We start from the raw sequence: 71,848 nt of genomic DNA, 5'->3' as shown, positions 1-71,848 counted from the left end.
GCAGCGCTCCCTCAGTACTGCCCCTCCGACAGTGCAGCGCTCCCTCAGTACTGCCCCTCCGACAGTGCAGCGCTCCCTCAGCACTACCCTCCAACAGTGCGGCGCTCCCTCAGTACTGACCCTCCAACAGTGCGGCGCTCCCTCAGTACTGCCCCTCCGACAGTGCGGCGCTCACTCAGCACTGCCCCTCTGACACTGCGGCGCTCCCTCAGTACTGACCCTCCGACAGTGCGGCGCTCCCTCAGTACTGCCCCTCCGACAATGCAGCGCTCCCTCAGTACTGCCCCTCCGACAATGCAGCGCTCCCTCAGTACTGCCCCTCCGACAATGCAGTGCTCCCTCAGTACTGCCCCTCCGACAGTAGGGCGCTCCCTCAGTACTGCCCCTCCGATAATGCAGCGTTCCCTCAGTACTGCCCCTCCGACAATGCAGCGCTCCCTCAGTACTGCCCCTCCGACAGTGCAGCGCTCCCTCAGTACTGCCCCTCTGACAGTGTGGCGCTCCCTCGGTACTGCCCCTCCGACAGTGCGACGCATTGTCAGCGCTGCCCCTCCGACAGGGCGGCGCTCCCTCAGTACTGCCCCTCCGACAGTGCAGCACTCCCTCAACACTGCCCCTCCGACAGTGCAGCACTCCCTCAGTACTGCCCCTCCGACAGTAGGGCGCTCCCTCAGTACTGCCCCTCCGATAATGCAGCGTTCCCTCAGTACTGCCCCTCCGACAGTGCAGCGCTCCCTCAGTACTGCCACTCTGACAGTGTGGCGCTCCCTCGGTACTACCCCTCCGACAGTGCAGCATTCTCTTAGTACTGCCCCTCCGACAGTACGCGCTCCCTCAGTACTGCCCCTCCGACAATGCAGCATTCCCTTAGTACTGCCCCTCCGACAGTACGGCGCTCCCTCAGTACTTCCCCTCCGACAATGCAGCACTCCCTCAGTACTGCCCCTCCGACAGTGCGACGCATTGTCAGTACTGCCCCTCCGACAGTGCGGCGTTCCCTCAGTACTGCCCCTCCGACAGTGCAGCACTCCCTCAACACTTCCCCTCCGACAGTGCAGCACTCCCTCAGTACTGCCCCTCCGACAGTGCAGCACTCCCTCAGTACTGCCCCTCCGACAGTGCGGCGCTCCCTCAGTACTGCCCCTCCGACAGTACGGCGCTCCCTCAGTACTGCCCCTCCGATAATGCAGCGTTCCCTCAGTACTGCCCCTCCGACAATGCAGCGCTCCCTCAGTACTGCCCCTCCGACAGTGCAGCATTCCCTCAGTACTGCCCCTCCGACAGTGCGGCACTCCCTCAGTACTGCCCCCCGACAGTGCTGCGCTCCCTCAGTACTGCCCCTCCGACAGTGCAGCATTCCCTTAGTACTGCCCCTCCGACAGTACGGCGCTCCCTCAGTACTGCCCCTCCGACAATGCAGCACTCCCTCAGTACTGCCCCTCCGACAGTGCGACGCATTGTCAGTACTGCCCCTCCGACAGTGCGGCGCTCCCTCAGTACTGCCCCTCCGACAGTGCGGCGCTCCCTCAGCACTGCCCCTCCGACAGTGCGGCACTCCCTCAGCACTGCACGGGAATGTCAGCCTGGATTATCGTGCAAAAAGCTCTGGAGTGGGACTTAAACCCACGATGATCTTAGAAGTATCATTCTGATTCAGGGTCATTGACGTATAAAAAAAGAATTAAAATACAGTTTGGCATTGGAGTGTAAGATCTCTGCGATGATTCATTTTGTAGAATCGGCACACCCAAGGAAAACAGAGTCCTATTTTAGTATGTTGCTGTGCTATGTCTTACACCTACGCTCCAATAAAATCAATACTGCTTTTGTTACCTGCCATGCTCAACTAGCAAAACACACTTGGAAGTTATATGTCAAGGACGGAATATGCAGGATGGGAAGCAAATCCTTCCTGTGCTCAAATACTTGTGGTTGCCACCGAAATTCAGCCTGGCTGAGGGAAGTGCACGGCATGCAGATTCCGAGGGCAAAGTTCAAAACCATGTTTGCATCCGCTTTGCAAATTGCATAGTTATGGTTACGGGGTGGGGGGGGGGCGGGGGAGGTCAAAGGTTATGTTGCCAGAGGTGCAGCTGTGCAATGAGAAACTCAACGGCTGATAAGGCTCATGAATCGGGATTGTAGAGCCAGGCCCCTGACAAAGTTCAGAAGCCAACTTCTGCACTATACCGGGATCCCTGGTGGAGGTAGTGTTTGCGCAAGTAACACTCGCGACGCATCGGCTGTTCTGTGAATGATCGGAGGCGGGGTGGTTGCGGGGGGCGGTGGCGGTGAAGGATGCCCAAAGCACCGGTGTCAAAGGTCACACAGAAGGCAAGACGTCAGCGTTGTCACTTCGTCACTGAGGGCGGGGGGGGGGGGGAGGGGAGCAGGGGGGGTTTATCGTGATGCGCCTCACCGAGCTCTGAAGACATGTCTAAATTGGTTATCGAGCAGCGGAGGGAACTTGGGGTACAACAACAATCACTTTTATTTATATAGCGCCTTTAACGTAGTAAAACATCCCAAGGCGCTTCACAGCAGTGTTACATAGGAACCTTATGCAAACCTGTCCCACCCACCCCTTCCCTCAACGACTATCTGCCCCACCTGTGACAGGGACTGTGGCTCTCGCATTGGACTGTTCAGCCACCAAAGGGTTCATTTCAAGAGTGGAAGCAAGTCTTCCTCGACTCCAAAGGACTGCCTATAATGATGACATAAGAACATAAGAAATAGGAGCAGGAGTAGGCCATACGGCCCCTCGAGCCTGCTCCGCCATTTAATAGGATCATGGCTGATCCGATCATGGACTCAGGTCGACTTCCCCGCCCGCTCCTCTTATCCCCTTATCGGTTAAGAAATTGTCGATCTCTGTCTTAAATATATTCAATGTCCCAGCTTCCACAGCTCTCTGAGGCAGCGAATTCCACAGATTTACAACCCTCTGAGAGAAGAAATTCCTCCTCATCTCAGTTTTAAATGGGTGGCCCCTTATTCTAAGATCGTGCCCTCTAGTTCTAGTCTCCCCCATCAGTGGAAACATCCTCTCTGCATCCACCTTACAAGACAAAACAGATAACTTTAACACCGAGCCACGTAAGAAGAAATAAGGGCAGGTGACCAAAAGCTTGGTCAAAGAGGTCGGTTTTAAGGAGCGTCTTGAAGGAGGAAAGAGAGATAGAGAGGCGGAGAGGTTTAGGGAGGGAGTTCCATAGCTTGGGGCCCAGGCAACAGAAGGTTGAGCGATTATAATCAGGGATGCCCAAGAGGGCAGAATTAGAGGAGCGCAGACATCTCGGGGGCCACAAAATAAGAGCATTAAAAATGCAAACCAAGCACTAGGGTTTATTTCTAGAGAAATAGAAGTGGAAAGCAGAGCAGTTATGTTGAAATCGTATAGAAGCTTTGTTAGACCACACTGTGTGCTGCACACAGTACTGGGCTCCTGTTATAAAAAGCATATAGAGGCACTCACCATCATAGGCAGTCCCTCGGAATCGAGGAAGACTTGCTACCACTCCCAAAGTGAGTTCTCTGGTGGCTGAACAGTCCAATATGAGAGCCCCAGACTCTGTCACAGGTGGGGCAGACATTCATCGAGGGAAGGAGGGTGGGTGGGACTGGTTTGCCGCACGCTCCTTCCGCTGCCTGCGTTTGATTTCTGCATGCTCTCGGCGACGAGACTCGAGGTGCTCAGCGCCCTCCACTTAGGGCGGTCTTGGGCCAGGGACTCCCAGGTGTCGGTGGGGATGTTGCACTTTACCAGGGAGGCTTTGAGGGTGTCCCTGTAGCATTTCCGTTGCCCACCTTTGGCTCATTTGCTGTGATATAGAGGCACTGGAGATGGTGCAAAAAGATTTATTGCAATCAGACCAGAACTAAGAGGTTAAACCCATCAGAAAAGATGGAGGGGGTTACAGAGATAGGGAGGGGTGTAGGTCAGGAGGAGATTACAGAGATAGGGAATGTTGTGTATGGAGAAAGAGTCATACTGAACACTGTGAGCTCAAAGTAAAGTGTGACCGTAGTCTTTTATTGCAGGTCTCCAGAGTGCCTCTCCAACCTGTGAGGCCTCCTTAAATACCTGTGCTCCCAAGGGATTATGGGATCCCTTGGGTCTCTAGGGGATGAACCCTCTGGTGGCTGTACAGAGTATATACAATTTACATATATAACAGAACAGACTGGAGCTCTTTGCTCGAGAAAAGAGAAGACTAACGGAGTGACCTGATATGGGTCTCAGAGGGTTGTAAATCTGTGGAATTCTCTGCCCCAGAGAGCTGTGGAGGCTGGGTCATTGAATATATTTAAAGCGGAGATAGACAGATTTTCTAGTGATAAGGGAATAAGGGGTTATGGGGAGCGGGTAGGGAAGTAGAGCTGAGTCCATGATCAGATTAGCCATGATCTTATTGAATGGCGGAGCAGGCTCGAGGGGCCGTATGGCCGACTCCTGCTCCTATTTCTTATGTTCTTATGTTTAAGATAACGAAAGGGTTTGATTGGATAGTCATGGAGAAGATATTCCCACTTGAGAGGACTCCAAAACTCAGGGCCATAAATTTAAGATCATCACTAATAAGGAATTCAGGAGAAACCTCTTTACCCGGGGAGGGTCGAGAATGTGGAACTCGCTGCCACAGGGAGTGGTTGAGGTGAATAGTATCGATGCATTTAAGGGGAAGCTGGATAAACACATGAGGGAGAAAAGATAGAAGGATACGTTGATGGGGTGAGATGAAGAGGGGTGGGAGAAGGCTCGTGTGGAACATAAACACCGGCACAGACCTGTTGGGCCCATTGGCCTGTTTCTGTGCTGTAGACTCCATGTAACTCTACTCTTCCAATTCTACTCTGCTCTGGGAAACCTCCTCCATGCTAATGGATCAGGCCCTCAAATCTGGCACCATGCTTGTGGTCTACTGGACTGTAGTCATACCCGCCCTCTTATATGGCTCAGAGACGTGGACCATGTACAGAAGACACCTCAAGTCGCTGGAGAAATACCACCAACGATGTCTCCGCAAGACCCAACAAATCCCCTGGGAGGACAGACGCACCAATGTTAGTGTCCCCGACCAGGCCAACATCCCCAGCATTGAAGCACTGACCACACTCGACCAGCTCCGTCCACATTGTCCACATGCCCGACACAAGACTCCTAAAGCAAGCGCTCTACTCGGAACTCCTACCCGGCAAGCGAGCCAAAGGTGGGCAGAGGAAACGTTACAAGGACATCCTCAAAGCCTCCCTAATAAGATGCAACATCCCCACCGACACCTGGGAGTCCTTGGCCAAAGACCGCCCCAAGTGGAGGAAGAGCATCCGGGAGGGCGCTGAGCACCTCGAGTCTCGTCGCCGAGAGCATGCAGAAAACAAATGCAGGTAGCGGAAGGAGCGTGCGGCAAACCTGTCCCACCCACCCTTTCCCCCAACCACTGTCTGTCCCACCTGTGACAGAGACTGTAATTCCCGTATTGGACGATTCCGAGGGACTGCGTGTGATGATGACAATGATGAGCTATTTTATCTTCAACAATCTATAACTCTCTGTATTGCCTTTGAATATGCGTTATGTCTGGGTGACCAAGGCTGGACACTAGAATACTTCGCACTGCCTCAATGCACAGATAGCATGTGGTAACATACTGAAGTTGCATGTTCAGCCATGAACTCATTGAATGGCGGTGCAGGCTCGAAGGGCCGAATGGCCTACTCCTGCACCTATTGTCTATGTTTCTATGTTTCTAAGAGAAGTGACACATCAATGTTATATGTACTTCAGGTGTGGTGCACATTTTATGCATAACTTCCCCTGACATGCATGCTGCTGTTTCGACTATCTGATTCAACTTTCTGTTTATTTCTGCTAGGTCAGCCGTGGCTCAGTGGGTATCACCCTTGCCTCTGAGTCAGAGGATTGTGGGTTCAAGTACCACTCCAGGAAAGTGAGCACAAAAATCTATGCTGACACTCCCAGTGCAGTGCTGAGGGAGCACCGCACTGTCTTTCGGATGAGGTGTTAAACTGAGGCCCCACCTGCTCTCTCAGGTGGATGTAAAAGATCCCACAGCCACTATTTCTAAGAGCTGGGGAGTTACCCTGGGGTCCTGGGGCCAATATTTATCTCTCAATCAACATCACCAAAGAAAACAGATTATCTGGTCATTATCACATTGCTGTTTGTGGGGGCTTGCTGTGTGCAAATTGGCCGTCATGTTTCCCACATTGCAACAATGACTCCAAAAAGCATTTTGGGATGTGGTGGAAGGGCTGGATAAACACAAGTCTTTCTTACCTTCCTTCCTTTCCTTCTTCACAGAGTCATCAACATCGCCAGTCCCTCGAATCGAGGATAACTTGCTTCCACGTCAAAAAGGTGTTTCAATGATGGACCTAATATTCCAGATCCCGAACTACATGTTGAAGGGTGGAAGATGCCTGTGGGTGGATTTTTTTAACGTGGGGTGACCGTTGCACACCAGCCACCACACGGGCTTGACAGAGCTAGGTCTTGGTCCAGTGGCAAGGGTTAACCAGGACGACTGGAGACCAAGTGTGAAAGGACTGTTGTCGCCAGTGCCTCTCCTCTGCTGCATGAGATAGCCCTTCTATTGCTGCACCAGTCCAAACACGGCTGCAATGTATGCACGTGTGATAATGCTCACAGCTTTGTGGAGCTGTTGCATTCCTCATCGGCGCCAAGCCACGGAACCGCCCTCGGGAGCCAGAACCTCACAACTTGAGCCTCCTCCGGGGAAATCCCCTCCGTGCCTTTCAGTTCTGCGCGGAGGGGTTTCCTGTACGGGCTGCTCCTGCACACTCTCCACTTTGCCATCCTCGTCTGCCGTCCGGACACGCCATGGTGCACCATCTTGCCGTCCGGAGGAGGTGGGGGTCCCCAGTGGAGGGCTCGCTACATGGGAGTCCTCCCACTATTTATCGGGGACTTGGCCTGGAGGGTGGTGCATGGAGCAGTCCCGTGCAATCAGTTTTTAAGTCGGTTCACGGACTGCCAGGCCGCCTGTAATTTCTGCGGTCTGGAGGAGTCCGTGTTCCATGTTTTTATTGAATGTGTGAGGTTGCAGCCCCTGTTCCATTATTTGAAGGGGCTGCTCCTCAAATTCTGGTTGCACTTCAGTCCCCACACTCCTGATCTTTGGGCACCCTGTGCGGAGGGGAGCGGGTAGGTCCGAGGGCCTCCTCGTAGGACTGCTCCTGGGCACGGCCAAGGTGGCGGGCGGTCGAGGCGGTCGTTCAGCCCGACTGCCTGCCTCTCTTCCGCGGCTACATCCGCGCCAGGGTGTCCCTGAAGATGGAGCACGCGGTGTCCACCGGTACGCTCGCGGCCTTCCGCGAGAGGTGGGCGCCGGAGGGACTGGAGTGCATCATTTCAACAGGGAACAGAATTTAAATTTAGTTTGATTGGACAAGGTTCTCTTTAATGTTTAATTGTGGATTTTGGTGCGCTTAAAAAAATGGGAGAGTGGGGGGGGGCACTCGATTTAAAGTTATGCTCAGAATAGTTGTAGAGCTGTTGAATTGTGAGTGGCTTAACCAATCACGCGGGGGGCCAAAATTCAGCCCCGCCCCAAACAGGGTGCACTTACCGCTTTTTGGCCACCATTACCGTGACAATGGTTGGGGCGACCAATCGGTCAAAATTCAGCGATTTTTTTTTTTAAATGGCGCCCAGCGGTTTTGTCCGGCTAGAATTGACACTTTGCCGGGGTGTGGGTGGGGAGCTTGGAGCAGAGTTTTCCGGGGTGTGGGTTGGGAGGTGGGGAGCTCGGAGCCGAGTTTCTCGGGGCGCTCGGCCGGCTGAGCAACGGAAAAGCCCCGAGCTGAAGGGCCGGCCTCGGAGCGCCCTGAGAGAGTCTCGCTTGAAGAAAAAAAATCGGCACAAAATATACAAGACACTTACCCAATACCTTGCCCACCCCACGTTAGGATAAATCGCTAAAATTAAAATAAACAAAACAGTCACACTTACCTCACTCATTACTTACTGTGCTCACCGCCACCGGGATAGCTCTGAGCGCCTGGTTTTCCAGACGGTCCCACTAGGGGGCGCTAATGGGGCGCTAGAGGGTCGGCGTCCAACAAAAATCGAAGCGCCGTCAAAAACTCATTTCCCGGCGGGGAGCTGGGGGCTGGCTGCCCACCCAGAAACATATCCCCGCCGCCATTGCTGGCCCTCCAGAGCGCTCACAGGAGGTGGCAGAAGACCAAAAATCCAAGCCCCATGGAGTTAGATCGCCGATCAGCGACGATCGCATTGAATGGCAAAACAGGCTCCAGAAGCTGAATGGCCTCAATGTCCCTAAGATTTTACATTTGCGATTATGCAAATGACTTTGGGCGGAATCCGGAACTATTCGGAAAGCCAGCGATATTTCCAACGCAATTTGCGCCCAGATTGACAATTGCGCCTCATTGTCAAACATTATTGGGAGTTGCAGAAACTCTTGGCGTACTTGTGAAAACTTTTGCAGACTTGTGAAAAGTTTATCGCTCGCTCTTTTGAGGTCGGAAGTGAGTACTGGTGGCCTGGGGGCCTCAATCATAACTCCACAGAGGCCCCATGGTGAGGGTTGAGCCTGCAGATGCAATGGCACTCCAGGACAAACGCCCATTGTTCAGGTAATGCAAAGAAGAAGAAAGGCAGACGTGCATTTCCATAGCCCCTATCACAACCTCAGGAAGTCCCAAAGCGTTTTGCAGCCAATTAAATACTTTTGGAGTGTAGTCACTATTGTAATGTGGGAAACACAGCAGCCAATTAGCACACAGCAAGCTCCCACAAACAGCAATGTGATCATTTATTTTAGTGATGTTGTTTAAGGGCTACCTATTGGTCCCAGGGCACCGGGGAGAATGCCCCCTGCTCTTCTTTGAAGTAGTGGCCGTGGGATCGTTTATGTCCTCCTGAGAGGGCAGACGGTTTAACGTCTCATCCAACAGGTAGCACCTCCTTTAGTACTGCACTGGAGTGTCAGCCTCCAATTTGTGCCTCCGACCTTCCGACTCAAAGGCATGAGTGCTCACACTGACACATGGCTGGCACCTTTGGCCAGAAGATCCCATTTCTATATTTCCTTTCAAAGTCTTCAGTCTTTGGGAGACTGTCAGCCACGGTCAACCAATCAGCACTCAACATTCTCGGTGTTTAACCAAGTGTGGAGGGCGGCAAAAAAACAACACATGTTGAACCTCCCTAATCCAGAACTCCCTCGTCCAGAACCATTCCCGGCCACCGGGTGGCGCATGCGTAGAACTCCGACACAAACAAATCGAAGTCCTTCCTCACTGCTGACTCCCGCAATCGCTGGCCTGACCCCGCGATCCACCGCACCCCCCACCCAGCCCATGATCTCTCTGCCACATTCCCAGCCCCAAGCCAGCCAGCCCCGATATCCCCCTTGCTCAGTACCTGTACCGTCCAATTTAACCTGACCACCCCTCATCCGGAAAAATCCCTTATCCAGAACAGGCCAAGTCCCGGGGATTACGGATAAGGGAGGTTCAAGCTGTACAACCATCTGTTGACACGGATGTGGAGCATCTATCATTCTCTTTAACTGGTAGAAAAAAAAGACTTGCATTTCTATAGCGCCTTTGTCAACCTCAGGACGTCCCAAAGCACTTTACAGCCAATAAAGTGCTTTTGGAGTGTAGTCACTGTTGTAATGTAGGAAACACAACAGGCAATTTGCGCACAGCAAGCTCCCATAAACCACAATGTGATAATGACCAGATCATCTATTTTTGGTAATGTAGATTGAGGGATAAACATTGGCCAGGACGCCAAGGAATCACTCCTCTGCTCTTCTTCGCAATAGCACCATAAGATTTTTACGTCCACCTGAGAGAGCAGTAGGGGCGTCGATTCAACGTCTCATCTGAAAGACGGCATCTCCGACAGTGCAGCGCTCCTCAGCACTGCACTGGGAGTGTTAGCCGTGGCTCAGTTGGGTAGCACTCTTGCCTCTGAGTCAGAAGGCTGTGGGTTCAAGTCCCACTCCAGAGACTTGAGCAGAAAAATCTAGGCCGACACTCCTAGTGCAGTGCTGAGGGAGTGCCACACTGTCGAAGGTGCCGTCTTTTGGATGAGACTTTAAAGTGAGGCACGGTCTGCTCTCTCAGGTGGACGTAAAAGATCCCATGGTCACTATTTTGAAGAAGAGCAGGAGAATTATTCCTGGGGCCAATATTTATCCCTCAATCAACATCAATAAAAAACAGATTATGTGGTCATTATCACATTGCTGTTTGTGGGAATGTGTTGTGTGCAAATTGGCTGCCGCGTTTCCCACATTACAACAGTGACTGCACCCCAAAAGTACTTCATTGGCTGCCAAGCGCTTTGGGGGATCCAGTGGTTGTGAAAGGTGTGATATAAATGCCAGGCTTTCTTTCACAGCTGTCACACAGAGAGAATCTTGTCTTCTGACTAGGGTAAGGACACACAGAGCTGTGCATTATTTTTATTTCAAAGGGCTGGCGCAGAAGAAGACAAGGGGATCACAATGATACAATTTGAACTAAATTCTTCGTGTTGAGTTTTTAGCAAACAAAGTTTGTTTGAGTTTTATTTGAAGCCACTTGACCGTTTAACAAAACCAATAAACAGTGTCCACAGCAGAAGGTTAGGAATTATTTTCAGCAACAGACAAGCAGCAACGAGTTACATATTTTTTCATTTAACAGTAACCCGATACCCTTTAGCACTGTTCAGTTAACTCCGAGCAGGCGAAGCTGCTCTCGCATGGAAAGAATATATTTAAAAATGAAGGGTGGGGCAGTTCCAGCAACCTTACCTAATGAAGTTTGTGGGCTCAAGACCAACTCCGGAGGCTTGAACACAAAAATCTAGGCTGACGCTCCCACTGCAGAGCTGAGGGAGCACTGCAAAAGAAAGAAAGACTGGATTTATGTCGCGCCTTTTACGACCATCGGGTGTCACAAAGCGCTTTACAGCCGATGAGGTACTTTTGAAGTGTCGTCACTGTTGTAATGTGGGAAACGCAGCAGGCAATTTGCGCACAGCAAGCTCCCACAAACAGCAATGTGATAATGACCCGGATAATCTGTTTTTGTTATGTTGATTGAGGGTTAAACACTGGCCCAGAACTCCCCTGCTCTTCTTTGAAATAGTGCCACGGGATCTTTTACGTCCACTTGAGAGAGCAGATGGGGCTTCGATTTAACGTCTCATCCGAAAGACTGCCGGAGGTGCTGTCTTTCTGGATGAGAGGTTAAACCGAGACCCTGTCTGTCCTCTCAGTACTAAAGAAATCGATTATCTGGTCAGCTCTGTTTGTGGGAGCTTGCTGTGCACAAATTTACTGCCGCGTTTCCTACATCACAAAAGTGGCCTCACTTCAGAAATTACTTAATTGGCTGTAAAGCGCTTTGAGTTGTCCTGAGGTCATGAAAGACACAATATAAATGCAAGTTTATAAATGCCCGACACAAGACTCCCAAAGCAAGCGCTCTACTCGGAACTCCTACACGGCAAGCAGGTGGGCAGAGGAGACGTTACAAGGACACCCTCAAAGCCTCCCTGATAAAGTGCAACATCCCCACCGACACCTGGGAGTCCCTGGCCAAAGACCGCCCTAAGTGGAGGAAGTGCATCCGGGAGGGCGCTGAGCACCTCGAGTCTCGTCGCCGAGAGCGTGCAGAAAGCAAGCGCAGGCAGCGGAAGGAGCGTGCGGCAAACCAGTCCCACCCTCCCTTTCCTTCAACCACTGTCTGTCCCACCTGTGACAGAGACTGTGGTTCTCGTATTGGACTGTTCAGTCACTTTTGGAGTGGAAGCAAGTCTTCCTGGATTTCAATGATGATTTCCCACCTATCTTTGTATCATCTCAATGAAACTGCATCTTGATTCATGAAGTATAAAAGCAGTGAAGTCTTGTTACAGTTATATAGGGTTTTGGTGAGGCCACACCTGGAATGCTGCATACAGTTTGGGTTTCCATATTTAAGAAAGGATATACTTGCTTTGGAGTGGAAGCAAGTCTTCCTCAATTTCGAGAGACTGCCTATAATGATGAATGCAAATTCTTTCTTCTTTCTTTCTAAGAGAAAGGAATGGGATTTGAGTCGACGAGAACCACAAGCCCCTCCTCACCTAAGTTGTGGTTCTGACAACAAAGAATGAGATTATGCTGGGAATATACCACAGCTCTTCCAACATCGGAAAAGAGAAAGCACTGATTAACTTTTTGGTCGTATGGAACTGGGATTGCCAATTCCGGTTGAACGTATGTCAGGAGGTTTCATCACATGACCTCCTGCTTTCCAAATGACCCATCCAGTCAAATACCCATGCACCATTGGATGAGATGTTAAACCGAGGCCTCGTCTGCCCTCTCAGGTTAATGTGAAAGATCCCATGGCCACTATTGGAAGAAGAGCGCGGGGGGGAGGGGGGGAGGGGTGTGCAGGGGGCAGTTTTCCCCGGTGTCCTTACCGTGATCCTGACCAACGGATCCATTACAGACCCAATCCACGTCCGGACCGGGGTCAAACAGGGCTACGTCATCGCCCCGACCCTCTTCTCAATCTCCCTCGCCGCCATACTCCACCTCACAGTCAACAAGCTCCCCGCTGGAGTGGAACTAAACTACAGAACCAGTGGGAACCTGTTCAACCTTCACCGTCTCCAGGCCAGGTCCAAGACCACCCCAACCTCTGTCGTCGAGCTACAGTACGTGGACGACGCCTGCGTCTGCGCACATACAGAGGCTGAACTCCAGCACATAGTCGATATATTCCATCATCATCATGGGCAGTCCCTCGGAGTCGAGGAAGACTTGCTTCCATTCTTAACCTGAGTCCTTAGGTGGCCGAACAGTCCAATACGGGAACCACAGTCCCTGTCACAGGTGGGACAGACAGTGGTTGAAGGAAAGGGTGGGTGGGGAGTCTGGTTTGCCGCATGCTCCTTCCGCTGCCTGCGCTTGATTTCTGCATGCTCTCGGCGATGAGACTCGAGGTGCTCAGCGCCCTCCCGGATGCACTTCCTCCACTTAGGGCGGTCTTTGGCCAGGGACTCCCAGGTGTCAGTGGGGATGTTGCACTTTATCAGGGAGGCTTTGAGGGTGTCCTTGAAACATTTCCACTGCCTGTTTGCCGTGAAGGAGTTCCAAGTAGTGTGTCTCGTGTCTGGCATGTGGACTATGTGGCCTGCCCAGCGGAGCTGATCGAGTGTGGTCAGTGCTTCGATGCTGGGGATGCTTGGCCTGGTCAAGGACCCTAATGTTGGTGCATCTGTCCTCCCAGTGGATTTGTAGGATTTACGTATTTACTGAGGCGTACGAAAGCATGGGCCTTATGCTAAACATTCGTAGGACCAACATTTATCTCTCAACCATCTCCAATATTTTTGTAACTAATAAACATAAAGAAAATGGGAAAGAAAGACACAATTTGTTTTTAATGCCCCAACAGTTTTTTCACCTGTGATTAAGTGACCACACTTGATCAGCTCCGTTGGGCGGGCCACATTGTCCACATACCAGACACGAGACTCCCAAAGCAAGCACTCTACTCGGACCTCGTTCATGGCAAACGAGCCAAAGGTGGGCTGAGGAAACATTTCAAGGACACCCTCAAAGCCTCCCTGATAAAGTGCAACATCCCCACTGACACCTGGGAGTCCCTGGCCAAAGACCGCCCTAAGTGGAGGAAGAGCATCCGAGAGGGCGCTGAGCACCTCGAGTCTCGTCGCCGAGAGCGTGCAGAAACCAAGCGCAGGCAGCGGAAGGAGCGTGCGGCAAACCTGTCCCACCCACCCTTTCCTCCAACCACTGTCTGTCCCACCTGTGACAGGGACAGTGGTTCTTGTATTGGACTGTTCAGCCACCTAAGGACTCATGTTAAGAGTGGAAGCAAGTCATCCTCGATTCCGAGGGACTGCCTATAATGATGAACTAATAAGCATAAAGCATAAAGACACAATTTGTTTTTAATGCCCTACGGTTTTTTCACCTGTGTTTAGATCCCTACAGATCCCAGGACACTCTTGGCAACCATCTGTAGAAACTTGGAGCGCAATAGGACTATTGACATTATTCAGCTAACAAAAACTAATCGGCTAGTTGCTCGCTATAGAATTTCCCCCCCCCCCCTTTATTGCAGTTAGTATCTGGCAGTGTGGCCTTAGGCTTTCTGGGTTGCTAAGGGTTTTAATTTGAGGTTACCAAGGGCGGTTCCTACTGTACCTGAGTTCATCATATTACTCTGTGTGTGTGTGTGTGTGTGTATGCAGAAACTAAACATCTTAAACACCTCGCCCCCAGGGCAGGGCAAGGCACGAATCCGATCCATTTCTAAAACCTCAGCCAGTCTCGTTCCCCAGGACATTTGCCTGCTTGCTCTTGACAGGTGAAGGTTTCAGACGACAGGACCGCAATTTGGGGGACAACTCGCTGCTCTGGTGTACAGGTCCTCGGCAACAAGGTTGGGAAGAGGACTAGGGAGAGAGAGAGAGAAGGAAACAGCAGACATGGCTTGGACTACGAGGAGAAATATCCTCTACTTCTTTCTCTTTATGGTGAGAACTTCAGGAGTTTGGGGGCAGTTCCTTTGCCCCTCCCTGCAAACTTTTAAATTTGTCCCATCATTTCGCTTCGTTGTTTTTAACATTTAATTTATATTTTATTAATGGCACTTTCTCAGTAGAATTGCTTTTTTAAAAAAAAAAACCTGGAGTCAGGCTTATTATTGACTTGCTAATGATAATCCATTCCTTTACTCCTTAAAAAATAAAACCAGTGCGGGTTGTGATCTATCGCGCTGGCTTTACTGATTGTCAAACCTCCTCTAATGTAACAGACGCCACTCTCGAGGTCTTCTTGAAAGGATTGTTTCCCAGGGTTGAGGCAGGGGTGAAACGATTGTTCTTTGTTCTGCTTATGTGTTCTGAATGTTTCTTGGGCGCTGTGTTCCATTTAAAACCAGAAAAGAATGTGGATTTGAGCACGCCTGTAATTGGAGGCGATGCTATGAGTGGCATTCCTGCCCTGAAACTTACTTGTAATGTTTCACTGACACGATTGCAAATTCTGGATTTAAGGAGGCATTTTGTAGAGGGAGGGGTTCAGTTGAACGTATATGAATAATGACATTGTTTTCTGTGTAATATTAAAGGCAACAATTTAGAAGCAATGTGAAATTGGTATTATCTCTCCCCCGCAACCCCCGCCCCCCGCAAGATTTTTGGATATTAAGGGAATCGAGGGATATGGGGATAGTGCAGGTAAGTGGAGATGAGGTCGAAGGTCAGTCATGATCTTAATGGCGGAGCAGGCTCGAGGGGCCGAATGGCCTACTCCTGCTCCTAATAGGGGAGAGTAGAACTAGAGGGCATAATCTTAGAATAAGGGGCCGCCCATTTAAAACTGAGATGAGGAGGAATTTCTTCTCTCAGAGAGTCGTGAATCTGTGGAATTCGCTGCCTCAGAGAGCTGTGGAAGCTGGGACATTGAATATATTTAAGACAGAGATAGACAGTTTCTTAACCAATAAGGGAATAAGGGGTTATGGGGAGCGGGCGGGGAAGTGGATCTGAGTCCATGATCGGATCAGCCATGATCGTATTAAATGGCGGAGCAGGCTCGAGAGGCCGTATGGCCTGCTCCTGCTCCTATTTCTTATGTGCTTATAATTCTTATGTTCTTATGTCAGCCAGTTGTGACTTATGCAGGAAATTTCTCCCTCTTTAATCATATTGAGGCTTAGCCTTATAGTACTTCGAGGGAGCTGATTGCATCCTTTACTTCCGTCCCTGTTTCCCCCACCCCCACACCCCGCCCCCACACCTGCCCCAGATCTGAGCCACAAATTCGAATTTTCTTTTTGAGGGATTTTAAAAGTGCATTAGGTTTTACTCACTCCACCATTGGCGGCTGTGCCTTCAACCGCCCAGACCCGGAAACTCTGGAATTCACTCCCTCAACCTCTCTGCTCGCTCTCTCTCCTCCCTAAAGACGCTCCTTAAAACCCCACCCCTCTTTGACCTAGTTTTCGGGTCATCTGTCCCATTATCTCCTTATGTGGCTTTGTGTCAAATTTTGTTTGATGATTCTGGCCTCTTACACATCCCTGATTATAATCGCTCCACCATCGGCGGCCATGCCTTCAGCTGCCTGAGGCCAAAGCTCTGGAACTCCCTCCCTAAACCTCTCCGCCTCTCTCTTTCCTCCTTTGAGGCGCTCCTTAGAACCGACCTCTTTGACCAAGCCTTTGGGTCGCCTGTCCAATATCTCCTCACATGGCTCGGTGTCAAATTTCTGTTTGCTAATCGCTCCTGAGAAGCACCCTGGGACGTTTCACTACATTAAAGGCACTTTTCAAATGCGAGTTGCTGTTTTTACCACGAGGAGGCAGGAGGTTTGTCTCGATGACCAATAGCTCAATTCCTAGTCTGTGCTCGGCTGACCAATTACAGCCAAAAACTGTGGTGGCAGGGATTGAAAAATTGCCGACGATTCCCACGCCAGGACATTTTCCAGTGACTCATCCTGAAAGTTTATAAAGAGTTGGAGAAGTTTACAACACAGAAGGAGGCCATTTTGGCCTATCGTGTCTGTGCCGGCCGACCAAGAGCTATCCGGCCTAATCCCACGTTCCAGCTCTAGGTCCGTAGCCCTACAGGTTACGACACTTCAAGTGCATATCCAAGTACTTTTTAAATGTGGTGAGGGTTTCTGCCTCTACCACCCTTTCAGGCAGTGAGTTCCAGACCCCCACCACCCTCTGGGTGAAGAATGTTCTCCTCAACTCCACTCCAATTCTACCAATTACTTTAACTCTATGCCCCCTGGTTGTTGACCTCTCTGCCAAGGGAAACCAGTCCTTCCTATCCACTCTATCCAGGCCCCTTATAATTTTATATACCTCAATCAGGTCTCCCCTCAGCCTCCTCTGTTCCAAAGAAAACAACCCCAGCTTATCCAATCTTTCCTCATGGCTAAAATTCTCCAGTCCTGGCAACAGCCTCATAAATCTCCTCTGCACCCTCTCCAGTGCAATCCTGTAATGCGGTGACCACAACTGCGCGCAGTACTCCAGCTACGGCCTATACAGTTCAAGCATGACCTCCTTATATGTGTGGATGGTGGGTGAGGGCTGAATGGGACTGCCCCTTGCCCCCGCCGACCACGCCGAATCGAATAGCTCTCCGAATTTCATTGTTATGGCTCACCCATTAAAACATGACCACTTGGGTGTGGGAGAGGAGGAAGACCAGTTGCTGTGCAATACTACTCCAGGGAGGAAGAATGCTTCCTTCAGGAGGGGAGAGGGGGAAAAAACTGTCAGAGCAAAGTGACAAGAAAAGCATCCTGTATCATGAGGAAGAGCGATACTTGTGTCGGAGGATTTGTTTTACAGAACATACATGTCAAACATTGTCATAGGTTTGTAATAGACCTACCTCAGTGGTGGCCCAGTGGGTGGTACCCTTATCTCGGAGTCAGTAGGTTGCAGGTTCAAGTCCCACTCCAGGGACTTGAGCACATAAATCTAAGCTGACACTCCAGTGCAGTACTGAGGGAGCGCCGCACTGTCGGAGGGGCAATACTGAGGGAGCGCCGCACTGTCGGAGGGGCAGTACTGAGGGAGCGGCGCACTGTCGGAGAGGCAGTACTGAGGGAGCGCCGCACTGTCGGAGGGGCAGTACTGAGGGAGCGCCGCGCTGTCGGAGGGGCAGTACTGAGGGAGGGCCGCTCTGTCGGAGGGGCATTACTGAAAGAGTGCCGCAGTGTCAGAGGGGCAGTACTGAGGGAGGGCCGCTCTGTCGGAGGGGCAGTACTGAGGGAGGGCCGCACTGTCGGAGGGGCAGTACTGAGGGAGCGCCGCACTGTCGGAGAGGCAGTACTGAGGGAGGGCCGCACTGTCGGAGGGGCAGTACTGAAGGAGTGCCGCAGTGTCAGAGGGGCAGTAATGAGGGAGCGCCGCACTGTTGGAGGGGCAGTACTGAGGGAGCGCCGCACTGTCGGAGGGGCAGTACTGAGGGAGGGCCGCCCTGTCGGAGGGGCAGTACTGAGGGAGCGCCGCACTGTCGGAGAGGCAGTACTGAGGGAGGGCCGCACTGTCGGAGGGGCAGTACTGAAGGAGTGCCGCACTGTCGGAGGGGCAGTACTGAGGGAGGGCCGCACTGTCGGAGGGGCAGTACTGAAGGAGTGCCGCACTGTCGGAGGGGCAGTACTGAGGGAGCGCTGCACTGTCGGAGAGGCAGTACTGAGGGAGCGCCGCACTGTCGGAGGGGCAGTACTGAGGGAGCGCCGCACTGTCGGAGGGGCAGTACTGAGGGAGCGCCGCACTGTCGGAGAGGCAGTACTGAGGGAGCGCCGCACTGTCGGAGGGGCAGTACTGAGGGAGTGCCGCACTGTCGGAGGGGCAGTACTGAGGGAGCGCCGCACTGTCGGAGAGGCAGTACTGAGGGAGGGCCGCACTGTCGGAGGGGCAGTACTGAGGGAGCGCCGCACTGTCGGAGGGGCAGTACTGAGGGAGGGCCGCACTGTCGGAGGGGCAGTACTGAGGGAGCGCCGCACTGTCGGAGGGGCAGTACTGAGGGAGCGCCGCACTGTCGGAGAGGCAGTACTGAGGGAGGGCCGCACTGTCGGAGGGGCAGTACTGAGGGAGTGCCGCACTGTCGGACGTATCGTCTTTCAGGTGAGACGTTAAACCGAGGCCCCGTCTGCTCCCTCAGGTGGATGTAAAAGATCCCATGGCACTATTTCAAAGAAGAGCAGGGGAGTTATCCCGGGTGTCCTGGGGCCAATATTTATCCCTCAATCAACATCACTAAAACAGATTATCTGGTCATTATCACGTTGCTGTTTGTGGGAGCTTGCTGTGCGCAAATTGGCTGCCGCATTTCTCACAGTGACAACACATCAAAAGCACTTAATTGGCTGTCAAGCGCTTTGGGTCATGCAAGGTGCTATAGAAATGCAAGTCTTTCTTAAAAATGAAAATATTTCATTCACTCTCTTTGAAAGAAACTGCCTTATTTTTAATGTTTGGTTGTGCTCAGGTGCATTTGTTTTTTTTTTGATGGAGGCGCCAGTCATGAATCCACCATTTCTCCCTGCACTTTACAGCCCATGAAGAACTTTTTGGAGTGCGGCCTCCTTCTGTGCTGTATCGTTCTACGATTCTAGCAGCTGCAGCTTGCATCGCATCTATGGGTTTAATCGGTGCTGTCGTACATCGCCAACATTTTGTGGCCGCCACCAGTTGTTGTAGAGCTACCCGTCATTCAACAACAACAACTTGCGTTTATGTAGCGCCGTTGATGTAGTAAAACGCCGCACTGTCGGAGGGGCAGTACTGAGGGAGCGCTGCATTGTCGGAGGGGCAGTACTGAGGGAATGCCACACTGTCGGAGGGGCAGTACTGAGGGAGCACCGCACTGTCGGAGGGGCAGTACTGAGGGAGCACCGCACTGTCGGAGGGGCAGTACTGAGGGAGCGTTGCACTGTCGGAGGTGCCGTCTTTCGGATGAGACGTTAAACCGAGGCCCCGTCTGCCCTCTCAGGTGGACGTAAAAAATCCCTTGGCCACTATTTCGAAGAAGCGCAGGGGCGTTAACCCTGGTGTCCTGGGCCAATATTTATCCCTCAATCAACATAACAAAAACAGATTATCACATTGCTGTTTGTGTGAGCTTACTGTGCACAAATTGATTGCTGCATTTCCCACATTGCAACAGCAACTACGTTCCATAAGTGCTGCATTGGCTGTAAAGCGCTTTGGGACGTCCGGTGGTTGTGAAAGGCGCTATATAAATGCCAGTCTTGCTTATTTTTCAGTGCACGCTATCAACACATGTTTTGAAATCAAAGTTTCGGAATATAATTATTCATTGAAAATGTATATATCTGTTGTCTTATTCCAGGTCTATTCCCAGACGGGGCAATGCTGCAAGAAAAGATTTTCCCAAAAAAGTTTTGAGGCAGTGGTTCCACCACGGATCTTCAATGGGGAGCATGTTCTTACAGGTAGGCCATGCCTGTGATATCCATAGTTACAACAATTCCTTTAGTTTAAGACTGATATAACTGATGTTTTTGGTGTGTGTATAAATCTGCTGCCTTCTATCTCTGTTTTCTTGCATTGCAGTTTAACAGAATGGGCTTTTTGCTATCGGTACTCAAGCAAGAAATATAGTAATATAATGTCTCTTCCATTGTACAGTCGAATTAGTGCTATATAAATCAGGTTGGTGGTGTTGTTGATGAATCCATGCAGGTGAGGGGTCCTTCCAGGGACCCCGCAACGCCCGACAGATCAGTGCTGCAGGGCACCATTGGGTGCAACAAGAGCAGGTCAGAGTCTGGGTATTCTGCGGCGAGTGTCTCACCTCCTGACTCCCCAAAGCCTTTCCACCATCTACAAGGCACAAGTCAGGAGTGTGATGGAACACTCTCCACTTGCCTGGATGAGTGCAGCTCCAACAACACTCGAGAAGCTCGATACCATCCAGGACAAAGCAGTCCGCTTGATCAGTACCCCATCCACCACCTTCAACATTCACTCCCTCCACCACCGGCGCACCGTGGCTGCAGTGTGTACCATCTACAAGATGCACTGCAGCAACTCGCCAAGGCTTCTTCGGCAGCACCTCCCAAACCCGCGACCTCTACCGCCTAGAAGGACGAGGGCAGCAGGCGCATGGGAACACCACCACCTCCACGTTCCCCTCCCAGTCACACACCATCCTGACTTGGAAATATATCGGCCGTTCCTTCATCGTCGCTGGGTCAAAAAATTGGAACTCCCTCCCTGACAGCACTGTGGGAGCACCTTCACCACACGGACTGCAGCGGTTCCAGAAGGCGGTTCACCACCACCTTCCCAAGGGCCAATTAGGGATGGGCAATAAATGCCAGCCTTGCCAGCGACACCCACATCCCTGTGGTTGAATATAAAAAATAAATCCTAGCCGAGTGGTTATTGTACTGGATTGGCAACGCAGAGGTTATGAGTTGAAATCCCAGTGCAGCCAGTTGTAAATTGTTTTACACAGAGGTTTGAGTGGCTGTGGAATTCACTACCAAAGTTAAGGATTGAAGAAAAGACCATTTAAGGACAAGCTAGACAGATGGTTGAAGGAAATGGGGAATTATGTGACACGGGAACAGGGAATGAACATAAGTTTAGGACAACTGTTTATGCAGAGCATAAGCACCAACATGGGCCTCCTGGACTCAACATCTCTAGATGGATTCCCCAGGATGAGAGGGATGTCCTATGAGGAGAAATTGAGTAGATTGAGCCTATTCGCTCCAGAGTTTAGAAGAATGAGAGGTGATCTCATTGAAACACATAAAATTCTTCGAGGACTTGACAGGGTAGATGCAGGGAGGATGTTTCCCCCGGGCTGGTGAGTCTAGAACCAGGGGTCACAGTCTCAGGGTAAGGGGCTGGCCATTTGAGACTGAGATGAGGAGAAATCTCTTCACTCAGAGGGTGGTGACTCTTTGGAATTCTCTACCCCAGGGGGCTGTGGAGGCTCAGTCGTTGAGCATATTAAAGGCTGAGATCGATAGATTTTTGGACTCTGGGGGATCTCAAGCGATATGGAGATCGGGCGGGAAAGTGGAGTTGAGGTCGAAGATCAGCCGTGATCTTATTGAATGGCGGAGCAGGCTCGAGGGGTTGTATGGCCTACTCCTGCTCCTAATTCTATGTTCTTATGTATATGTATTTTTTTTTAAATTCCAGTGGAATTTCATGACTGCAATTTGGGAGAACACATTAGGTTAAGTACCAATGATAAAAATTTCGGAATCCATTCCAATGGCGTTATATATGTAATTCATACGCAAAACATTGACTCAACTTATGACTTCAAAGTGTTGGCAAAGGACTTGAAAACGCATGAGAAATGGAAAGTGAAAATCCATTTAATCTCTTCAGCAAACCATTTAAAAAATGAGGTAAGAAATGTCTTTAAATAAAACTTATTTGTGAGTTTGATCAAGTATAAGTTGGATCATTTTTATAACTAATAATATCATTCTTTATACGTTCTACCCCAGACACAAATGGAAACGTTCTTGTAATCATACACACAAATAGCCAATTCTACCATCCCCTCCCATTCTTTTCCACAATGCGTCTCTCACTTCCTTCCAAGCTTCTAAGTTGACCTTTCTCCATCGTAATGTAGGTACCTGTGAGTATGCTCACAGATTTGTCGTGCTCCCTTTCAGTCCCATACCTCCGGTGTGGAGGGGAGTGGGCAGGTCGGAAGGCCTCCTCGTAGGACTGCTCCTGGGCCTGGCCAAGGAGGCCATTAACTGGTTCAGGCAGCGGGCGGTCGAGGGGGTCGTTCAGCCCGACTGCCTGCCTCTCTTGCACGGTTGCATCCGAGACAGGGTGTCCCTGGAGATGGAGCACGCAGTGTCCACCGGTACGCTCACGGCCTTCCGCGAGAGGTGGGCGCCGGAGGGACTGGAGTGCATCATCACCCCCAGCAACCAAATTTTAATTTGAACCATGTAATGTCCAAAGTTTAATTTGTTTATTTGTCGGTTTAGTGCCCCTTTAATAAGGGGGCACTTGTATTACACTTGATTTACAGGTATAACTCAAAATAGTTCTGGAGTTCCCTTTAATGGTTGTTAACTTAATTTGTGTTTTTTTGTGCCCTTACAAAAGGGGCCACTTGAATTAACGTTTTACCAAAATACTTGTAGAGCTGTTGCATTGTGAGTGGCTTAGCCAGTCACGTGATGTTCACAAGACTCAATAAAACCCCAGCCAGTTGGGTCTAGGTCATCCACGGTGAGCTATGCAGTTGTGAGCCTAGTGGATGAACTGGTAATGTGATTGTTAAACCTTTGTTAATAAACCAACTTGTTCTTAATAGCAATGTGTTGCTATTCCCGATGTTGGGGAAGTCCAGAACCAGGGGTCACAGTCTAAGGATAAGGGGTAAGCCATTTCGGACTGAGACGAGGAGAAACTTCTTCACTCAGAGAGTTGTTAACCTGTGGAATTCCCTACCGCAGAGAGTTGTTGATGCCAGTTCATTGGATATGTTTCTATCGAGAAAGCAGGAATGGGGTACTGAAGTTGCATGTTCAGCCATGAACTCATTGAATGGCGGTGCAGGCTAGAAGGGCCGAATGGCCTACTCCTGCACCTATTTCCTATGTTTCTATGTTTCTATTACAGAGGGAGTTAGATATGGCCCTGACGGCTAAAGGGATCAAGAGGTATGGAGAGAAAGCAGGAATGGGGTACTGAGGTGAATGATCTTATTGAATGGTGGTGCAGGCTCGAAGGGTCGAATGGCCTACCCCTGCACCTATTTATATGTTTCTATGTTTCTATGCTATGAATTCTTAAGCAAAGAATTCATGAAGCCAATACATTTACACTCTTCATACTTGCATTTAAGATCAATATGTGGACTGCAATGTCAATTCTTATGTGCAGCAGCCGACAGGAGCAAAAATAAGACAGGACTTGAACTTACTGTCATTTTAAATGCTTCTTTAGATTCCATTGTGTAGTTTTTACTTTTTCTTTAGAAGTTCTGGAAAGTTTAAAAACTATTTTTCACAAAATTGAAGCAGATTTTTTTGTGATATGGCTTCTTGTCTCACACCTCACAAGAAACACGGAGAGTGGGTCTGCAGCGACAGCAAACAATTAGGAAGGCAAATGGCAATTTGGCCTTTATTGCAAAGGGGGTTGGAGTACAAGAGTAAGGAAGTCTTGCTACAACTGTACAGGGCCTGGGTGAGACCACACCTGGAGGACTTTGACATAGAAACAGAAAATGCTGGAAATCTCAGCGGGTCAGGCAGTAACAGAGTTAACATTTCAGGTCGATGACCCTTTGACAAGACTGGCAATGGTTCGAAATGTAATAGATTCTTAAGGAAGTGCTCGCATCCCTGAAAGGGGGAAGGGGAGGAAAGAACAAAAGGGAAGGTCAGTGATAGGGTGGAAGGCAGAAGAGATTTGAGAGACAAAATGGATGATGGGCTGAATTGAGATGGAAATAGCACAAGTTAGGATCAAACACGAGACAGGAAACAGAAAGCAAAGAAGATGAACAAGGTAAAAGAGACAAACGAAAATCCCGTCTGGTGGAAGGGCAAATCTTCTTCAAGGTGGGCATTCCTTTGGAGTACTTTGCATAATCTTAGTCTCCTTATCTAAGGAAAGCTGTACTTGTCTTAAGAGGCTGTGCAATGAAGGTTCACTAGAAGGATGAGAGGGTTGTCCGAGGAAGAGAGATTGTGTAGATTGGGCCTAGACTCTCTGGAGTTTAGAAGAATGAGAGGTGATCTCATTGAAACATATAAGATACTGAGGGGGATTGACAGGGTAGGTGCTGAGAGGTTGTTTCCCCTGGGCTGGGGAGTCTAGAACCAGGGGGGGGCACAGATTCAGGATAAGTGGTCGGCCATTTAGAAACATAGAAACATAGAAATTTACAGCGCAGAAGGGGGCCATTTTGGCCCATTGTGTCCGCGCCGGCCGACAAAGAGCCGCACGGCCCTCGGTCAGCAGCCCTGAAGGTTACATATAAACCCATGAACAACGACGGAAAGGCAAAGAGCACCCAGCCCAACCAGTCCGTCACACCACAACTGCGACACCCCTTACACTGAAAACATTCTACACTCCACCCCAACTCGGAGCCATGTGATCTCCTGGGAGAGGCAAAAACCAGATTAAAAACCCTATTTTAGTTTAGGACAGAGATGAGGAGGAACTTCTTCACTCAGAGGGTTGTGAATCTTTGGAATTCTCTACCCCAGAGAGCTGTGGACGCTGAGTCTCTGAGTATATTCAAGACAGAGATCGCTAGATGTTTGGACTCTCGGGGAATCAAGCGATGTGGGGATCGGGCAGGAAAGTGGAATTGGGGTCAAAGATCTTATTGAACAGCAGGGCAGGCTCGAGGGGCCGCATGGCCGACTCCTGCTCCTAATTCTTATGTTTTTATGTTTTTATGCAAGAGGCAAAAAAAAAGGGGGAGAAAACCCAGGGAAAAATAACTCTGGAACATTCTTGTCTGAACCCCTCAGGGCGATGGAGAGCGGTGAGGAGTTGGAATATACAAAGCTAAGGTGTTACAGCGCCCCCACTAGAGGGGAGGTGTAAGTACAGGCTGACAAGTTTACGTAGCCAGGTAGCAAGATAAGTGTGGATGTAAGGGGTTCGAATTTGGTATCCATTGCACCCATTTGTCAAGCATCCACAGCCCCCTGGGGTAGAGAATTCCAAATATTCACAACCCTCTGAGTGAAGAAATTCTTCCTCATCTCTGTCCTAAATTAAAATAGGGTTTTTAAATCTGGTTTTTGCCTCTCCCAGGAGATCACATGGCTCCGGTTGGGGTGGAATGTAGAATGTTTTCAGTATAAGGGGTGTCGCAGTTGTGGTGAGGCGGACTGGTTGGGCTGGGTGCTCTTTGCCTTTCCGTCGTTGTTCATAGGTTTATAAGCTGAGAGTGGGATGGCCCGTGACCATTCTGCGTGTGAACCCGGGCCACTCCTAAATTGGCCGACACCATTTTTTCAGGCGACTCGGGTGGCCACCTAAAAGAGGCATTCGGCCCCTGCCATATACTAATGAGGGGCCTGATCTGATGCCTGTTGAGGGGCTTCTCTGTAAAATGAGTTGACGATGAGTGGTGCAGGTTCTGGGCAGGCCCGGCTCTGAATTCTACAGCAGTACTTTGTTCACTCAAAGCTCGCTCACGGAACTAACCTTCGAAATGAGGCAAACGGCCTGATATTTTTATTAATATTCCCGCACAGGATGTGGGCGTGCGGGCAAGGCCTAACATTTATTGCCCATCCCATGTTGCCCTTGAGAAGGCAAGGGTGCAGACGGCTCCCCTTCAGTGCCGTAAGTTTCTATGATTCTCTGACGTTCCTTTTCATTGTTTTTGAAGGTTATCAAAGGAAAGCCTCCCATCATCCATTTTCCAAAACACTTAAAACGGCAGAAGAGAGAATGGATTATTCCACCAGTCGCTGTACGGGAGCACGAACCACCAATGCACAATCCGATCGCTGTTGTAAGTGACATTTGCCTCACAAAAATGAAAATATGTAAGACATTATTATCCTCGTTTGTAGGTGTAAAACAGGCACGATAATAAGAACACCTTGTCAAGCCCCCTCATATACGTTTCGATAAGATCACCTCTCATTCTTCAATGATAGCCAATTGTAGGATCATGCAATTTTTCAGATGTTAAGAACATAAAAAATAGGAGCAGGAGTCGGCCATTTGGCCCCTCGAGCCTGCTCCGCCATTCAATAAGATCATGGCTGATCTGATCCTGGACTCAGCTCCACTTCCCTGCCTGCTCCCCATAACCCTTTACTCCCTTATCGCTCAAACATCAGTCTTTCTTCACCTTAAATATATTCAATGACCCAGCCTCCACAGCTCTCTGAGGCAGAGAATTCCACAGATTTACAACCCTCTGAGAGAAGAAATTTCTCCTCATCTCAGTTTTAAATGAGCAGCCACCTAATACAGGCCTCATGAAAGTTAATGAGGGGGTCTAGCTTCTATATTAGGCCCTCTCACCAAAATTCGATATTGCAAAGTGGAGAAGTCAGGCCAGCTCATGGTCAACAGGGCTGTAGTAATACCCGCCCTCCTGTATGGCTCAGAGACATGGACCATGTACAGTAGACACCTCAAGTCGCTGGAGAAATACCACCAACGATGTCTCCGCAAGATCCTACAAATCCCCTGGGAGGACAGATGCACCAACATTAGCATCCTCGACCAGGCCAACATCCCCAGCATCGAAGCACTGACCACACTTGACCAGCTCCGCTGGGCAGGCCGCATACCAGACACGAGACTCCCAAAGCAAGCGCTCTACTCGGAACTCCTTCACGGCAAACGAGCCAAAGGTGGGCAGAGGAAACGTTACAAGGACACCCTCAAAGCCTCCCTGATAAAGTGCAACATCCCCACCGACACCTGGGAGTCCCTGGCCAAAGACCGCCCTAAGTGGAGGAAGAGCATCCGGGAGGGCGCTGAGCACCTCGAGTCTCGTCGCCGAGAGCATGCAGAAAGCAAGCGCAGCCAGCGGAAGGAGCGTGCGGCAAACCTGTCCCACCCACCCTGTCCCTCAACCACTGTCTGTCCCACCTGTGACAGGGACTGTGGTTCTTGTATTGGACTGTTCAGCCACCTCAGGACTCATTTGCAGAGTGGAAGCAAGTTTTCCTCGATTCCGAGGGACTGCCTATGATGATGATGATGTTTCCAGGGGCAGGAGGATCTGTGACCAGAGGACACCGATTTACAATAACTGACAAGAGAAACTGTGGGCGGGGGGGGGGGGGGTGGGGGGAGCGTGGGGGAGGATGAGGAGAGTGTATTTACGCAGCGAGTTGTTGTGATCTGGAACGCGCTGCCTGAAAGGGCGGTGGGAGCAGATTCAAAAGTAACCTTCAAAAAGGAATTGGATAAATGAAAGGGAAAAAGTGCAGGACTATGGGGATAGAGCAGGGCACTGGCACTAATTGGCTAGCTGTACCACAGAGCCGGCACAGGCAGGATGGGCCAAACGGCCTCCTTCTGTGCTATAAGATTCTCTGATTCGAAGTATTGCAAGTACCCGGAGAATTGTGTGTGACAAATACAATGAACACAATTCCTCTGTTAGAGAATGAATACAATCATCTATTGTAGTTAGGTCCATGAAAATGAAATGTCTTTTTTTTTATCATTTCTTCTCTTAGATTAGGTCAGACTTCGAAATCAATCAGAATTTAATCTACACCATTTCAGGACCAGGGGCTGACAGACCACCGACCAATATGTTTGTGATGGATAAACGTACCGGTGAATTAAATATTACAGGGATGGTGGATCGCGAACTAAACCCATTTTTCACAGTAAGTCACCTTTCATGTTCAAGCTCTGCAGGATTACAGTCACCAATTTGTTCGTGTTGACCCACAGTCCTTCTACAAAACCTTTGAGCTAATTTGCAGCGCGAGAACGTTCAAGGATAAACACACCAACATCATTCAGTAATTTGCGCACAGCAAGCTCCCACAAATAGCAATGTGACATAGAAACATAGAAGCATAGAAAATAGGTGCAGGAGTAGGCCATTCAGCCCTTTGAGCCTGCACCGCCATTCAATATGATCATGGCTGATCATGCAACCTCAGTACCCCATTCCTGCCTTCTCTCCATACCCTTTGATCCCTTTAGCCGTAAGGGCCACATCTAACTCCCTTTTGAATATATCGAATGAACTGGCCACAACAACTCTCTGCGGTAGAGAATTTCACAGGTTCACAATTCTCTGAGTGAAGAAGTTTCTCCTCATCTCGGTCCTAAATGGCTTACCCCTTACCCTTAGACTGTGACCCCTGGTTCTGGACTTCCCCAACATCGGGAACATTCTTCCTTCATCTAACCTGTCCCGTCCCATCAGAATTTTATATGTTTCTATGAGATCCCCTCTCATTCTTCTGAATTCCAGCGAATATAAGCCCAGTCGATCCAGTCTTTCTTCATATGTCAGTCCTGCCATCCCGGGAATCAGTCTGGTGAACCTTGGCTGCACTCCCTCAATAGCAAGAATGTCCTTCCTCAGATTAGGAGACCAAAACTGCACACAATACTCAAGGTGTGGCCTCACCAAGGCCCTGTACAACTGCAGTAATACCTCCCCACGATGATCAGATAATGGTGATGTTGGCTGAAGGATAAAGATTGGCCGTGGATATATAAATTACATCTCTCGTATTATCTAACTGAGCATTTTTATATCTATTTCAGCTAATGGGTCAAGCCATAAACTCCAACGGTCAAAATGTAGAGAAAACCCTTTCGCTCATAATTGAAGTTCTGGATATAAATGATAACGCCCCAGTATTCACACAACAAGTATTTCAAGGGAGCGTTGAAGAATTGTCTCCACTTGGTAAGATTTATGTGCTTTTCTTATAGTTAATAACATAGGGTAGCATGGGGATTATGTTACTGGACTAGTAATAGAGGCTAATTTGTAGGAGCTTGCGGAGACATCTCAAATCGCTGGAGAAATACCACCAACGATGTCTCCGCAAAATCCTACAAATCCCCTGGGAGGACAGACGCACCAACATTAGCGTCCTCGACTAGGCCAACATCCCCAGCATCGAAACACTGACCACACTCAACCAGCTCCGTTGGGCGGGCCGCATTGTCCGCATGTCAGACACGAGACTCACAAAGCAAGCGCTCTACTCGGAGCTCCTTCACGGCAAGCGAGCCCCAGGTGGGCAGAGGAAACGTTACAAGGACACCTTCAAAGCCTCCCTGATAAAATGCAACATCCCCACCGACACCTGGGAATCCCTGGCCAAAGACCGCCCTAAGTGGAGGAAGTGCATCGGGGAGGGCGCTGAGCACCTCGAGTCTCGTCGCCGAGAGCATGCAGAAAGCAAGCGCAGGCAGCGGAAGGAGCGTGCGGCAAACCAGTCCCACCCTCCCTTTCCCTCAACCGCTGTCTGTCCCACCTGTGACAGAGACTGTAATTCCCGTATTGGACGGTACAGCCAACTGAGAACTCACTTTTAGAGTGGAAGCAAGTCTTCCTCGGTTCCGAGGGACTGCCTATGATGATGAGAGGCTAATGATCCCACCACTGCAGCTGGGGAATTTAAATTCAGTTAATTAAATAAATTTGGAATACATAAGCTAGTATCAGCAATGGTGACCACGGAATTATCAGACTGTTGTAAAAATCCATCTGGTTCAATGAAGTCCTTGAGGGAAGGAAATCTGCCGTCCTTACCCGGTCTGGCCTCTATGTAACTCCAGACCCACAGCAATGTGAGTGACTCTTAACTGCCCTCTGAAGTGGCCCAGCGAACAGCATAACGGCTCGGCTAATTTCTTGTCTTATTCCATTCTTGATTATCCCATTTGCCGTCTTTGGGTTGGCCGAAATTGCCCACCACTGGGAGCAAGGCGCGCACACCCCAATTCTTTACCACCGCGGGGGTTGAGGTAGACTCTTGAGCAAAATTCCACTCTTTGGCTTTTTTTTTCAGGCGCCTTGGGACATTTTGCAACGTTAATGGCTCTACGTAAATGCAAGTTTTTTTCCCCTAAAGTGCCTTGTAAACATTTCAGAAAGAGAGGCTTACATTTATTTTTGGAGCGTAGTCACTGTTGTAATATGGGAAATGCCACAGCCTATTTGCGCACAGCGATGTGATAATGACCCAGATCATCTTGTTTTTTTTTGTGATGTTGATTGAGGGATAAATATTGGCCCCACGACACCGGGGATAACTCCCCCCTACTCTTCTTCGAAATAATGCCCTGGGGTCTTTTACATCCACCTGACAGGGCAGTCCTCGGTTTAACCTCTCATCCGAAAGACGGCACCTCCGACAGTGCAGCACTCCCTCAATACTGCGCTGGAGTGTCAGCCTAGATTTTTGTGCTCAAGTCCCTGGAGTGGGACTTGAACCTTCTGACTCAGAGGCGAGGGTGCTGCCCACTGAGCCACGGCTGACCCTTCAGAGAAGCTGAGCGCAAGCTGCTTTCTTTTTGCCATTCAGCCGAAAGATCTCCAACTGAACGAGTACAATTGTCATTCTATTGATGCTAGGTACCATGGTGCTCAAACTAAACGCGACAGACAGAGACATCGGTAAAAATGCTCAAGTCGCCTACAGAATTCGATCCCAGGGAATGAACGATTTTTTCTTTGCAAAGTCCAACGGAGAAATCAGAACGATGACAACGAACTTAGACAGAGAGGTTTGTGCCATTAATTTACTTTGGAGAGTACGCTTCGGCCGAACTTACAAATTGTGTAGCTCGATAAAGCAACTTGATACTAAAGAGGCTATTTGGCCGGCTAATGGAGGGAGAACTGTGGCCGAGTTGTGCCGGCGTTTCCAATTCTCGCTGACTTCCCGCTTGTAACATATTGGCTTTGAGGGTTCTTTGTTCAAGAATTCACAGCAACACATTACTCTTAAGAACTAGTCGGTTTATTGACAAAGGTTTAACAATCATACTACACATTACCAGTTCATCCACTAGGCTCACAACTGCATACCTCATCGTAGATGACCTAGACCCAACTGGATGGGGTTTTATTGAGTCTTGTGAGGCTAAGCCCAATCACAATGCAACAGCTCGACAAACCTGTGAGCAGCCTTACAGATGCATAACGTTACGCCCACCACCAGCAAGGACTCGTGGAATTGTCCATTAAGAACCTAAAAAATGGCTGCCGGGGCTAAAATTGGTCTTACATAAGAAATAGGAGCAGGAGTCGGCCATATCTTGGTGGGGCGGACCTGTTATACGCCCGGCCCGATATTGAAGTCGATGGAACTGAATATCGGGAGGGGGAGGCGGAGGAGGAGGGGGGGCGGTACAACGAGCGACCGATTCTATACCACGCATTTTGCACTCGAGACCCAAGACAAAGTTCTAGCTCAGTGGCAATGTTCCCTTTAAGCCGTGCGGCCGTACAGCACTTTGGAAGTCCCGTGCAGCCAGCTCACCAGTATTTCAAGGGAGCGACCGGAATTCTGAGCGGGCCGCATAGCCCATTAAAGGGGTCGTGCGGCCCGCAAAGGAATCAGAGGGAGAACGTAAGGACAAAAGAAATAGCAGCAGGAGTAGGCCATATTTTACTCCCCTTTTCTCCTTTTTTTCTTAATCAGTCCTAAATCATCGGCCCCTTACCCTGAAAGTATGACGGGCGTTAACTGGATATATATTCGGAAAGTGATTCCGAAATTTCAAAAAAGCGAATATTGTAATTTTTTTTTTAAATATGCTTTTTGTCCTGATTTAGACCCAGGATCTATATACGCTGACTGTAGAAGGTCGTGATATGAACGGTGATGCGACAGGATTATGTTCAGAAGCAAATGCTCAGATCAGGATCTTGGATGTTAACGACAACATTCCTACACTTGAAAAATATGAGGTATGCCCCTTCTGATAAATTGCATACCTTTACATATCTGCTCTATCTCCGTAATCTCCTCCAGCCCCACAACCCTCTGAGATCTCTGCACTCCTTTAAAATGTTGTATTTATGTATTCATTCACGGGATGTGGGCATCGATGGCAAGGTCGGCATTTATTGCCCATCCCTAATTGCCCTCGGGAAGGTGGTGGTGAGCCGCCGCCTTGAACCGCTGCAGTCCGTATGGTGAAGGTGCTCCCACAGTGTTGATTCTGTCGTAGCGGTTTGGTGTAACTAAGTGTCGCGCTGGGCCATGTCAGAGGGCAGTTAAGAGTCAACCACATTGCTGTGAGTCTGGAGTCACATATAGACCCAGACCGGGTAAAGACGGCAGATTTGACTCTGGATCAGTTCCTATCGAGTGGAGGGTAGCCAATGTAACCCCACTTTTTAAAAAAGGAGGGGGAGATAACAGGGAATTATAGACCGGTCAGCCTGACATCAGTAGTGGGTAAAATGATGGAATCAATTATTAAGGATGTCATAGCAGCGCATTTGGAAAATGGTGACATGATAGGTCCAAGTCAGCATGGATTTGTGAAAGGGAAATCATGCTTGACAAACCTTCTGGAATTTTTTGAGGATGTTTCCAGTAAAGTGGGCAAGGGAGAACCAGTTGTTGTGGTATATTTGGACTTTCAGAAGGCTTTCGACAAGGTCCCACACAAGAGATTAATATGCAAAGTTAAAGCACATGGGATTGGGGGTAGTGTGCTGACGTGGATTGAGAACTGGTTGTCAGACAGGAAGCAAAGAGTAGGAGTAAATGGGTACTTTTCAGAATGGCAGGCAGTGACTAGTGGGGTACCGCAAGGTTCTGTGCTGGGGCCCCAGCTGTTTACATTGTACATTAATGATTTAGACGAGGGGATTAAATGTAGTCTCTCCAAATTTGCGGATGACACTAAGTTGGGTGGCAGTGTGAGCTGCGAGGAGGATGCTATGAGGCTGAAGAGTGACTTGGATAGGTTAGGTGAGTGGGCAAATGCATGGCAGATGAAGTATAATGTAGATAAATGTGAGGTTATCCACTTTGGTGGTAAAAACAGAGAGTCAGACTATTATCTGAATGATGACAGATTAGGAAAAGGGGAGGTGCAACGAGATCTGGGTGTCATGGTACATCAGTCATTGAAGGATGGCATGCAGATACAGCAGGCGGTTAAGAAAGCAAATGGCATGTTGGCCTTCATAGCAAGGGGATTTGAGTACAGGGGCAGGGAGGTGTTGCTACAGTTGTACAGGACCTTGGTGAGGCCACACCTGGAGTATTGTGTACAGTTTTGGTCTCCTAACTTGAGGAAGGACATTCTTGCTATTGAGGGAGTGCAGCGAAGGTTCACCAGACTGATTCCCGGGATGGTGGGACTGACCTATCAAGAAAGACTGGATCAACTGGGCTTGTATTCACTGGAATTCAGAAGAATGAGAGGGGACCTCATAGAGACGTTTAAAATTCTGACGGGTTTAGACAGGTTAGATGCAGGAAGAATGTTCCCAATGTTGGGGAAGTCCAGAACCAGGGGTCACAGTCTAAGGATAAGGGGTAAGCCATTTAGGACCGAGATTAGGAGAAACTTCTTCACCCAGAGAGTGGTGAACCTGTGGAATTCTCTACCACAGAAAGTAGTTGAGGCCAATTCACTAAATATATTCAAAAGGGAATTAGATGAAGTCCTTACTACTCGGGGGATCAAGGGGTATGGCGAGAAAGCAGGAATGGGGTACTGAAGTTGCATGTTCAGCCATGAACTTATTGAATGGCGGTGCAGGCTAGAAGGGCTGAATGGCCTACTCCTGCACCTATTTTCTATGTTTCTATGTTTCTATGTTTCTATTTCTTAATCTGAGGAAGGACATTCTTGCTATTGAGGGAGTGCAGCGAAGGTTCACCAGACTAATTCCCGGGATGGCAGGACTGACATATGAGGAAAGACTGGATCGACTAGGCTTATACTCACTGGAATTTAGAAGAATGAGAGGGGATCTCATAGAAACTTATAAAATTCTGACGGGACTGGACAGGTTAGATGCAGGAAGAATGTTCCCGATGTTGGGGAAGTCCAGAAACAGGGGTCACAGTCTAAGGATAAGGGGTAAGCCATTTAGGACCGTGATGAGGAGAAACTTTTTCACCCAGAGAATTGTGAACCTGTGGAATTCTCGACCACAGGAAGTTGTTGAGTCCAGTTCGTTTGATATATTCAAAAGGGAGTTAGATGTGGCCCTTACGGCTAAAGGGATCAAGGGTATGGAGAGAAAGCAGGAAAGGGGTTCTGAGGGAATGATCAGCCATGATCTTATTGAATGGTGGTGCAGGCTCAAAGGGCCGAATGGCCTACTCCTGCACCTATTTTTTATATGTTTCATTCCCTAAAGGACATTAGTGACCAGATGGGTTTTTACAATAATCCAGTAGTTTCATGGTTACCATTACTGATACTAGCTTTTTAATTCCAGATTTATCTAATTAACTGAATTTAAATTCCCCAGCTGCCGTGGTGGGATTTGAACTTGTGTCTCTGGATCATCAGTCCAGGCCTCGGGATTACTGGTCCAGTAACATACCCACTATGGTACCATACCCTGATGCTGGCCTCTTGAGCATCCTTGATTTTAATTGGTGACTGTGTCTTTTGCTGCCTGGGCCCTAAGCTCTGGAATTCCCACCCTAAACCTCTCCACCTCTGTCTCCTCCTATAAGACATGACTTAAAACCTACCTCCTTGACCAAGCTTTTGATCACCTGTCCTAATATTTTCTTATGTGGCGCAGTGGCAAATTTAGTTTAATAACGCTTCGGTGAAACGCTTTGGGATGTTAACGGCGCTATATAAATACAAGTTTTTCTGTTGTGTAATTCTGCACAATCACCTTCATTACTACAACTGGTGTTCTGCACTTTTTTCCGTCGGGAAATGAGACCAGTAGAGTTTTACAACATTGAAATGGATTTTAGTTTCTCTCTCTCTGTTAATGGCCCAATTTATCTGTAATGTCTGGAGAAGGATAAAGCAATAATTGCAAGGCAGTCAACATAACGTCAAGGACAATGACCCTAGCGTTAGAGACAGCTATCTGTGACAAAATTAATTGACACTTGGAAAAACATGGGTTCATCAATGATATCCATCACAGATTTGGTAAAGGCCAATTGTGTTTGACTAACTTGATTGAGTTTCTTGATGAACTAATGAAGAAGGTGGATGAGGGTAGTGCGGTGGATGTGGTGTCTATGGACTTTCACAAGCCGTTTGACAAAATGCCACATAATAGACTTCTTCGCAAAATCAGAGCCAGTGGGCTACAGGTCAGAAAGCAGAGTGTGGCGGTAAACGGTGGGTTTTTCAGACTGGAGTGAGTTATACAGGAGTCAGAATTTAGACCACAGTTCTTTTTGCTATATATAAGTTAATGACCTGGACATGGGTATAGAGGGCATAATTTCAAAGTTTGCAGATGACACACAACTTAGTAATATAATAAACAGTCAGAAGGGTACTCATCATCATCAGAGACAGTCCCTCGGGATCGAGGAAGACTTGCTTCCATCCTTAGAATGAGTTCTTAGGTGACTGAACAGTCCAATACGGGAACCACTGTCCCTGTCACAGGTGGGACAGATAGTCGTTGAGAGAAAGGGTGGGTGGGACAGGTTTGCCGCACGCTCTTTCCGTTGCCTACGCTTGGTTTCTGCGTGCTCTTGGCGACGAGACTCGAGGTGCTCAGCGCCCTCCCGGATGCACTTCCTCCACTTAGGGCGGTCTTTGGCCAGGGACTCCCAGGTGTCGGTGGGGATGTTGCATTTTATCAAGAAGGGTGGTAACAGACGTAAGGAGGACGTAGACAGACTGGTGAATTGGGCAGAGACATGGCAGATGCAGAGAAGTGAGAGGTGATGCGTTTTGGCGGAAAGACTGAGGAGAGGCAATCTAAACTAAAGGGTAAAATACTGCAGATGCAGGAAACCTGAAATAAAAACAGAAAATGCTGGAATTGCTCAGCAGGTCAGACAGCATCTGTGGAGAGAGAAACAGAGTTAACGTTTCAGGTTGGCGACCCTTCGTCAAAACTAAATGATGCAATTTTAAAGGGGATGCACGAACAGAGAGACGTGGGGGTATATGTACACAAATGTATGATGGTGGCAGAACCAGTTGAGATGGCTGTTAAAAAAAAAAGCAGATGGAATCCTTGCCGTTATAAATATAGGCATAGAGAACAAAAGCAAGGAAGTTATGTCAAGCCTTTATAAATCACTGGTTCGGCCCCAGATGCAGTATTGTGTCGTATTCTGGGCACCGCACTTTAGGAAGGATGTCAAGGCCGAGGCGAGGGTGCAGAGGGGATTAACCAGAATGGTGCCAGGGATGAGGGACTTCAGCTATGTGGAGGTTCTCCCTCTCTTTCCCTCCCTCCCCTCCTCTCCCTCGCCCCCTCCCTCCCCCTCCCCTTCCTCTACCTCCCCTGCCCTCCCTCTACCTTCCCCTCCCCTCCCTTACCCCTCCCTCGCCCCCTCCCGCTCCCTCTCCTCCCTCTCCTTCCTCTCCCTTTCCCTCCCCTCCCTCTCCTCCACTCCCTTACCCCTCCCCCTCCCTCTCCCTCCCCTCCCTCACCTTCCTCTCCCTCTCCCTCCCCTCCCTCTCCCTCCCCTCCACTCCCTTACCCCTCCCTCTCCTCCCTCTCCCTCTCCCTCCCTTCCCTCCCCCTCCCTCTCCCTCCCTTCCCCTCCCTTACCCCTCCCTCTCCCCCTCCCCTTCCTCTCCTCCCTCCCCTCCCCTCCCTTACCCCTCCCTCTCCCCCTCCCTCTCCCTCCCCTCCCTCTCCCTCCACTCCCTCTCCCCTCCCTTACCCCCTCCCTCTCCATCCCCTCCCTCTCCCTTCCCTCCCTCTCCCTCCCCTCCCTCTCCCTCTCCCTCTTCTCCCTCTCCCTCTGCTCCCCTCCTCTCCCTCTCCCTCCCCTCCCTCTTCCTCTCCCTCCCCTCCCCTCCCTCTCCCTCCCCTCCCCTCCTCCCTCTCCCTCCCTCCCTCTCCCCTTCCTCTCCCTCCACCTCCCTCTCCCCTCCCTGTCCCTCCCCTCCCTCTCACTCCCCTCCCTCCCTCTACCCTTTCCATGCCTTGCCTCCCTCTCCCTCCCCTCCCCTCCCTCATGAAGGGTTTTGATAGAGTGAATAAGGAGACGCTGTTTCTTGTGGCAGGAGGGTCGGTAACCAGAGGGACACAGATTGAAGGTAATTGGCAAAAGAACCAGAGGGGGAGGGGAGGAGAATGTTTTTCACGCAGCGAGTTGTTGTGATTGGGAACGCGCTGCCTGAAAGGGCGGTGGGAGCAGATTCAATAGTAACTTTCAAACAGGGAATTGGATAAATACTTGAAGGGAAACATTTGTAGGGCTGTGGGGGAAGAGTGGGGGGAGTGGGACTAATCGGATCGCTCTTTCACAGGAGCCGGCACAGGCACGATGGGCCGAATGGTCTCCTCCCGACATGTATCAGTCTATGGTCATTCATTAGCATTGGACACATTTTTGCAGGTATAGGTTATATATATAAATACACAATTATGTAAATAAAATTATAAAACACTGGTGTTTTTTTTTACAACAGATACAACAGATCATAATGAGATCTATCTAACACTGATATTCCCTATCATGCTGTGGTTTGAGCTCAAACGTTTAAACATGTACGTGTCTTGTCTACATGTACTCCACCTTGAGGGGGCAACTCTAATCAGCAGAAACCTGGCAGAGATGGTGGTTAAAATCGCCCCAGGCTCGCACCTGTCCGAAAGCCGCCACTCTCTCAACGCCTGCGGTTTTAACCTGCTCCCCTGAGCGGGTGACAGGACACCACCCAGGTCCTTCTTTACAGGTGAAGTTGGGGCCCGGTGACATAATAAGAACTTAAGAACAGAAGAAATAGGAGCAGGAGTCGGCCATACGGCCCCTCGAGCCTGCTCCGCCATTCAATAAGATCATGGTTGATCTGATCATGGACTCAGCTCCACTTCCCTGCCCGCTCCCCATAACCCCTTTACTCCCTTGTTGCTCAAAAATCTGTCTATCTCCGCCTTAAATATATTCAATGACCCAGCCTTCACAGCTCTCTGGGGCAGAGAATTCCACAGATTTACAACCCTCTGAGAGAAGAAATTCCTCCTCATCTCAGTTTTAAATGGGCGGCCCCTTATTCTGAGACTCGTTTTAGTTTCCCCTATGAGTGGAAACATCCTCTCTGCATCCACCTTGTCGAGCCCCCTCGTTATCATAAGTTTCAAGATCACCCCTCATTCTTCTGAACTCCAGTGAGTAGAGGCCAAACCTACTCAACTTATCTTCATAAGTCAACCCCCTCATCTCCGGAATCAACCGAGTGAACCTTCTCTGAACTGCCTCCAATGCAAGTACATCCTTTCTTAAATACGGAGACCAAAACTGTACGCAGTACTCCAGGTGTGGCCTCACTAATACCCTGTACAGTTGTAGCAGGACTTCTCTACTTTTATATTCTATCCCCCTTTGCAATAAAGGCCAACATCATTGAGACCTGACTGTAATTTTAACTCGGGCCTGAGTGGTGAATCCACCGGGGGTTAAAACTGGGGCAGAGTGATTCTAGTTCTGCTTTATTAATGCATTCTATCTTACCGAAGCTCGCACTGTGCTTGGTTGCAATCACCAGAAGACTGCAATAGAGTTTACATATCGTGTTGTATACATTAAATGAACAATTGCACCCTCATGCTCAGGGTACATAAGATGAGTGATACTTGGAGTACTCTTTCCCAGCTATTTATATTTTGCATTGTTCTCCATTTAAAACTAGCTCGTTGATCTTTGTAGCTTGACGAGGACATACCTATTGGCCTTTTTGTGCTTTTGGATGTGAAAGGGATTTACGTTGGATAACTGCAATTACACTTGAATACAATGTCTGCTTCTTTTCCGGAAAGTGAACCATTGAAACTGTGGAATCTCATTCCTGCAGGTAGTAAATTGTTCTTCTTTTCCTCTTGTCTTCAGTACGAAGTAGCTGTGGAAGAAAATTCATTGAATGATGAAGTCATTCGCATAAAAGTGTTTGACAAAGACGAAGTGTCCACGGATAACTGGCTGGGGAAGTTTGACATTATCAAAGGGAACGAAAATGGAAACTTCAGGTTTGAAGTCGATGAAGAGACAAATGAAGGAATATTGATACTTCAAAAGGTAACATTGAAAATCAAGTAAAAGAAAGATTTACATTTCTATAGTGCTCGTCACGATCACCGGAGGTCCCAAAGCGCTTTACAGCCAATGAAGTTCTTTTGGAGTGTAGTCATTGTTGTAATGTGGGAAATGCGGCAGCCAATTTGTGCACAGCAAGCTCCCACAAACAGCAATGTGATAATGACCGGATAATCTGTTTTTGTTATGTTGATTGAGGGATAAATATGGGTCCCAGGACACCGAGGATAACTCCCCTGCTCTTCTTTGAAATAGTGCCATGTGATCCTTTATGTCCACCTGAGAGCACGGACAGGACCCTCGGTTAAAAGTAATCCGAAAGATTACCTCCGGCAGTGCGGCACTCCCGCAGCGTTGCACCGGGAGTGTCAAGTCTAGATTTTTGTGCTCAAGTCTCTGGAGTGGGGCTTGGAACTCACAACCTTCTGACTCAGAGGCCAGAGAGTGCTGCCCACTGAGCCACTGACTGACACGTTAAACCTGTGGTAGGATGCGGTGGAAGGAGCGGAGAGCAAGAGATCACTATAATAAGGACATTAAAGGAACGGCTGGGCCCAGCAGTTACTGGGAAAATCCCGGCAAGTTTAATGGCGCTCGCCATTATCATGCCAACCACTTGTGGCGAGGCAGGATCGCCCCGTGAATCACGAACCGCCACAAGTTGCTGGACGGTTTGCGCTGCTCCGCCTTCAGCCTCGCGGAAACAGCAGCTCGCCTTCACCCTCCCCGTGGGTCTCAAGAAGTTGTTGCATCCGTGCATTAATTACCCATTAAACTCACCACCGAAAGTTAGCGTAACAGCGTAAGAACAGTTTTAATGATGAGATTTATGTTCCTGCAATACCACTCAACCTTTCCGACCCGGAAAGTGAACCATTGAAACTGGAATCTCATTCCTGCAGGTAGTAAATTGTTCTTAGAGGCTTTTTTAAAATGTTTAATATTTTTTCCTATTTTTCCTTTATGTCTCTCTTACTTTTAATCTCTCTTTCTCTTCTGTTCGTTCACTGATGTGTCTCTAATTCACCCTATTTCCTGCTCCGTTGTTCCTCTGTTTCTTTTTCAATCCTTCAATCTCACCGGTGAAGGAGATAGACATTAGGTCCCATCATTCACTGAGCTCCCAGATGCCCTATTGCCCTCGCCGCAAAAATATTTCCCCTTCAACAACTTACAACATCCTTTACTTCCCCGGACCGCTCCTACTCTGACCTCTCTGTCCTCGACCTCTCACCCTGCTCCAATGAGACAGTTCAGAGAAGGTTCACGAGATTGATTCCTGAGATGAAGGGGTTGTCTTATGAAGAAAGGTTGAGCCTGTATTTTAGAAGAATGAGAGGTGATCTTATTGAAATGTTTAAGATTCTTAGGGGGCTTGGCAGGGTAGATGCAGAGAGGATGTTTCCCCTCTTGGGGGAATCTAGAACTAGGGGGCATAGTTTCAGAATGAGAGGTTGCCCATTTAAAACTGAGATGAGGAGAAATTTCTTCTCTCAGAGGGTTGTAAATCTGTGGAATTCTCTGCCCCAGAGAGCTGTGGAGGCTGGGTCATTGAATATATTTAAGGTGGAGATAGACAGATTTTTGAGCGATAAGGGAGTAAAGGGTTATGGGGAGCGGGCAGGGAAGTGGAGCTGAGTCCATGATCAGATCAGCCATGATCTTATTGAATGGCGGAGCAGGCTCGAGGGGCCGTATGGCCGACTCCTGCTCCTATTTCTTATGTTCTCAACGTAAGCTCAAGGAACAGCACCTCACCTTTCGATTCGGCACTTTACAGCCTTCCGGACTCAACATCGAGTTCAACAATTTCAGACCATAACCTCTGCCCCCATTTCTTCAGACGGCAACTATCGATGATTCTGCCATTCCTATTTACACCTCCTCTAGATGCAGCTGTTGTTCCTTTATGTTATATCTTCAGTCCAACTCAATCAATTCAGAGAAGCTCTCAAAGTCTCGCTGTCGGTTGGCTGAATCCGCCACCAGCAAAAATTGCAGCTTTTTGACCCGGTTTATCCCATCCTCGTCACCATCGTCATATCTTCAGTGCAACTCACAAACACACACACAACCTTAAGATGGCAGAACACGCTGGAACTCTAGGTCAGGTGACCTGTTCCCTCTTTATTATAAACAGCACTGGCTGCAGTGCCACAGGAGTCCACAGGTGGAGCTATATATATTACACTTGTCCCATTCTCATCCCCTTTCACCTCGTGCCATCATCCCTTTTGTCATTTAATCTCTCCTGCCTTCCATCTCTTCACGGACCTTCCCTTTAGTTCTTTCCTCCCCTTCCCCACCTTTCTCTGCCATTGTATTTGCTTAAAACCTCTTACTGTTGTGTATGTATAATATAAGTACACTCAGTGTACAGTTACATAAGACTACTGGATGTATCTTCACACTGTATACACTATGCCTGTACCACCAGAGAGTGCAACTGGTGGAGACCGAGGGGACACCTGTACACGACAGGTAACCAGGTATAAAAGGGAGCTCACCTTACTGTAACCTCACTCAGGAGCTGCAATAAATGGACTAAGGTCACAGTTCATGTGGAGTCATTACTGGAGTCCTTACAGACACAATACTTACATCTCTAACCACTTCCAGTTTTGACGAAGGGTCACCGACCTGAAACGTTAACTCTGTTTCTCTCTCCGCAGATGCTGCCCAACCTGCTGAGTGTCTCCGACAGTTTCTGTTTGTGTTTAAAATATCCTTTGTCTGACTTAGGAATTTGACTCAAAAAGCTTTTTTGAGGCGGTGTTTAGTGTGTCTCCCGTGTCTCTGCCAACATTTTTGTTTCTCCCTCCCCCAGGAACTGGATCATGAGGTATCTGCAGTCAATAATTTGATCCTTGCAGTCTCCAATAAGGCATCGTATCACTCGTCTGTGATCAGTGGAGGAGGAGGTGGAGGAGCTGGAGGTGTTGGGAAACAAGTTACCATAAAAGTCAATGTGAAAGATAAGAAAGAAGGCTTCTCGTTCCAGCCAACAACAAAGCGAATCATGATTTCTGAAGATAAGACAAAAATCAAAATTCATCAAACGCTTGGAAGGTATCCGGCCATCAGTGCCGATACTGGGAAAGAAAGTGAAAGAACAAGGTAAAGTAGTAAGCGTGTGTGTGTGTGTGTATGGTTTGTGCATGTGTGTGTGTGATGTGTGTATGTACGTATGGTGTGTCTGTGTGTGTGCGTGAGTGTGTGTGGTCTGCGTGTTCGTGTGTGTGAGTGTATGTGCATGTCCGCGTATGTGTGCGTGATTGTAGTATGTGTGTGTATGGTGTGTGTAGTGTGTGTGTGTGTGTGTAGTGTGTGTGTGTATATAGTGTGTGAAACATAGAAACATAGAAAATAGGTGCAGGAGTAGGCCATTCGGCTCTTCGAGCCTGCACCACCATTCAATGAGTTCATGGCTGAACATGCAACTTCAGTACCCCATTCCTGCTTTCTCGCCATACTCCTTGATCCCCCTAGTAGTAAGGAATACATCTAACTCCTTTTTGAATATATTTAGTGAATTGGCCTCAACAACTTTCTGTGGTAGAGAATTCCACAGGTTCACCACTCTCTGGGTGAAGAAGTTCCTCCTCATCTCGGTCCTAAATGGCTTACCCCTTACCCTTAGACTGTGACCCCTGGTTCTGGACTTCCCCAACATTGGGAACATTCTTCCTGCATCTAACCTGTCGAAACCCATCAGAATTTTAAACGTTTCTATGAGATCCCCTCTCATTCTTCTGCACTCCAGTGAATACAAGCCCAGTTGATCCAGTCTTTCTTGATATGTCAGTCCCGCCATCCCGGGAATCAGTCTGGTGAACCTTCGCTGCACTCCCTCAATAGCAATAATGTCCTTCCTCAAGTTAGGAGACCAAAACTGTACACAATACTCCAGGTGTGGCCTCACCAAGGCCCTGTACAACTATAGTAACACCTCCCTGCCCCTGTACTCAAATCCCCTCGCTATGAAGGCCAACATGCCATTTGCTTTCTTAACCGCCTGCTGTACCTGCATGCCAACCTTCAATGACTGATATACCATGACACCCAGGTCTCGTTGTACCTCCCCTTTTCCTAATCTGTCACCATTCAGATAATTGTCTGTCTCTCTGTTTTTACCACCAAAGTGAATAACCTCGCATTTATCCACATTATACTTCATCGGCCACTCACCTAACCTATCCAAGTCACTCTGCAGCCTCATAGCATCCTCCTCGCAGCTCACACTGCCACCCAACTTAATGTCATCCGCAAATTTGGAGATACTACATTTAATCCCCTCGTCTAAATCATTAATGTACAATGTAAACAGCTGGGGCCCCAGCACAGAACTTTGCGGTACCCCACTAGTCACTGCCTGCCATTCTGAAAAGTACTCATTTACTCCTACTCTTTGCTTCCTGTCTGCCAACCAGTTCTCAAACCATGTCAGCACACTACCCCCAATCCCATGTGATTTAACTTTGCACATTAATCTCTTGTGTGGGACCTTGTCGAAAGCCTTCTGAAAGTCCAAATACACCACATCAACTGGTTCTCCCTTGTCCAGTCTACTGGAAACATCCTCAAAAAATTCCAGAAGATTTGTCAAGCATGATTTCCCTTTCACAAATCCATGCTGACTTGGACCTATCATGTCACCTCTTTCCAAATGCGCTGCTATGACATCCTTAATAATTGATTCCATCATTTTACCCACTACTGATGTCAGGCTGACCGGTCTATAATTCCCTGTATTCTCTCTCCCTCCTTTTTTAAAAAGTGATGTTACATTGTCTACCCTCCACTCCATAGGAACCGATCCAGAGTCTATGGAATGTTGGAAAATGACTGTCAATGCATCCGCTATTTCCAAGGCCACCTCCTTAAGTACTCTGGGATGCAGTCCATCAGGCCCTGGGGATTTATCGGCCTTCAATCCCATCAATTTCTCCAACACAATTTCCCGACTAATAAGGATTTCCCTCAGTTCCTCCTCCTTACTAGACCTTCTGACCCCTTTTATATCCGGAAGGTTGTTTGTGTCCTCCTTAGTGAATACCGAACCAAAGTACTTGTTCAATTGGTCTGCCATTTCTTTGTTCCCCGTTATGACTTCCCCTGATTCTGACTGCAGGGGACCTACATTTGTCTTCACTAACTTTTTTCTTTTTACATATCTATGGAAGCTTTTGCAATCCGTCTTAATGTTCCCTGCAAGCTTCCTCGCGTACTCTATTTTCCCTGCCCTAATCAAACTCTTTGTCCTCCTCTGCTGAGCTCTAAATTTCTCCCAATCCCCGTGTTCGCTGCTATTTCTGGCCAATTTGTATTCCACTTCCTTGGCTTTAATACTATCCCTGATTTCCCTTGATAGCCACGGTTGAGCCATCTTGCCTTTTTTATTTTTACGCCAGACAGGGATGTACAATTGTTGTAGTTCATCCATGCGGTCTCTAAATGTCTGCCATTGCCCATCCACTGTCAACCCCTTAAGTATCATTCGCCAATCTATCCTAGCCAATTCATGCCTCATACCTTCAAAGTTACCCTTCTTTAAGTTCTGGACCATGGTCTCTGAATTAACTGTTTCATTCTCCATCCTAATGTAGAATTCCACCATATTATGGTCACTCTTCCCCAAGGGGCTTCGCACAACGAGATTGCTAATTAATCCTCTCTCATTACACAACACCCAGTCTAAGATGGCCTCCCCCCTAGTTGGTTCCTCGACATATTGGTCTAGAAAACCATCCCTTATGCATTCCAGGAAATCCTCCTCCAATATATTGCTTCCAGTTTGGTTAGCCCAATTTATATGCATATTAAAGTCACCCATGATAACTGCTGCACCTTTACTGCACGCACCCCTAATTTCCTGTTTGATACCCTCCCCAACATCACTACTACTGTTTTGAGGTCTGTACACAACTCCCACTATCATTTTTTACCCTTTGGTGTTCTGCAGCTCTACCCATATAGATTCCACATCATCCAAGCTAATGTCCTTCCTAACTATTGCATTAATTTCCTCTTTAACCAGCAATGCTACCCCACCTCCTTTTCCTTTTATTCTATCCTTCCTGAAGGTTGAATACCCCTGGATGTTGAGTTCCCAGCCCTGATCATCCTGGAGCCACGTCTCTGTAATCCCAATCACATCATATTTGTTAACATCTATTTGCACAGTTAATTCATCCACCTTATTATGAATACTCCTTGCATTAAGACACAAAGCCTTCAGGCTTGTTTTTTTAACACCCTTTGTCCTTTTAGAATTATGATGTAGTGTGGCCCTTTTTGTTTCTTGCCTTTGTTTACTCGGCCTTCCACTATTGCTTTTTACCTTTCTACCATCTGTTTCTGACTCCATATTACTTCGCCCTGTCTCGCTGCATAGGTTCCCATCCCCCTGTGTGTGTGTGCGTATGGTGTGTGTAGTGTGCACGTGTAATGTGTGTGTCGTGTGTGTGTGTGCATATAGTATGTGTGTGTGTAGTGTGTGCATGTAGTGTGTGTGTTTGTATGTACGTGTCTGTGTGATGAGTATGTGTGGTATGTGTGTGTATGCGCGTGGTGTGTGCGTGCGTGCCTGTGTGTATGTGCGTGTCTGTGTGTACATGTCTGTGTGATGAGTGTGTCTGGTAGGTGTGTGTATGCATGGTGTGTGCAATTGCATGGCTGTTTGTTGTGTGTGTGTATGTGCGTGTCTGTGTGTGTGTGTATGTGTGTGTGTGTCTGTGTGTGTGTGTGTGTATACGTGCGTGTCGGTGTATGTGTGTCTGTGTGTGTGTGCGTGTCTGTGTGTATGTGCGTGTCTGTGTGTACATGTCTGTGTGATGAGTGTGTCTGGTAGGTATGTGTATGCATGGTGTGTGTGCAATTGTATGGCTGTTTGTGGTGTGTGTGTATGTGCGTGTCTGTGTATGTGTGTGTGTGTGTGTCTGTGTGTGTGTGTGTGTATACGTGTGTGTCTGTATGTGCGTCTGTGTGTGTGTGTGTGTTTGTGTGTGTGTGTGTGTCTGTGTGTCTGTATGTGCGTGTGTGTGAGAGTATGTGTGTGTGTGTGGTGTGTGTGTGCGCGTGTCTGTGTGCGCTTGTGTATGGTGTATGTGTGTAGTGTGTGGGCCCAGGAAAGGCGAGTGCCCAGGGGCAGCACGGGACAGCCCACACTGTGATATGTGTGCGCACTGGGTCCGTGCAGCAGAGCAGGACTCCAGTCGTCCTGGTCCTCTGTGTGTGTGTGTGTGTGTGTGTATGCATGCGTGTCTGTGTATGTGTGTCTGTGTGTGTGTGTGTGTGTGTGTCTGTGTGCGGTGTGTGTGTGTGTGTGTGAGTGTGTGAACGTGCGTGTCTGTGTATGTGTGCCTGTGTGTGTGCGTGTGTGTGTGTCTGTGTGTGGTGTGTGTGTGTGTGTGTGTGTGTGGTGTGTGTGTGTATGTGCGTGTCTGTGTATGTGTGTCTGTGTGTGGTGTGTGTGTGGTGTGTGTGTGTATGTGCATGTCTGTGTATGTGTGTCTGTGTGTGGTGTGTGTGTGTGTGTGTATGTGTGTGTCTGTGTGTGGTGTGTGTGTGGTGTGTGTGTGTGTGAGTGTGTGTCTGTGTGTGGTGTGTGTGTGTATGTGTGTGTCTGTGTGTGTGCGTCTTTGTGTGCGTGTGTGTGTGCGTGTGTGTCCGTGTGTATGTATGTGTGGGTCTGCGTGTGTGGGTTGTGTGCATGTGTGTCTATGTGCATGAGGTGTCTGTGTGTATGTGCGTGTCTGTGTATATGTACGTGCCTGTGTGTGCGTGTCTGTGTGTGGTGTGTGTAACACATGGTATGTGTACATACATGTTTGCAAAAACTAATACCTACTTTAAATGTTTTCAAACAGATATGCAAAGAACTCAGATCCAGCAAACTTCTTCAACATTGACTCCAAAACTGGGGAGATTACCCTGGCCAACTTGCCTGACCATGAGTCTGAGCATGTGGTTGATGGAAAGTATACAGCAACTGTTCTGGCTATAGATAATGAGGGTGAGTGGCTGTCGAGTTTGAATACAGCGTTCAGCTTTACAGTGAGATTTTGAAAGCCCTGAAAAGATGTAGAGGATGCTTTTTGTCTCATTAACAGGCGCACATGAACATGTGCCCTGTTTCCAGCATGCATCGCACACAGTGCTGTTCATACCTATAACTAATGGTCACTCAGTATTGCAAGATAAGAGTGTATATTGAAGTGTAAAAGGACCCATTTTCAGACCGTTTATAGGTCCTGTTTCCCAGATTTTCATAGTAAGCATCACGTTTTGTTTCCCATATGATCCCACCTTCCTCATTACTCTCCCAGTGCCTTTTAATAGAAAAATGGGTGCAGTAGTAAGCCATTCGGCCCTTCGAGTCTGCACCGCCATTCAATATGATATGATCTATCTCAACACCATGGGGCTAGAACCTCTTCTTTTGAGCTTAGCGTCCAAAAATGGGCGTTATTTCTGTAGTGGGCATGAAAAAAGGGTTTTCAGATCGCCGGCTTCTCACCCTTTCTCAAAACACCTGGTGATTCCTTAACATCAAAGGGTATAATCACACTTAACGTCAATCAACTTAAACTTCAACTGTCACCAAGGCAATATCAAATGGGCGGGAGCGTTAAATTTTTCTGATCTTCTGCCGTAAAGTGTGGCCGTCCTTAGCGACGGCATGGCAACGCTCCATTCCCGCGATTCAGGAGGTCAAGGGTCACCATGACATGCGTAGAAGAGGAGACAGCGAGGGAGGGAGCTCAGAGGCGCTGAAGGCCTGTGTGACTGCGGTGTGTGCTTGTCTGGCTGTTGTGGGAGGCACGACAGAGATTCACCAGCAGCAAAAAGCCCACTAAGCACCAAGAACATAGTTGGCACTGAGTTTTTGTCCAACAATTAACATAAAATGGAAGGGATGGAGGAGGCCCTGGAGCTGGTAGCCAGGAACACTGGTGGCAGAGGGCTCCCAGTGGTCCCGGAGCGGCGCACTGCACCCCAAGGTGCTGCACCCCCATTACCCACCACACGTGAGAACCAGCAGCAACATCTTGCTTATGGCTCGGAGCACGCTCCCAACTCGGGACCGTCCTCTCCCATATCCGTCCAAGCAGCACTTCGGCCGACACCGCCCCCCCGCAATGAATCATCGCCTGAGGCCCTCCTCGGCCAGGAGGCTTGAAATCAGGAGGGTATGGATAAGGTGTAGAGGGGGGAAGGAGAAGCGGGGAGGTCAGCGGGGGTAGGGTTGGTTTGTACAGAAATACTGATGATTTCAGACCAATGTTCGGTTTAAATGTTTTTTATTTAACAAAACCTTGCAGCCCATTGGCTCAGATAGCTGCACCATTACACGCTGGTGATTCCTTCACATCAAAGGGTATAATCACACTTAACTTCAATCAACTTAAACTTTAACTGTCACCAAGGTGATGCCCACCATTGATGTATGACCTGCACACCCAGCAGTGTGTCAACCTTGTAAATAACACCAACGTTGTTTCAGACAAAGCGATCATTGATGAGCTCCTGACATAAGGCTCTTGCAGCTATCATGCCACCATGGGCCCTATCATGCGGTCAGCGTCAACCTGATTGTCTGGCCCGATGTCAGCGTCCGCCTCCTCGTCCTCCTCTTCCTCTCTCTGGTGAGGTGGACTGTCAGGTTCATCAGGCAATTCTTGTCCCCTCCTGATAGCCAAGTAACATGGAGCACAGCACCTGCTCAGGGTGGTATTGGAGCTCGCCTCCTGAGTAGTCCAGGTATCTGAAGTGCTGCTTCAGCACATCCAGTGGTTTTCTCCACGATATTGCGAGTTGCTCTTTGGCTCTCATTGTGTCGCCTCTCGGCCTCGGTGTGGGTGTCACGCAGCGGGGTCATCAGCCAGGTGGCGAGGCCATATCCTTTGTCCCCAAGCATCCAGCCTTGTGGCTGATTGTTAAACAAGACAGATACAGTGCTCTCACGCAGGATGTGAGCATCATGGATGCTGCCCGGAAATTGAGCATTCACTGCCAGTATAATTTGCTGGTGGTTGACAGCCAGTTGGACATTCAAGGAGTAGAATCCCTTGCGGTTCCTGAAAACCTCAGCATCCTGAAAAGGTGCCCGCATCGTGATGTGAGTACAATCTATTGCTCCTTGCACCTTGGGGAAGTTTGCAATTCTGGAGAATCCTAGAGCCCTCTCACTCTGTGGCACCCTTGGTCATAGGGAAGCTGATCAAGTCCCTCCTGCGTGCGTACAGGACACAGTGACCTGTCTAATGCAGCGATGTGTGGCATGCTGAGAAAGTCCGCAAATGTCTCCAGCTGTGGCCTGAAAAGAACCCGAGGCGTAGAACGACAGTGCCGCGGTGACTTTGACCTCGACTGACAGTGCAGTACTGATGTGCTGGCAGGCTGCAGATCTGCCCTTATGAGCTGGCATACCTCAGTGATAACCTCTTTGTGGAAGCACAGTCTCCGAAGGCAGGTGGTGTCGGGCGAGTTGAGGTAAGAATGCTTCTCCTTGTACTTGCGGGGGGTGTAACGTCTGGTCCTCCTCATCTGTCTGTCACTTCGTACACTGGGCACATAATGCAGAGCAGCATTCTTTCGGCGATGTCGAGTCTGCTGCATGTATTTGGTCACCAAGAGAGGGTGAGAAAGGACAGGCCCCATTGCAGTAGCTCTCTGTTTTCCACCGATCGGTCCCAAACAAGGAATGTCCCGACGAACACACCTCTTCAATTCCAATCGGTCACAGTTTGGTCAAGATGTTTTTAGAGATGTTCACATCAACTCCAACGACCTGCAGGGTATATCCGAACTCCGCCGAGGTTAAAGCACAGCAGCCTTTTAAAGGATGCGACGTGTGATGTGGAACATGGCGTCCATAACGCTGTGATTCGTTCCGGTTAGTTCTACTTGTTGTGGTCGATTTTTTGAGCGAGCGATATTGTGGGAATATGTGTGCGAGATGGTGAAATTGACGATGGCCGATCTCCATGCCCGCTAGTTTGGATAAAAACTAGTCGCCGGGAGTTAATATTGAATCTCGGTGTTAATTCCATGCAGATATTATGGCCGTTGAATTCACGCATTCTGCTGATTCCGCCCCAAAAAAAAGGTGGGCGGGCGGTAATATTTTTTCCCGGCGTTAAGCACATGGGGAAAATAACACTCGGTGATAAGTTTCCAAAAATGGGCGATATCTGGGAGTTATACGTCATTTCAGCGGTAAAATGGCCGTTAAGTGGGCAAAAAAAGTGGAGGTTCGAACCCATAATTCCCGCTTTTTCCCCATACCCCTTGATGCCTTTTGTTTCACTATCTCAAGCAACCAGTTAACTCCGTTTTAAAAGGATTTCTAGCAGAACATAAGAAATAGGAACAGGAGTAGGCCATTTGGCCCCTCGAGCCTGCTCCGCCATTTAATGAGATTGTGGCTGATCTGATCCTGGCCTCAGCTCCACTTCCCTGCCCGCTCCCCGTAATCCACATTCCGACTGCCCCCCTCTGTGTTAGGCATTGTTTCTTTCCCAACCAATTCTTTTTGTGCTTTCCCTCTCACCAATGGTGGAAACAAACTTGCGCTATTTCCCTTTTGAGGTGTCACTTTTCAGACGGTGCTGGGCCAAAACCTGTGCTGCCTTCTCGACCTACAGTGGCACAAAGGGAAGCCCTCAACAGCTTCCTCAAGGAGGACATAGTGCCTTTCACCAAAGCGCTTCACAGCCAGTGAGGTACCTTTGAAGTGTGGTCAGTATTGTAGGAAATTATCGTTCCAGTTGGGATGAAAGGTCATCGACCCGAAATGTTGGTATTGACCCTCCTACGTCGGACAGGATAGGGTCCGGGGAGGAGCGGGGGTGGGTTAGAAATGAAAATTTGCTACACCTGGCCCCCAAGCTGCTATTTTTATGGTGGCGGGCTGTGCGGCGCTCCCACAGTGCCGCTGGGAGCCTGACTTATGTTCACTGGCTGCCGGCCGGGTGTCCCAGGGCTCGGGAAACCCGGCAGCGGACTGGAGACGGGAACAGCCGGATTCAGCGGGGAAGTGGTTTTTAGGGCTCTCCTTGTGGGCCGGGAGGGAGCAGGAGTGCTCCCCTCTCCCTCCACACCTGCCTCCACCCCCCGCAACTCCCGGACCCTCGCGCAAATCTTCTGCCGATCGCGGCCTCTCCTCGCTTCCGCGATCGTCCGCTGCCCCCCCCTTCCCCCGTAACCCGGATCCCACTCCCCCCCCCCCCCGCTTTCCCCCCCCTCCCTGTCTCCCCCTCCCCCCCGGACCCGAGCCTCTCTCTCTCCCAATTGCCAAGCTTCAACCCTCTCCCCCTACCCCCCACCTGAATCCCCTGAACCCCCCCCCCCATCGCCCGCCCCCCCACCGCCCCTCCCACTCCCCACCGCCGATTGTTGGGGTCTGTCCCCAATGGTCCCCAGCTGCGTCCTCCTGCCCCGCTACCCCCAACCCCTCTCCCTCCCCCACCCCTTCTCCACCCCTCCACCCGCCATCTCCCCCCCGCCCCCCCCCACATAACTCACGACCACTGAGTGTTTTCCAGCGTCTCCTGATTATTTTTCAATTTCACATTTCCAGCATTTTCGTTTGACGGAAAAAAATAATAATTGGGTTTTCTGTTTCTGTCTTGCAGGACCTAGTCCTAGAACAGCCACAGGCACAGTGGTCATTCAGGTAGACGATGAGAACGATAATATTCCCATCATTAAGAACCTACAGCCTTGCATGTGTGATAAAGCAAAGTCTTTGACCATTACGGCCTTCGATGCTGATTCGTATCCAAACAGCGCTCCTTATCAATTTAAACTTGATAATGAACCAGACATACAGAAGAAATGGAAGATTTTACGTAAAGATGGTAAGGACAGGTGGTGAAGTAAGGTTTAGGAGGGTGTATCTGATTTACATAGAATGTACAGCACAGACACAGGCCATTGGGCCCAACGGGTCCGTGCCGGTGTTTATGCTCCACACGAACCCCCTCCCACCCCTCTTCATCTCACCCCATCACCATATCCTTCTATTCCTTTCTCCCTCATGTGTTTATCCAGCTTCCCCTTAAATGCATCGATACTATCCACCTCAACCCCTCCCTGTGGCAGCATAATACCATAACAATTAGGAGCAGGAGTAGACCATTCAGCCCTTCGAGCCTGCTCTACCATTCAATGAGATCATGGCTGATCTTCTACCTCAACTCCACTTTCCCACCCGATCTTCATATCCCTTGATTCCCTTATATCCAAAATCTTTCAATCTCTGTCTTGAATATACTCAACAACTGAGCCTCCACAGCTGTCTGGGGCAGAGAATTCCAAAGATTCACCACCCTCTGAGTGAAGAAATTCCTCCTCATTTCAGTCCTAAATAGCCGACCCCTTATTCTGACACTGTGACCCCTGGTTCTAGACCCCCCCAGCCTGGGGAAACAACCTCCCTGCATCTACCCTGTCAATCCCTGTAGCAGCTCTAAGTAGTGATTTTTACATTCTACATAAGAACATAAGAAATAGGAGCAGGAGTTGGCCATACAGCCCCTCGAGCCTGCTCCACCATTCAATAAGATCATGGACTCAGCTCCACTTCCCTGCCCACTCCCCATAAACCCTTATTCCCTTTTCCCCTTATTCCCTTAAGATAAGGGATTCTGTATTTTCACCGTTCTTTGGGTAAAGAAGTTTCTCCTGAATTCCCCATTGGATTTATTAGTGACTATCTTATATTTATGGTTCCTAGTTTTGTACATGTGGGAACATCTTCACTCTGTCTGCTCTATCAGCATTCTTCATAATTTTAAAGACGTCTATCGGGTCACCCATCAGCGTTCTTTTTTCCAGAGACCAGAGTCCCATCCTCATAGTTACATGCTCTCAGTTCTGGTATCAAGGTAAATCTCTATTGGTCTTTCTCCAGTCCTCTATATCCTTCTCTACGTCTGTCCTATTAAAACACTTTATAAGTTTAAAAATCTCTATCAGGTCACCCTTCACTCATCTCTTTTGTTTTTTACAGTGCAACTTTAAGCAGAAGCTTTTCTTAAAATGATGGTGTTAGCCGTTCACCCATCACCCCCTGTGCTCGCCGACCTATATTGGCTCGGGCTCGGTTAGGCAACTCCTCGATTTCAAAATTCTCGTCCTCGGGTTCGAATCCCTCCATGGTCTCATCCCCTCCCTATCTCTGTAATCTCCTCCAGCCCCACAACCCCCCCCGCCCGAGATGTCTGCGCTCCTCCAATTCTGGCCCCTTGAGCATCCCCGATTATAATTGCTCCACCATTGGCGGCCGTGCCTTCAGCTGCCTGGGCCCCAAGCTCGGGAACTCCCTCCCTAAACCTCTCCGCCTCTCTCCCCTACGTTAAGACGCTCCTTAAAACCTACTTCTTTCACCAAGCTTTTGGTGGCCTGTCCTAATATCTCCTTATGTAGCTCGCTGTCAAGTTCTTTTTTTTTTAATTTCAATTAATTTTAAATATGTGAGGTTTTTAAAAAAAATGTATTGTGCTGTGTTTCGATGTTTTAGGCAGGAGGTTTTCTCATTGATAGTAAACAGAGCTCCCATTATTATCGATGAGAATATAGGTTGTATCTCGCAAGTCCGGAACACTTTTTAATCCGGAAACATCATCATCATCATCATCATAGACAGTCCCTCGAACGAGGATGACTTGCTTCCATGAGAGTTCACTGATGTTTCAATGAAGGACTCGATGTCCCAGTCCTGAACTCCAATTGAGGGGGTGGAAGATGCCTGTGCGTGGATTTTTTTAACGTGGGGTGACCGTTGCAACCAGCCACCACACGGGCTTGACAGAGCTCGGCCTTTGTCCAGTGGCAAAGGTGAACCAGGACGACTGGAGACCAGCTCTGCTGCACGGACCTAGTGCACGCACATATCGCAGTGTGGGCTGGGCCCGTGCTGACCCTGGGCCCTCGGCTCTTCTGGGCCCTGTACCCTCATTCGCCGCACCTTCACCCAAAATGTTCCAGGGTCCGACGCTCCAGCTCTATTTATAACCCCGACCTGCGGTGGTGTTCTCATACAGGTCGGGGCGGCCCACCATGTTCCAGGCCCAATATCTCCTTGTGTGGCTTGCTGTGAAGCACCACGGGACGTTTTACTACATTAAAGGCGCTACAGAAATGCAGTTTCTTGTGGTTTTCGGCGTGACTAATGCTTTTTTGCTGCCCTCCCTTTCTCTTTCCAAAAGATACCAGTATCAAGCTCCAGCCGATAAAGGACTTGTGGCCCGATACGTTTACCGTCCCGATCAAGGTTGAAGATAATCAAGGGTCCGGCAAAGTACAAAACGTGGAGGTCAAGGTGATCGAGTGCACTGGCAATGACCTGACCTGCTCTGGGGAAAAAATCCCGCTGATTGGATCGAGTAAAACTGGGCTTGGCAGCGCTGCGGGAGGACTGATGGCTCTGGGGGCTTTATTGCTGCTACGTAAGTCAAAGCGACGGCCACACAGAAACAGGCCATTGGGCCCAACAGGTCCGTGCCGGTGTTCATGCTCCACACCAGCCCCCTTCCAACCCATCACCATATCATTCCATTCCTTTCTCCCTCCTGTGCATATTTAGCCCCCCCTTTAAATACATCTCCGCTATCGACCTCAATCACTCCCTGCGGTAGCGAGTTTCACACTTTATCCGTGATGACGTCCAAAAGGCATTCGATAAGGTGCCACACAAAAGGTTACTGCAGAAGATAAAGGTACGCGGAGTCAGAGGAAATGTATTAGCATGGATAGAGAATTGGCTGGCTAACAGAAAGCAGAGAGTCGGGATAAATGGGTCCTTTTCGGGTTGGAAATCGGTGGTTAGTGGTGTGCCACAGGGATCGGTGCTGGGACCACAACTGTTTACAATATACATAGATGACCTGGAAGAGGGGACAGAGTGTAGTGTAACAAAATTTGCAGATGACACAAAGATTAGTGGGAAAGCGGGTTGTGTAGAGGACACAGAGAGGCTGCAAAGAGATTGAGATAGGTTAAGCGAATGGGCTAAGGTTTGGCAGATGGAATACAATGTCGGAAAGTGTGAGGTCATCCACCTTGGAAAAAAAAACAGTAAAAGGGAATATTATTTGAATGGGGAGAAATTACAACATGCTGCAGTGCAGAGGGACCTGGGGGTCCTTGTGCAAGAATCCCAAAAAGTTAGTTTGCAGGTGCAGCAGGTAATCAGGAAGGCGAATGGAATGTTGGCCTTCATTGCGAGAGGGATGGAGTACAAAAGCAGGGAGGTCCTGCTGCAACTGTATAGGGTATTGGTGAGGCCGCACCTGGAGTACTGCGTGCAGTTTTGGTCACCTTTCTTAAGGAAGGATATACTAGCTTTGGAGGGGGTACAGAGACGATTCACTAGGCTGATTCCGGAGATGAGGGGGTTACCTTATGATGATAGATTGAGTAGACTGGGTCTTTACTCATTGGAGTTCAGAAGGATGAGGGGTGATCTTATAGAAACATTTAAAATAATGAAAGGGATAGACAAGATAGAGGCAGAGAGGTTGTTTCCACTGATCGGGGAGATTAGAACTAGGGGGCACAGCCTCAAAATATGGGGGAGCCAATTTAAAACCGAGTTGAGAAGGAATTTCTTCTCCCAGAGGGTTGTGAATCTGTGGAATTCTCTGCCCAAGGAAGCAGTTGAGGCTAGCTCATTGAATGTATTCAAGTCACAGATAGATAGATTTTTAACCAATAAGGGAATTAAGGGTTACGGGGAGCGGGCGGGTAAGTGGAGCTGAGTCCACGGCCAGATCAGCCATGATCTTGTTGAATGGCGGAGCAGGCTCGAGGGGCTAGATGGCCTACTCCTGTTCCTAATTTTTATGTTCTTATGTTCTTATGATGTTGTTAGAGTTGACAAGGGCATTAGAACATAATAACATAAGAAATAGGAGCAGGAGTAGAGCCTGTTCCACCATTTAATACGATCATGGCTGATCCGATCATGGACTCAACTCCACTTCCCTGCCCGCTCCCCATAACCCCTTATCCCCCTATCGGTCTTAAATTTATTTAATGACCCAGCCTCCACAGCTCTCTGAGGCAGAGAATTCCACAGATCCACAACCCTCTGAGAGAAGAAATTTCTCCTCATCTCAGTTTTAAACATAAGACAGTCACTAATAAATCCAATAGGAAATTCAGGAGAAACCTCTTTACCCAGAGAGCAGTGAGAATGTGGAACTCGCTGCCACAGGGAGTGGTTGAGGCGAATAGTATTGATGCATTTAAGGGGAGGCTGGATAAACACATGAGGGAGAAGGGAATAGAAGGATATGGTGATGGGGTGAGATGGAGAGGGATGGGAGGGGGCTGGTGTGGAACATAAACACCGGCATGGAGCAGTTGGGCCCAATGGCCTGTTTCTGTGGTGTAAATATATTCCTGTACTTTGTAATACTTTACATCAGATATACAGCACAGTAACAGACCATTCGGCCCAACCAGTCCATGCCGGCGTTTATGCTCCACTCGAGCCTCCTCTCGTCTTTCCTCATCTAAATCTATCAGTATAACCCTCTATTCCCTTCTCCCCCATGTGCTTGTCTAGCCTCCCCTTAAATGCATCGATACTATTCGCCTCAACCCCTCCCTGTGGCAGCGAGTTCCACATTCTCACCGCTCTCTGGGTAAAGAGGTTTCTCCTGAATTCCCCATTGGATTTCTGGATGACTATCTTATATTGATGGCCTCTAGTTATGCTCTTCCCCACAAGTGGAAACATTCTCTCTGTATCCACTCTATCAAAATCTTTCATCATTTTAAAGACCTCTTATAAATGGAATTTCGACACCTTAGTTTTTTTTTTAAATGTATTTTCCGTGTCAGACCGGTGGACAACACAGTTCACCACATGGGCCCCAGACACTGAACATCATTATTCTCTCGAAATGAGAGCTTCACAACCCTCCGAGATCTCTGCGCTCCTCCATCCTTGATTTCCATCGCTTCACCATCGTGCCTTCAGCTGTCTGGGCCCTGAGCTGTGGAATTCCCTCCCTAAACCTCTCCGCCTCTCTCTCCTCCTTTAAGACGCGTCAATATACCTGCCTCTTTGACCAAGCTTTTGGTCATGCCTGTCCTAGTATCTCCTTATGTGGCTCGTGTCAAATTTTGTTTGACAATCGCTCCTTCGAGGCGCCCTGGGATGTTTTTACTACAGTAAAGACGCTATATAAATGCAGGTTGTTGATGTTCGCTGAGTGTGCCTTCTTAGGAAGTGCATCCGGGAGGGCGCTGAGCACCTCAAGTCTCGTCGCCGAGAGCATGCACAAAGCAAGCACAGGCAGCGGAAGGAGCGTGCGGCAAACCAGACTCCCCACCCTCCCTTTCCTTCAACCACTGTCTGTCCCACCTGTGACAGAGACGGTAATTCCCGTATTGGACTGTTCAGTCACCTGAGAACTCACTTTTCGAGTGGAAACAAGTCTTCCTCAATTCCGAGGGACTGCCTATGATGATATATTGAAGAGTATTTTAATTTATTTAACTTACTTTCACATCAGTTGTTATCCACCATTTTCCTGACTCTTTATAAGCAACACAGTGGATGATGCACTGATATACATAGAATCATCGACTCAGACAACACAGGAGGCCGCCATTCGGCCCATCATTCCTGTGCCGGCTCTTTGAAAGAGCGATCCGATTAGTCCCACTCCCCCCTGCTCTTTCCTCACAGCCTTACATTATTTTTTTCAGCTTCCGAGTATTTATCCAATTCCCCGTTTGAAAGTTACTATTGAATCTGCTTCCACCGCCCGTTCAGGCAGCGCGTTGCAGATCGTGGCAAATCACTACGCAAAATAAATTCTCCTCATCTTCCCTCTGGTTCTTTTGCGAATGTTCACCGCTTCTGTCACGGCGACCGGAATTATTTGCCTCCATTTGGGACCACTTCGCTTTAAATTCACCCATCATCCTTTGCACGCGATTGACGAATCACCTTCTCGACTGAACTCCCACCAAAGCCAATCAGAGCCAAGATCTCACCCGCATCCTGTAAAAATTAGAAACGTCACGATCAATACTTGGAAGGAGGAAAAATGTGTAGGCCTGTGGGCAAAGAGCAGGGGGAGAGTGGGACCGAATTATCTCCTTCTGTTCTGTGCTGTAGAACTAGGGGGGGGTCACAGTCTCAGGATAAGAGGTCGGCCATTTAGGACAGAGATGAGGAGGAATTTCCTCACTCAGAGTCTTTGGAATTCTCTACCCCAGAGGTCTGTGAATATTGAATTGTTCAAGGCTGAGATCGATAGGTTTTTGGACTCTAGGGGTATCAAGGGATATGGGGATCGGGTGTGAAAGTGGAATTAAGGTCGAAGATCAGTTGTGATCGCATTGAATTATGGAGCAGGCTCGAGGGGATACATGGCCATCTCCTGCTCCTAATTCTTATGTTCCTATGTATTATTCCATGTATCATACACAGTCCCTCAAAATGAGGATGACTTGCTTCCACGCCAAAAAAGGAATGAGTTTACAGGTATTTCAATGAAGCACCTGATATTCCGGATCCCGAACTACATGTTGAAGGGTGGGAGGAGCCTGTGCGTGGACTCCAGCCACCACACGGGCTTGACAGAGCCAGGTCTTGGTCCAGTGGCAAGGGTTAACCAGGACGACTGGAGACCTGGTCTGCTGCACGGACCTAGTGCACACACATATCTCAGTGTGGGCTGACCGCGTACATTGTGGGTTGAGAGCCAGCATTACTCATTCTCTCCGCATTCTTCCACTCTCGGCGTGCAATTATGTCGATGTTACAGCAACCAAAATTGGGCCATGTTTTATACCCGCACCCCTGGCCCCCCCCCCAATCCCCACCACGGCCGCCCCAAGGAACAATTGTTTTATGGTAGCTTTAAGGAATTGCATTTTTAACCGTGTCAAATGGTTTGTCCACAGTTGTTCCTCTCCTGTTACTGTTCTGCAAGTTTGGTGGTGCCGGAGCTGGTATTGGAGACAAGGGCCGTTTTCAAGAAATACCCAATCAACCGCTCGGACACTTGGAAACGAACAACATTGAAGGCGGCGGAGAGACAGATACGGTTCGTGTTCAGAAACTATGTTTTCTATTTACGTCAAGCAATCAGTACATTAGGCTTGTTGCTTGTCCAACGAATTCTTTTTTCAGAAAACTTTGCTACATTTTTCAGAAAACTTTGCTACATTGACGGGATTGGACAGGTTAGATGCAGGAAGAATGTTCCCGATGTTGGGGAAGTCCAGAACCAGGGGGTCACACAGTCTAAGGATAAGGGGTAAACCATTTAGGACTGAGATGAGGAGAAACTTCTTCACTCAGAATTGTGAACCTGTGGAATTCCCTACTGCAGAGAGTTGTTGATGCCAGTTCGTTTGATATATTCAAGAGGGAGGTAGATATGGCCCTTGCGGCTAAAGGGATCAAGGGGTATGGAGAGAAAGCAGAAAAGGGGTACTGAGGTGAATGACCAGCCATGATCTTATTGAATGGTGGTGCAGGCTCGAAGGGCCGAATGGCCTACTCCTGCACCTATTTTCTATGTTTCTAAGGTCTGTGTGTCAAACTCTCATCTTTATACCAAAAAAGCCTTTGAACTCTTGTTTCCTTCCAGAGTACATGCAGACAATTAACATGCAGACGAGGTAGACTCAAATGACATTGTCCTGAAATCACGGCTAATTGCTTTCTGAAGTACGATACACAAACCAGATCGTTTAACATACAGACGATGTCATCAGATTATTATTCGCATAGTAACAGGTTACACTCAAATACTCAACATACTGATAAATGACCAGTTACTCATTTCAATGGCTAAATGGCACCATATCGTCTAGCGGCCTGTTTTAATCCAATCTTCAATATTCCATCTTTTAACCCTTTCGCTTTCTCCAGACCGCGGCCAAAGCAAAGCAATGATGACTGCACTAAACACTGTGCCCTGGGTATGCAGCCCAGTGTGACTGTACATGAAACACCTGTGTTTAACTCTGGTGGAAATGGTACAAAATCTATCCATTTCTATCAGTTCATTGGATATATTCAAGAGGGAGTTAGATATGGCCCTTACGGCTAAAGGGATCAAAGGATATGGAGAGAAAGCAGGAAAGGGGTACTGAGGTGAATGATCAGCCATGATCATATTGAATGGTGGTGCAGGCTCGAAGGGCCGAATGGCCGACTCCTGCACCTATTTTCGATGTTTCTATGTTACAGAAATGCAGGCCTGCGCTCCCACAGCCTGCTATATAAAACTTCAGCAGCCCCTTGTGGTAAAGAAATTAACGTATTTGCTTTACAATTATTAATTATTGAGGAATGCTGTTTTTTCTCATGTAGAACATTCCTTTGCTCCCAGTTAATTCAACTGGTGGTGTCAGAGGCAGTCAACTGATAACCAGTGACGTTGATGGTTCGGCTGGAGGATTTATAAGCATAGCAAACAATGCAGCAGGTTCCAAAGTCAACCATGGGACAATAAGCAAAGGGACCGGCCACAGAGGTTATATGATCGAAACCATGGATCACGTTACCAACATCAACACTATGCCTGTGAATCACACTGCGCCAAAATATATTTATGGAGCAGCCACTACAGGTTCAATGGCAAGGAGCAGTCTCAGAGGTTACATGGGATCGTACATTGATGAGGTATTTTTGATCTTACAGTGTGTCACTGATATCCATTTAATACAGTGAGTTGTATATTCCATTATGTAGCAATATATCACTTTTTTAAAACATGTTCCTTTGAACATTTAAGGTTGAACAGAATTATTAATATTGCCGTGTGAATAATTTGGAAAAAAGCATTCAGTGATCCGGGATAGAACTAATTTAAATTATTCGCAAAACTTGTTTGGTCTTCCAAGTGCCGTCCTAATCTAAATTATATAAGAACATAAGAAATAGGAGCAGGAGTCGACCATACGGCCCCTCGAGCCTACTCCGCCATTTAATACGATCATAGCTGAGCTGATCATGGACTCAGCTCCACTTCCCCGTCCGCTCCCCATAACCCCTTAATCCCTTATCAGTTAAGAAACTGTCTATCTCTGTCTTAAATTTATTCAATGACCCAACTTCCAAGCTCTCTGAGGCAGCGAAATCCACAGATTTACAACCCTCTGAGAGAAGAAATTTCTCCTCATCTCTGTTTTAAATGGGCGGCCCCTTATTCTAAGATTATGCCCTCTAGTTCTAGTCTCCCTCATCAGTGGAAACATCCTCTCTGCATCCACCTTGTCAAGCCCCCTCATAATCTTATACGTTTCGATAAAATCGCCTCTCATTCTTCTGAATTCCAATGAGTAGATTGAATGACTTCATCGAAAGGATGTGAAGGCCTTAGAAGGGGGCAGAAAATATTTAGAGGAATGGTTCCCGGGATGAGGGACTTCGGTTACGTGGATAGACTGGAGAAGCTGGGGTTGTTCTCCTTGGAGCAGAGAAGGTTGAGAGGAGATTTGATCGAGGTGTTCAAAATCACGACGGGTCTGGACAGAGTAGAGAGAGAGAAACTGTTCCCATTGGTGGAAGGGTAGAGAACCAGAGGACACAGATTTAAGGTGATTGGCAGATGAACCAGAGGCGACATGAGGGAATACTTTTTTACGCAGCGAGTGGTTAGGATCTGGAATGCGCTGCCTGAGAGGGTGGTGGAGACAGACTCAATTGTGGCTTTCAAAAGGGAGTTGGATAAGTACCTGAAGGAAAAATATGTGCAGGGCTAAGGGTAAAGGGAGGGGGAGTGTGACTTGCAGAGAGCCGGCACGGGCTTGACGGGCCAAATGGCCTCCTTCTGTGCTGTAACCATGCTATGATTCTACAGGAATGACTATTGCTTTTAGATATACATGTCATACAACTGGGTGGTTCTCCATTAAACTTGTAGTAGCCCTCTTGCCTCTGAGTCAAAAGATCATGGGTTCAAGTCCCACTCTAGAGACTTGAGCACAAAATCTAGGCTGACACTCTCAGTGCAGTGCTGAGAGAGTGCTGCACTGTCAGAGATGACATCTTTTTGGATGAGACGTTAAACCGAGGCCCCATCTCACCTCTCAGTTGGACGTAAAAGATCCCACGGCACTATATCGAAGAAGAGCAGGGGAGTTATCCCCGATGTCCAGGCCAATATTTAGCCCTCAATCAACATCAATAAAATAGATGATCTGCTTCTGTACCTCAAAGCACTTTACAGCCAATGAAGTACTTTTTGAAGTGTAGTCACTGTTGTAATGTGAAAAACGCGGCAGCCAATTTGCGCACAGCAAGCTCCCACAAACAGCAACGTGATAATGACCAGATAATTTGATTGAGGGATAAATATCCCAGGACAAGGGCTCCAGGACGAGGGGCCGTATGGCCTACTCCTGTTCCTTGTTCTTATGTTCTTATGACACCCGGGATAACTCCCCTTCGAAATAGTGGCCATAGGATCTTTTACGCCTATCTGAGAGAAGGCAGGGCCTCGGTTTAACATCTCATCTGAAAGACGGCCCCTCTGACAGTGCAGCACTCCCTCAGTACTACACTGGGAGTGTCAACCTGAATTTTTGTGCTCAAGACTCTGGAGTGGGACTTGAACCCACAACCTTCTGACTCAGAAAGCCACGGTTTGACCCTCATTCGATTGTTAGCTATCCAGAGAAAAATTGTAAAAGCATTTTTTGGGTTTGCATTTATGATCTGGCCAGCAGACATCTCATAGTAATTATAATGATCCAGATACCCGAGTTCAAATCCCACCACGGCAGCTGGGGAATTTAAATTCCGTTAATTAAATAAACCTGGAATAAAAAGCTAGTGTCAGTACTGGTGACCATGAAACTATCGGGTTGTCATAAATCAATTAAGTTGGTGGTTAAATGGGAGCTGAAGGATGATAGTAGCAATGATATCTGCTGGGTGATCCCTGTTGAGATTTCTGGCTAAATCTGATCACTGATTGCGATCTCCATTGATTATGGTTATGGGGAAATTAAGCCAAACTTTGTTTAAGTGGAGAATATTTTTACAAAATCTTGCACTCATTTGTAACTTTAGTACACGTTTTCTGGAATCTCATTGTGAACTGTCCTTGGCCTTAATACTAGGATTGGTTTTGTAAACTAACCTGAGTGGGTCAATAAAGAGATTAACGACAACAAAAAAAAGCCCCAACTGGTTCACTAATGTCCTTTAGGGAAGGAAATCTGCTGTCCTTGTGGAATTCTCTACCGCAAAGAGTTGTTGATGCCAGTTCATTGGATATATTCAAGAGGGAGGTAGATACGGCCCTTACGGCTAAAGGGATCAAGGGGTATGGAGCGAAAACAGGAAAGGGGTTCTGAGGGAATGATCAGCCATGATCTTATTGAATGGTGGTGCAGGCTCGAAGAGCCGAATGGCCTACTCCTGCACCTATTTTCTATGTTTCTATGTTTCTTACCCGGTCTGGGCCTATATGTGACTCCAGACACAGCAATGTGGTTGACTCTTAACTGACCCTCTGAAATGACCCAGCGAGACACTCAGTTATATTCAAGAATGCGGCTCACCACCACCTTCTCGAGGGCAATTAGGGATGGGCCAGCGACACCCACATCCCGTGAATGAATTTTTTTTTAAAGACCCAGTCAGTCAGTCTCTCTTTCTTCCTTACTAGACAGGAATAACTGGGTAGAACAGCAGTCAATTAACGCCTTCACATGCACTAGTTTTGCACTCTACTGAGAATCAGAAACAAATGGGGCGTTTTATCCGTTGACGGGATGTGGGCGTCACTGGCAAGGCCGGCATTTATTGCCCCTCCCTAATTGCCCCTTGAGAAGGTGGTGGTGAGCCGCCTTCTTGAGCCGCTGCAGTCCGTGTGGTGAAGGTGCTCCCACAGTGCTGTTAGGGAGGGAGTTCCAAGATTTTGTCCCAATGACGATGAAGGAGCGGCCGATATATTTCCAAGTCAGGATGGTGTGTGACTTGGAGGCAAAAATTTGGCAGATGGAGTATAATGTTGGAAAGTGTGAGGTTATGCACGCTGGCAGAAAAAAAATCAAGGAGCTAGTTATTATTTAAATGGAGAAAAATTGCAAAGTGCCGCAGTACAGCAGGACCTGGGGGTCCTGGTACATGATACACAAAAGGTTAGTATGCAGGTACAGCAAGTGATCAGGAAGGCCATAGGAATCTTGGCTTTTATTGCAAAGGGGATGGAGTATAAAAGCAGGGAAGTCTTGCTACAGTTATACAGGGTATTGGTGAGGCCACACCTGGAATACTGCAAGCAGTTTTGGTTTCCATATTTACGAAAGGATATACTTGCTTTGGAGGCAGTTCAGAGAAGGTTCACTAGATTGATTCCGGAGATGAGGGTTTTTTTTATGAGGAAAGGTTGAGTAGGTTGGGCCTCTACTCATTGGAATTCAGAAGAATAAGAGGTGATCTTATCGAAACGTATAAGATTATGAGGCGGCTTGACAAGGTGGATGCAGAGAGGATGTTTCCACTGATGGGGGAGACTAGAACTAGGGGGCATGATCTTAGAATAAGGGTCCGCCCCATTTAAAACTGAGATGAGGAGAAATTTCTTCTCTCAGAGGGTTGTAAATCTGTGGAATTCGCTGCCTCAGAGAGCTGTGGAGGCTGGGTCATTGAATAAATTTAAGACAGAGATAATCAGTTTCTTAACCGATAAGTGAATAAGGGGTTATGGGGAGCGGGCAGGGAAGTGGACCTGAGTCCATGATCGGATCAGCCATGATCGGATTAAATGGCGGAGCAGGCTCGAGGGGCTGTGTGGCCTATTCCTGCTCCTATTTCTTATGTTCTTATGAAGGGGAAATGTGGAAGTGGTGGTGATTAACCAGGAAGAGCTTTTCTTGCTGTAGTATGTTGCAATTGGTCATTGTATTCTGCGTTTTCCTTTTAGAAATTGAATCTCTGCTCCACAGAAGATCAGACCCGCTCTGCCCATGACTGCTTGCTGGTCTATAACCACGAGGGGGAAGGTTCACCTGTTGGTTCCCTTGGCAGTTGCAGCTTTATCGAGGAAGAGCAACTTAAAGATTCCGACCTGGACGATTTGGGATCAAAATTCAAGACTTTGGCCGACATCTGTGTCAATAAATCCGAGAGCGAAGCCACGACAATAATTGCCACTTGTCCACCAGTCCAGCTAAACGCTGTGACGAAAGAAATGTCTGTGTCCTCCACTTCAGGGACACTGCAGAACATGAGTGTAATGGCTGATCCGGCGCTAATGCAGAAGAATTATGTTGTGACCACGACGATAAATCCTGTGGTAGAGGTGTTGCCAGGCATCGCGGATACGTCGTTCAACCACCAGAATGTCGTCATGTCCCAACAAGTTCATACTTTGCCAAGAGGGATAAACGTGGTCCCAGATCCATCATTCGCCCACCAGAATGTCGTCACGTCCCAACAAGTTCATACTTTGCCAAGAGGGATAAATGTGGTCCCAGATCCATCATTCGCCCACCAGAATGTCGTCACGTCCCAACACGTTCATACTTTGCCAAGGGGGATACAAGGAATGGCCATTGACCCATCATTCGCCCACTACAATGCTGTCATGACCCAACAAGCTCATTCTGGCTCAAGAGGGATGCAAGGCATAAACATGGTGGTGGATCCGTCGGTCGGCCACCAGAATGTCGTCATGACCAAGTCGGTAAATGTCAGCTCCGGAGGGGTGCAAGGAATGATTATCGATCCAGCATTTGGCCAACTGCCAGCTGTCCACAAGAACGTTACACTAACCAAGTCGATTCACCCTGGCGCCGGAGAGACACAGATCATGACTGCTGATCCATCATTTGACCAGATACCGGTCATCCACAAAAATGTCACACTAACCAGGTCAGCTCACTCTGGCGGAGGAGTGGTGCAGCTCGGCAGCGGTTCTGCCGGTGAAGCCCTGGCCCAGAAAAACACGGCCACTCGCAAATCTGTCACATCCTCCGACGAGGTGCATAGATCCGTAACAAAAGTAACTAAAATTGCGCAGGTCATGCAGGAATAGGCAACTCCCCACATATCTGTGCCATGTGATAGGATTCAAGTATAAAGAAACATCAAGGTTTGAAAATAAGTACATTGTCATCAAGATGTGGAAATTCTGAAGTGGCATTTTGGGGAGTGGGGGGGGGGGGGGGGAACGACCAAAAGTGCTTCCTTGAGTTGCATATACAGAATTTCTCCACAAAGTCGGCTCACTTGCTGTGTGGGTTCCCAAGAGCTCAGCAAGGGTTAAAGGGGACATCGGTTTTAACACACAATCACCATTTTCAAGTTAAGTTTAATGTTTGACGTGGGACCGTTCAACAGAACTTGAAATTCACCTGAAACGTAAAAATATTCGGCCCCTCGATCTGATTCACATGCTGTGCACTTTCAGCATTTTCAGTCTGCGTTTCAAGGTGCGTCGATGGTGCTTTTTGGATCGCCATTCACAAAGAGGATTTTTAGCTTCTTTGTTCTTCCCACATCGACTAGCCACAAAGCAAGAAATACAATAGACTTTGTGGCTCCAAATAGACTCCAAATTACAAAGAGTGTCTCCGTTCACACCATAGCTTTATTTTTGCAGACCTCGACATTCTGCACAGTGCTTTGGGAACTAATGGCCCAGACATCCCTGTTTCTTCCTCCTGCGGGCGTTCGACTAACGATAGGAGAAAAGATGCTCACTGATCTTTTGGTCAAACGCTCGCCCGAGATCCCGGACTCGAGAGCTTCTTCTTGCGCAACGGAGCGCGTTCACATCGGGACATCCGTGGGAGTCAGGTGGGCTCGACACCCATTCACGGTAAAGTATTTTCTCATTCATAGTAATAGGAGCTTCATAAATCCAAAACTCCTGTTACCATGAATGACAAACACCCCCAAACACTACATAAAACATTTAAAAAAACACCTCGCATAAATACACTATAGAAATTAAAGTTGTTAGAAATGTTTTTTAAAGAAAAAAACTTTGCCAATTTAAAAAAAAAAAGTTTTAATTATAGTTAAAAATTAATGTAACGTAGTGGGCAGGGTTTTTTTCTAAATAATGTGTTTTTTATATTAAATGTAATTATATTTTTGTATGTTTTTATCAGGCGCAAGAGTTTTGAGGACATTTTCTGGGCAAGATATGGTACATCCCGCAATCTTGCCCTCGTGAATGTCCTCGCTCGCGAGGTATGGAGGATCTGAAGTGCCAGAAACTTAACAGATCGGAAAAGCCGTTTTTTGCCGCATGCGCATTGCGCGCTGAAAACCGACTTTTCCGATGCCTTCCCGGGTCCGTAGAAACTTCGTACGGACGCAGGAAGGCCGGGATTTCAGGGCCATTGAAATTAAGAGGAACAATTGCCTTCAATGTATTTTAAAACTATTTACCAAGTAGCTACAGTATACGGGAACGGTATGTTACTGGACTCGTAATCCAAAGGCTTGTACAAACGATCCAGAGACGTGAATTCAAATCCTGGGGGATTTAAAATAAATAAACCTGCAATAAAAAGCTAGCGTCAGTAATGGTGACCATTTAGGGAAGGAAATCTGCTGCCCTGACCTATATATGTGACTCCAGACCCACAGCAATGTGGTTGACCCTTAACTGCCCTCTGAAATGTCCCAGCGAGCCACACAGTTGTGTCGGAAGAGAAACATAGAAACATAGAAAATAGGTGCAGGAGTAGGCCATTCGGCCCTTCGAGCCTGCACCGCCATTCGATGAGTTCATGGCTGAACATGCAACTTCAGTACCCCCTTCCTGCTTTCTCGCCATACCCCTTGATCCCCCTAGTAGTAAGGACCATATCTAACTCCTTTTTGAATATATTTAGTGAATTGGCCTCAACAACTTTCTGTGGTAGAGAATTCCACAGGTTCACCACTCTCTGGGTGAAGAAGTTTCTCCTCATCTCGGTCCTAAATGGCTTACCCCTTATCCTTAGACTGTGACCTCTGGTTCTGGACTTCCCCCAACATCGGGAACATTCTTCCTGCATCTAACCTGTCTGAACCCGTCAGGGCAATAAATGCTGGGCTTGCCAGCTAACACCCGCATCTCGTAAATGAATTTTTATTTTTAAGTGTAACTGTTTCTAAATTAAATGATAGGCTGTGGGTTAAACTTTAAAACAAGTCACGAGGTGCCGCTTTAGAATCCCATCAATTGAAAGCAAAGATTATATCAAGATGTGTCTATTTTCAGTGAGCGTGTATTATATTTCCATCAGCGGATAAGTGGATAAATACTTGAAGGGAAATATTTTTTTAGATAAGTGGATAAATACTTGAAGGGAAATATTTTTTTACATGGCTATGGGGAAAGCATAGGGGGAGTGGGATTAATTGGACAGCTCTATCATAGAACCGCACAGACACGATGGGCCGAATGGCCTCCTTCTGTGGCCTGTGATTCTATGACAAGTGATTCACTATAAAATAAACCAGCACTTATTCTCTTAAGCTAAAAGCTGCACATCAATAAATGACAACTGATTAAGTCGGTCAGTACTTTAGCTAATTGAAGATTTGTTTTTTTTTAAAAAATGCCCAAAAAATTGATAGAAAACAGATTGTGACAACACAAAATGTTGTGGGAAGATAGAGCAAACAATGGATTCATTTATAACAGTTTTAAGTGGATTTATACAAACTTCAATAAGCTTTCTTTTATTGCATGCAGTCACAAAGGGACATGTTAGTGTGCACACGTTTAAATATCAGTTCCGGTCATGTTGATAGTTGGCTGAATTTTATGTATATAAACATTGCGTAGTCTTAAAGAAATGTTGCCTTTTCTCGTCCACAGGAGGATGGCCATCAATCACTTTTATTGATATGATGGTTCTAATCTGATTGTATCGGTTAATTGGGCAGGTTTCCGTTGTACAAATATTGTTGTAACTGTATTTTTAAATTGTGTGCAAATGTAGCTAAATAGTCTTCAGTTGCTATCACTGCCAACTGATTTGTTAACTGAATTTTCTGTGGAATTTTACCTTTTAAGGTTATTTGTCAAAATAAACTTTTCAAAAAGCCATAATTCTGTGATTTTCATGTCTGGGGGTGACCTAAGGGGTTGGAATTTCAATAAAGGGTATCGAAGATCTAAACACAAACACCAGAATTACACATGTCCCTTCCCCCCCCTCTCCCCTCCCCTTCCCCCTCCCCTTCCCCCTCCCCTTCCTCCCCTCCCCTCCCTTCCTCCCTCCCTTCCCCCTCCTTCCCCCTCCCCTAGCCTTCCCACTCCCCTTTCCACCCTCCTCCCTCCCCTCCCCTTCCTCCCATCCCTTCCCCCTCCCCTCCTCTCCCCTCTCCCCTCCCCCCATCCTCTTCCCCCTCCTCTCCCCTCCCCCCTCCCCTCCCCTTCTCCCTGCCCCATTGCATTCCCTTCCCCCTCTCTATCCCCTTTACATTAACATTATCTTCTCTCTTCCCTCCCCTATCCTATCTCATCTTCTCCGACTCCTCACTCCTACCCTTCCCCCTCGCTCTCCCCCCTCACACTCCCCCCATTCTCCCCCCTCGCTTTCCCCTTCCCCCTCACTCCCCCCTCGCTCTCCCCTTCCCCCTCATTCTCCCCCCTTTGTGCTCCCCCCTTGCACTCTCCCTCTCACTCTCCCCTTCCCCCTCACTCTCCCCTTACTTTCCCTTCCCCTCGCTCTCCCTCCATTTTCCTTCTTCTCTTCCCTCTCCCCCTCTTCTCTCCCTTCCCCACTCTCTCTTCCCCTCCTTACCTCTCCCTTAACTTCTGCCATTTTCACTACCCTTTTCCCCATTCTCCCCCTTACCTTCACTCTTCCCCTTGTCTCCTCTCTCCCCCCCGCCGCTCTCCCGCCCCCCCTCCTCCACTCTCCCCCCTTCCTCCCACTCTCCCCTCCTCCTCCACTCTCCCCCCTCCTCCACTCTCTCTCTCCCCCTCCACTCCCTCCCCCTTCTCCTCCACTCTCTCCCCACCCCCCCGCTCCTCCACTCTCCCCCCTCCTCCACTCTCCCCCGGGGCACAAGAGCTCTCTAGTCAAGAGGCAGGAAGCTGGGGCAATGGAGAAATTGGGGAAAGTCACAACTCACTACAGCAACAGCCACAGTTGCATCTGTTGGTCATGGGATTTCCCATGCGATTGAAAAAGCTAAAGTGTGGAAGATGCCTGTGCGTGGATTTTTTTAACGTGGGGTGACCGTTGCACACCAGCCACCACACGGGCTTGACGGAGCTAGGTCTTGGTCCAGTGGCAAGGATTACCCAAGACGACTGGAGGCCAGCTCTGCTGCATGGATCTCATCATTATAGGCAGTCCCTCGGAATCGAGGAAGACTTGCTTCCACTCTTAAAATGAGTCCTTAGGTGGCTGGACAGTCCAATACGAGAGCCACAGACTCTGTCACAGGTGGGACAGACAGTGGTTTAGGGTAAGGGAGGGTGGGACTGGTTTGCCGCACGCTCCTTCCGCTGCCTGCGCTTGCTTTCTGCATGCTCTCGGCGACGAGACTCGAGGTGCTCAGCGCCCTCCCGGATGCACTTCCTCCACTTAGGACGGTCTTTGGCCAGGGACTCCCAGGTGTCGGTGGGCATGTTGCATTTTATCAAGGAGGTTTTGAGGGTGTCCTTGCATGGACCTAGTGCGCACACATATGGCAGTGTGGGCTGGTCCGTGCTGCCCCTGGGCCCTCGGCTCTTCTGGGTCCTGTACTCTCATTTGCCGCACCTCTGCCACGACCTTCCCGCTCCTCCACTGTACCTGGGCCCCGCCGATGTTCCTGCCCACACTCTGCCGGTGACCTGGGCCTTGATGACGTCACCCGGTCGCACATGAAAGAGTTAGCATGGATTTGTGAAGGGTCGGTTATGCCTGACGAATCTCGTTGAATTGTTTCGAGGAGGTCGCTGGCATGGTGCACAGATAGTGCACAGGTACAAAGGGAAATCGAAGAGGCGAATAAAATGTATCTTTATCTTCCACCTCCCTCCCTCCTGCCCCCTTCTCATGTACCCCTCTTCTTCCCATTCCCCCTTCTCTTCCTGCTTTCACCTCCTCTCATTGTCTCCTCTCTCTCCCTCTCCCCCTCCTCCTTCCTCCGGTCCCCCCTCCCCCCCCACACTCCTCTCCCCTTCCTCTCCTCCCCTCCTTCCGTTCCACCCCCCCACTCCTCTCCCCCTTCCCCGCTCCCTCCTTCCCTCCTTCCGTCCCTCCTCCCCCCCACTACTCTTCCCTTCCCCTCTGCCTCCTCCCCCCCAATCCTCTCCCCCTTCCCCTCCTTCCCCCACTCCTCTTCCTCCTCCCCTCTCCTGTCCCTCATTCCCTCCCACTACCCAACCTCTCCTCCTCCCCCCTCCTCCTCTTCCCTACCTCCATCTCCCTCTCCCTCACTCTCCCCTCCCTCCCTCTCCCTACCCCTCGCTCTCCCCTCCCTCCCTCTCTCTTCCCTCCCTCCCTCTCCATCTCACTCCCCCTTGCTCTCCCCTCCATTCCTCCCTCTCCATCCCCCTCGCTCTCCCCGCCCTCCCTCTCCCCTTCCTCCATCTCCCTCCCCTTGCTCTCCCCTCCCCCTCCCTCTCCACTCGCACCCTCTC

At 48.6% G+C, this 71,848-nt stretch overlaps 1 protein-coding gene across 1 annotated transcript; it reads left to right on the top strand.

Moving 5' to 3' along the window:
- Window positions 1-14,310: 14,310 nt before the first annotated feature.
- Window positions 14,311-66,396, top strand: LOC139260808 (desmoglein-2-like). Its single transcript, XM_070877036.1, has 16 exons — window positions 14,311-14,569; window positions 19,922-20,024; window positions 21,751-21,965; window positions 25,952-26,077; window positions 27,771-27,926; window positions 28,825-28,969; window positions 30,650-30,801; window positions 31,856-31,990; window positions 39,057-39,242; window positions 42,088-42,377; window positions 47,129-47,274; window positions 51,899-52,123; window positions 54,476-54,715; window positions 59,196-59,338; window positions 60,616-60,927; window positions 65,183-66,396. Exons 1-16 carry the CDS (start codon window positions 14,522-14,524, stop codon window positions 66,293-66,295), a joined length of 3,735 nt encoding a protein of 1,244 aa, XP_070733137.1. The 5' UTR covers window positions 14,311-14,521; the 3' UTR covers window positions 66,296-66,396.
- The last annotated feature ends 5,452 nt before the right edge of the window (window positions 66,397-71,848 follow it).

Source organism: Pristiophorus japonicus, chromosome 1 (genome assembly GCF_044704955.1).
Source record: "Pristiophorus japonicus isolate sPriJap1 chromosome 1, sPriJap1.hap1, whole genome shotgun sequence".
In the NCBI taxonomy this organism is placed as follows: Eukaryota; Metazoa; Chordata; class Chondrichthyes; family Pristiophoridae; genus Pristiophorus; species Pristiophorus japonicus.
This window is presented reverse-complemented; position numbering and strand designations above follow the sequence as displayed.

Excerpts from the sequence above, each read along its gene's own strand:
- LOC139260808 (XM_070877036.1), top strand. The coding sequence starts at position 14,522 with ATGGCTTGGACTACGAGGAGAAATATCCTCTACTTCTTTCTCTTTATG. Across the intron at positions 27,927-28,824 it reads AACTAAACCCATTTTTCACA|CTAATGGGTCAAGCCATAAA; the intron begins GTAAGTCACCTT and ends TATCTATTTCAG. Across the intron at positions 39,243-42,087 it reads GAATATTGATACTTCAAAAG|GAACTGGATCATGAGGTATC; the intron begins GTAACATTGAAA and ends TCCCTCCCCCAG.